The sequence below is a fragment of the Muscardinus avellanarius genome, assembly GCF_963383645.1.
Source record: "Muscardinus avellanarius genome assembly, chromosome: 12".
Lineage (NCBI taxonomy): Eukaryota > Metazoa > Chordata > Mammalia > Rodentia > Gliridae > Muscardinus > Muscardinus avellanarius.
The window spans coordinates 74,524,675-74,596,763 of record NC_137798.1 but is presented as its reverse complement, the minus strand read 5'-3'; the positions used below and the strand labels follow the sequence as shown (position 1 = coordinate 74,596,763).

The following is a 72,089-nucleotide window of genomic DNA, read 5'->3' as shown; positions in this document are numbered from 1 at the left end:
ATTGCTGGGGCTGTCCTTGAGTCTGTGATACTTCTGTCTCAGCCTCCCAAGTACTGGGTTTACAGGCATGCGCCACAGCACCCAGCTCCTTCCTTCCTTCCTTCCTTCCTTCCTTCCTTCCTTCCTCTCTCTCTCTCTCTCTCTCTCTCTCTCTCTCTCTCTCTCTCTCTCTTTCTATTTTTGTGGTACTGGGGATTGGACCTAGGGGCATCTACCTCTGAGCTACAGCCCAGCCCTATTTTATTCTTTTTGTTTTATTTATTTATTTATTTATTTTAATTTGGTGGTACTGGGGTTCCTGGAAGCCCGTCTATCTCCGGGCTACACTCCCAGACCTATTTTATTTTTGGAAACAGGGTCTCCTAAGCCAGCGCGGCTGGCTTCGAACCTGCACGATCCTCCTGTCTCTGCCTCCCAAGAGCGGGGATTACAAGCATGCGCCACCACGCCCGGCCCTCTTTTTGTTTTAAACAGAGCCTCACTAAGTTGCTGAAGCTCGCCTTGAACCTATGATCCTCCTGTCTCAGCTTCCTAAGAACTGTGCTTACAGGCACGTACCACCATGCCCAGCAGTTTTATTCTTTATGTTTGATAAATGGAACTAGAGAATATTATATTAAGTGAGATCAGCCAGTCTTAGAAAGTCAGGGGTCATATATTTTCTCTCATATGTGAAAGCTAAAGAGGAAATAGGAAACAAAAGGGTCTTCAGATGAATAAGGAGAGTGGAAGGATTGGGGAAGGAAGAAGGGAGGAGGAAAAGGAGAACTGAGGATGAAGACAGTTCAACTAATGTTAGATCCATATATGAAGGTCTCACCAACAGGTGATGGGAGGTCGGGAGGGGACTGAAGTGGGATGTGGAAGGGAATTCCCCAGGAGATGTGTGCAGGCATCTTTTTTTTTTTTTAATCACTTTGAACCTCACCACCATGTATAATTACAATGCACCAATAAAGTATAAAAAATAAGCCAGGGGTGGTGGCACCCACTTGTCATCCCAGTGCTTGAGAGGCTGAGCCGGGAGGATTGCAGGTTCAAAGCCAGCCTCGGCAACTTAGTGAGACCCTGTTTCTAAATAAGAAATAAAATCAGGCTAGAAGTATTAACTTGGAGGTAGAATGCCCCTGGATTCAATCCCCAGTACAATAAATAAATAAATAAATGTATAAAATAGAAAATAAACTTAGGAAGAAGAGCAAAGCAGAAGGGCAGGGTGTTAATCTGCCGGTATCTCCGACAAGCACACTTCTGCATTATGAGGAAATTACTCATCCACTCCAGTGAACATCATGGTCAAAGGAGTAGACTGAGCTCTCCAGCCATAATGCAGGAAGATGTGGAGGGCTCATGGTCTGGGACCTAGGAACGAGTCTACTCTTGTGAACCCTTTGCCCATGTGGCAGCTTCCTGTTGCTTTATTCAACTTTTAACCTGTTTGACTCTATTTTCTATAACCCCAAGTTTTGCGGCTGATATCTCTGTTGATCCACAGTGGAGTAAGAACTGTGGCAAAATGTTGGATACTTAATTTAACTAACACATTAAATCTTTCAAAAATTTCAACTTAAATGTTTAATAATGAAAATACACAAGGCATGGCAGGCAGATCAATATCACACACACGTGCATGCGCGTGCACACACACACACACACACACACACAAACACACACACACGCTGGACCCAGTAATAGATAAATAGAAAAAGAGATAAAATACAGATTTATAACAACAGCAAAATCATTAGGGAGATTTTCACACATTATTTGTATCATTAAGTACAAATTTTTTAAAGAATGTGGGAAATTTAAAAGCAATTTTTAGTTAGGCAAATGACATGCAGATCTTATGCAATTATTGGTCCCTGAGTATTGACCGTGGCAAACTGAACTGTCTTCCAGGCTTGTTTGCCCACACCCCCACCCCTCTGCTCACGACAGGCCCCCGAGGCTTCCTGGCCAGCCCTGGCAGCAAGCACGTAGCTCTGCTCCAGCCATGCGGAAGCCCCGATCAGCCTTGGCAGCGAAACCCAGGCTTGTGACTGGCCAGAGGAGGTCTCAGGGTTATTGCAGTATGAACTTCTTGGACTATTGATTTACAAGCAGGCCGGGGGTAGGGGCAGGGATGTGTCTAAGACTTGGACACACCTTAGATTCGGTTTGTTTCCCTGCCTGGTTCATACCAAAACATACGCCCAGTGCTTCATGAAAACCCCAGGGAATCCAGGAAGAAGCAAGGAGCCCAGGAAGCAGGCGTGCAGGCCTCAGCTTTATCTTGGTGATGGGAAGTGCTCCAAGAAGAAAGGTTGTGATCTGAGTGAGGCTCTGTAATGGACATTCCCACCGTTAGGGAGTGTCCCACAATTTAGGAGACAAGGAAACCCATAGCCTGCTTCATCCCTGCACCACCATCCTCCATCTCCACCCAGTGGCAGTGCCAAGACCCAGTGATGTCCATGGGTAGATCAGTGTTATTTCTAAAACATCAGTTCAGAAAAGTGAGATGATTCTTGTAGAGTAACAGCTTAAGGGGCATGGGGGTTTATTATTTATTTATTTTGTGCATGTGTGTGTGGTACTGGGGATGGAATCCAGGGGCATTCTACCTCCAAGCTACATCCCCAGCCCTACTTTACTTTTTATTTGGAAACAGGGTCTCACTAAGTTGCAGAGGGCCTCTTGAAGTTGCTGAGGCTAACCACAAACCTGCGACCCTCCTGTCTCAGCCTCCCAAGTACTGAGATTACAAGCGTACACCACAGGGTTTGTTTTGGGGGTGATTAAATGTTTTAAAACTAGACAGAGATGGTAGTTGTACAGTATTGTGCATGTACTCAATTCAAAATTAATTGTTCACTTTAAAATTATTGAATTTATCCTATATGAATTTCACCTCAATAAAATAAAAAGTAAGGTGGTTCAATTTAGTGGCTGAGTGGAAAATTACATCTAAGTGCCTTGACATAGACCAGCAATTTCCAGTTAGATAAGCAAACAGGGGGTGGAGGGATTCACTGTAAAGCAATAACCAAAACTATTAAATATCTACAATTAAATTTAACAAGAAATATGTAAGATATATACATTAAAATATTTTATTTATTTATTTATTTATATTTTGGTGGTACTGGGGGTGGAACCCAGAGGCTTTCTACCTCCGGGCTATACTCCCAGACTTTTTTTATATATTATTTGGAAACAGGGTCTCACTAAGTTGCTGAGAGCCTCACTAAGTAGCGGAGGCTGGCTTTGAACCTGTGAGATCCTCCTGTCTCAGCCTCCCAAGCGCAGGAGTTACAAGCATGCGCCACCATGCCCGGCTATACATTAAAATATTTTACATGGTTAACCTGGACACTCACTGTTGGGAGGGGATGAAGGGGCAGTGGGGGAGGGAGAGGGCACCAGCCACAGTCTGAATGTATGCCATTTTCAATATGATCCACATAAAAAAATAGTAATAATAAAAATATTGTAAACCATTGCACCTAATTTAAGGGCAATGCAGAAATAACTTGAATATATATATGGAAACATTTGCCATATTCCTAGATAGAAATTATGAATTTTATGCAGATGGTAATTCTACCCACAATATTCTATAAATTAAATGCAGTTGTAATCAAAATCTCAAGTTTTTTGGAACTTGACAAATATACTCTATAACCCATTTTTAAAATACAAAAAATAAGGCCAGGTGTGGTGGCGCACGCTTGTAACTCCCGCGCTTGGGAGGCTGAGACAGGAGGATCGCACAGGTTCAAAGCCAGCCTCAGCTACTTAGTGAGACTCTGTTTTCAAATAAAGTATAAAATAGGTCTGGGAGTATAACCTGGAGGTAGAAAGCCCCTGGGTTCCACCCCCAGTACCACCAAAATAATAATAAATAATAATAATAATATGAAAATACAGAGTGTAACTCTGTAACTTGCCCATAATTCTGAACAGCACAGACAACTTTCTCGGACAGTCTCACCATACTGTCTAATATGCGCATACATATTTTTCGGGAAAGCACAGCAATGGCAATCCCAGGCTCTGGAATCAGAGTTGACCCCAGCTCAGAAGCGTAAAGCCATTGGGATGACTTCGGCCATGTTTCTTAACCTCTCTAAGTCTCCATTCTCTTTTTCAAAATGGGGAGACTATTTTTGTGTGTGTATGTGTGCGGTACTGGGAATTTAACACAGTGGCATTCTACCTCCAAGTTATATCCCCAGCCCGATTTTATTTCTTATTTGGAAACAGGCTCTCACTAAGTTGCCAAGGCTGGCTCTGAACCTGTGATCTTCTTTTCTCGGCCAAGTACTGGGATTACAAGCATGTGCTACCATGCCTGGCTCAGGAGACTACTAATAACTTATAAATATGAAGATTAAATAAAATTATCACATGAGTGCTTAGCCTCATATCTGATGCACAGTGAATCCCAACATTTAGTAAATAGTTACCCTTAACATTTATATAAATATATGATAGCATATATTTGTGCTTGTAAAATACAACATGAGCTAGTGTTTTAAACCTAATGTTCTATGGCGCACACCTTTACAAGTCAAAGCGCATGCTATTATCTAGTGCTTAACTTGGCATCAACACATATTACGTGCTCAGAATATAGTTGTTACATGAATACGTGAAGAAATTCACCTCGGCTCCTCTCTTCAGGTTGGCTACTGGTTGTAGTAGTTGTCTTGGTTCCCAGCATGTAGCTGTGCTGTCAGTTTAACCAGTCCTCCATTGGCCAACACGCATTATTTATTAGGTTCAAAAATTGAAATAATTTATACATATCCATTAGTGGAGGTATAGATAGACTTTAGACAAATTAGGCCGGGCGTGGTGGCACACGCTTGTAATCCCCGCGCTTGGGAGGCGGAGACAGGAGGATCGCACGGGTTCGAAGCCAGCCTCAGCTACTGAGTGAGGCTCTCGGCAACTTAGTGAGACTCTGTTTCCAAATAAAGTATGAAATAGGTCTGGGAGTGTACCCTGGAGGCAGAAAAGCCCCTGGGTTTCACCTCCAGTACCACAAAAAATTAAAATAAAATAAAAAATTAGTTCCAAATAAGTTGAGATGTGTCTGCACCTGTATTAATTTGCGATCCAGTATACCTGGAAGGCATTTAAATTCTTCAGGTATTTCCACTTGGGGGAGATGTAATCCGTGGCTTGACCTCTACTAAAAGGCTCTTGTAGGGAGGACCCCACAGCTAGAAACAGAGCCTGACGGTACCCCATTTCTTCATGAGTCTTTATTACTGTGACTCTTTTTCTGCTTTTCTAGGTGAAAAATGATAACTGTTCTTTTGTAGGAAATGACAACCAAATATTTACTTGTGGAAAGTAAATATAATGAAAAAATGTTGGGTAGTAAGAATTGAACCCACGGTGTTCTTCCTCTGAGCTACATCCCCAGCCTTTCCTATTTTTTATTTTAAAACAGGGCCTTTTAGCCAGGCATGGTGGTACACACTTGTAATCCCAGTACTCGGGAGGCTGAGACAGGAGGACTGCAGGTTTGCAGCCAGCCTCAGCTACTTAGTGAGGCTCTCCACAACTTAGTGAGAACTTGTTTCAAAATAAAGAATATAAAATAAGAGAAGCCAGGTGTGGTGGCACACATTTGTAATCCCAGGATTCAGGAGACTGAGACAGGAGGGTCACGGTTCGAGGCCAGCCTCAGCTACTTAGTAAGGCCCTTTGCAACTCAGTGAAACCCTGTTTCAAAATAAAGAATAAAAAATAGGGCTGGGGTGTAGCTTGGAGGTAGAATGCCCCTGGGTTCCACCCCCAGTACCACAAAAGAGAGAAAGAGAGAAAGAGAGAGAATAAAATCTAGAGCTGGGGTATAGCTCTGAGATAGAATGCCCCTGGATTCCATCCACAATGCCGGGGGGGGGAAAAAAAAAAAGAAAAGAAAAAACAGGGTCTCATTAAGTTGCTAAGGAAGGGCTGACCTCAAACCTACAATCCTGTCTCAATTTCTCAACTACTAGGATAACAGGCATGTACCACCATGCTTTACAATGTAGTGAATTTTATCTGTGGATAAAAGATTAAAAGATTGGGAGGCTGAGATAGGAGGACTGCACAGGCTCATGGCCAGCCTCGGCTACTGAGTGAGGCTCTCAGCAACTTAGTGAGACCCTGTTTCCAAATAAAGTATAAAATAGGCCTGGAAGTATAGCCCAGAGGTAGAAAAGCCCCTGGGTTCCACTCCCAGTGCAACACACACACACACACACACACACACACACACACACACACACACACACAAAAGGATTAAAAGAAAAATATGGATACACAGAAATACTGATACAGGGGAAATTAATGTTAAAAGTTATGTTTATACAGTGCTTTAAGGAGTTTTGAACTATGTAAAGTTGAGTTATGCTCCAGAAGGTTTTCCCCTTTTCCACAAAGGATTCTCCATATAAAATATCATACTTAACCCTTTTGCATCTACATCTCTACCGCCGGACTTTCCAACTCCTGCTGGCCCTAGTGCAACGGAATCCATCAGAGGTGATCTACTGCCATCTGGTGGCGAAATTGGTAAAGGCAGCTAAGATTTAGCCCGTTGATTTGATTCTTGAGGTAAATAAAATACCCACCTCGTACAAACCAGTCACTTATTTACCAGCATTCTAGGAACTACGGAGAAAATAAAGATGAGCCAGCTCGCATTCCTTCCCACAATTAGATGAAGATCTTAGTGCTTCCGGGAAGCCACTGCCAACTTGAGGCCCTTTTGAATCTGTTAAATACATGTTTAGTTGGAGTAGGAACTCTTTTTTTTTTTTTTTTTTTTTTTTTTTTTTTTTTTTTGCAGGACTGGGGATGGAACCCAGGGGCATTCTACCTCCAAGCTATACCCCCAGCCCTCTTTTTATTCTTTATTTTGAAACAGGGTCTCACTGAGTTGCAAAGGACCCACTAAGCAGCTGAGACTGCCTGCAAACCTCCATCCTCCTGCCTCCGCCTCCCAAATGCTGGGATTATACGTGTGCCGAGCCACACCTGGATGGGACTCTTTTTTATTATTTTTATGTGGATTATATTAAAAATAGCATATATCCACACCATGCTCTGTGCCCTCCCCCCTCCCCGCTGCTTCCTCTTTCCCCCCTCCCAAAAATGAGAGTCCGGGTTGACCATGCTACATTCACACTTTTACACATATTCAAATGTAGCTTCTCCATCACTCCACCTCGGCCTTCTTCCTCTCCTACCCTTCCTTTCTAGCTTTGCTGAAGTTTCTCCTCCATTATCTGGAGTCCCTCTGGTATCCCCAGTACTCCCTAGCTTGGGCATATTAGAGAAAACATATGTCCCTTCTCTTTCTGTGCTTGGCTGATCTCACTTAACATAATGTCCTCCAGGCCTTTCCATCTTCTTGCGAATGTCTAGTGGTCTAGCGGCTAGGATTCGGTGCTTTCACTGGGACTCTCTTTTTAATAAAATAAAAAGTACGTAACCCCTTTTGCTAAGATAAGGAATTTCCTGCACATACTCATGCAAAGCTCTCTTCACTTAACCAAGGAAGTTAGTGATTTACAAGCACATAGCTAGAAAGCAGTGTCCAGAAGTCTCGAAAATTCCTTTTTCTGTCTTTGTCAACAAAATCGTTCCAACTTTCCCAGATTTTTCTCTCTTCTATTTTTGTTTGTTTGTTTTTGCAATTCTCCTACTCGGTCCACTTTCTGGGAGTCAATTTTAAGGATTTAAAATATAGATAGTAAACCATATTTACTTACTGCTAACGCTCAGCTCTGGTTAATTGGTTTCAAAATTTCTGCTGACTTCAAATGACTGTCAGGGCCGTGGTGTAATCTAGTGTTACATTAAACAAATTGCATTACCAAGTCACGGAACTATGCACCAGATCCAGGTGGGCACTGCCAAGGACTTTTTTTTTTTAATTCCTGATCCAAAATGATAAAACAGTTTATTTTTCCCTAGATGTGAACAGAGTTGCATGAAAATCCGAGTTAATGAGCACTAGATTCCCAATCCATTTCAGTGATTTTTAAATTTTAATTTTTTTATGGTACTGGGGATTGAACCCAGGGACATTGTACCTCCAAGCTACACCCCCCGCCTATTTTTAGTCTTTTTTAATTTTTGAAACAGGGTCTCACTGAGTTGTGAAGGGCCTCGCTAAGTAGCTGAGGCTGTCTGAATTTATGGTCTCCACCTCCCAAATGCTGGGGTTACAAGCATGTGCCACCACGCCCGGTCTTAAATTTTAAATTTTTTTAATCTTTATATTTGTTATTAAATATTCTCTAATATAAATAATGATTATATATTTATCTATGATATAAATAATAGTAAAATATATACCTAAGTACACATAACATGGGTAAAGAGAAGACAATGATTTGAAAGCTGATGTGGGCATCTTTCAACACAACCTCTTGTTTCCCATCAATAAGCCAATGTTTTGCCACCTTGTGTTGGAGTACCCCGTGGACAACCACAGACACCAGCTCAGGGTGTCCTTAACTAAAAGGGCTGATGGGTGGTTGAAAGAAGAGAGGGGTTATTACAGAATCCACAGAACGCTGGAGGCGCAGCCTTGGAGTAGGCAGAGGCCAGTGAGGCTCAGCCTCCACACCGCGGGCAAAGCGCCGCCTCACTTTGCCTGTCTGCCTTTCACTCACAAAACTCTCTCTTGCCGGGCGTGGTGGCGCACGCTTGTAATCCCCGCGCTTGGGAGGCGGAGACAGGAGGATCGCGCAGGTTCGAAGCCAGCCGCGCTGGCGTAAGAGACCCTGTTTCAAAAATATAAAATAGGTCCGGGAGTGTAGCCCAGAGGTAGAAGGGCTTCCAGGAACCCCAGTACCACAAAAAAAAAAAAAAACCTCTTTCTTCCCTTCCTTGCTTCCTTCCTTCCTTCCTTTTCTTTTCTTTTCTTTTTTCTTTTTTTTTTTTTTTTTTTGTGGTACTGTGGATTGAACCCAGGGTATTTTACCTCTGAGCTACATCCCCAGCCCTTCCTATTTTTTTTTTTTTTTGAAACAGGTCTTAACTAATTTGTCAGGGCTGGCCTCAAACCTGTGATCCTGATTCAGTCTCTCAAGTGCTGGGATTACAGACATGTGCCATCACACCCAGCTTAAAACGGTTTTCTTTTCTTTATTTTTTTTCTTTTTTATTGAACCCAGGGGCATGCTACCCATAGCCCTGTTTTGTTTTGTTTTTTTAAACAGGGTCTTGGTAGGTTAATGAGAGCCTCACTATTTACTGAAGCTACCCTCGAACCTGTGATCCTCCTGTCTCGGCCTCCCAAGTGTTGGGATTACAGGCGTGTGCCTCCATGCCCGGCTTAAAACAGTTTTCTAAATCTGAGTGCTGTGCCACACCCAGCAGGGACATGGGTGCTTGGGAATCCAAACACTGAGAGCTGTCACTGCTGTTGGGTGCCCAGAGAGCTGCCTCGCTGATGCAACCCAGACCTGTCTTTGTCCTTGAAGAGGAGACACAAAGAACTGAAGAGTGGCCGGGCGTGGTGGCGCACACTTGTAATCCCCCAGCTTGGGAGGCAGAGACAGGAGGATCATGCAGGTTCAAAGCCAGCCGTGCTGGCTTAAGAGACCCTGTTTCCAAAAATAAAATAGGTCTGGGAGTGTAGCCCAGAGGTAGAAGGGCTTCCAGGAACCCCAGTACCACCACCAAAAAAAAAAAAAAAAGAACCGAAGAGCGTATGGAAAGTCTTAAGAGGGTTCTAGCTGTTTCTCAAGCACCTACATTGTGTACACACAAATGTGACAGACATTCAAGGGAGGAGAAAATGCTGTCCTCCAGGGAGAGTTGAGCTCCTGCAGGAAAGTCAGGCTTTCAAAGTGCTGTGTGCGTGGATGTCACCATCACTACGAACTGCATTATGTGAGACTACAATCAATTAAAAAAAAAAAAAAAGCCGGGCACGGTGGCATGCCTGTGATCCCAGTACTTGGGAGGCTAAGACAGGAGGATTTAGTGAGATCTTCTAAAACTTAGTAAGACCCTTTTTAAAAATAAAAAAATAAAAACAGGACTGAGGATGTAGCTTAAAGGTAGTAGGCCCCTTAAATTCAATCTCCAGTAGCCCCTCCAAACACACACACATACAAAATCACAGACCAGACACGGTGCTGCAAGCCTGTAATCCCAGGATTTGAGAGGTTGAAGATAGGAAGATCACAAGTTCGAGGCCGGCTTCAGCAATTTAGGAGGCTGAGACAGGAGTATTGCAGATTTGAGACCAGCTTCTGCAACTTAGCAAGACTTTCAACAACCTAGTAAGACCCTGTTTCAAAACAAAATAAAATAAAATAAAATATGGCTGGGGATGTAGCTCAGAGGTAGAATGCCCCTGGGTTCAATCCCTAGTAACACACACACACACACACACACACACACACACACACACACGAAGACTAGAGTCAAAGAGGGCTGCCAGCGTGGGTTCAGCTAAAGCTGCTGAGCGTTGGGTTCTCAGAAGAGAAAGGGAGGGTAACATGCAGGGCCCCTCCAGCCCCCAGGCTGTGTGTAACTCGGTCCAGGCACCACCCCGAGGGTGTGCAGAGACTGAGGGGAAGGGTGAGCCTGGGGAGGGGACCCACCATGCAGCTCAGCCTCTTGGGGAGAGCAGCAAGCAGCCGCCTTCCAGTCTGGCCCTCCAGCCTGCAGGTTTTACAGGGAGTTCTGCACCACACTCTCCTTCCTGCCCTTTGCTTCCTCGGCCCTCATCCTTTCTCAGCCTCTTCCTTCCTTTTCCCCTGCTCCCAAACCCCAAGTGCTCAGCTTGACCTGAGACCTCTCTGGATACAAGTTCACCCCCACACTATAAATACCATCGGCCTCCAGTGCAGCATCTCCTCTTGGATGAGAGAGGCCTCTCACTCAACATTCCCACAATGTGCTCATGAATTTCCTCTCTCCCAACCCGTTCCTTTCCCGGCAGTCCTGAGCCCTTCCTCTCCCCTTCTCCAGGGCTCTCCTTTCAGAATCCCTCCACTTCTGGCCACCCACTGTTAGCACTCCAGTTCAGCTGCCAACAGAAATAGAAAGCACAGGGGTGATTTTTACATCTTCTACCAATCCCATTTATTTTATTGAATTTGTTTTTGTACTGGGGATGTTAAGCACTGCCTGTTAATTTTTTTTTTTTTTTTTTTTTTTTGTGGTACTGGGATTCCTAGAAGCCCTTCTACCTCCAGGCTACACTCCCAAGACCTATTTTTTTATATTTTGAAACAGGGTCTCTTAAGCCAGTGAGGCTGGCTTCGAACCTGTGCCATCTTCCTGTCTCCACCTCCCAAGCGCGGGGATTACAAGTGTGTGCCACCACGCCCAGCTTGCCTGTTAATTATATGTCCGTTGGAATTTTAAAGCAAATCGGTCCCTGTCCAGTGTTCTCGCAAGTGGTTGGCTATACAAGCTACCAATCAGCAAAGACAGCAGGCAAAGTGCAACAGACCAGCTCAGAGCTTTTTTTTTTTTTTTTTTTTTTAGGATTAGAAAGTAAGTTTATTTTTTAGTTGTAACGAATATAGCTCTTTATAGGTTTTTAAATACTATTTTAGTCTTGGGTTGTTTTGGGAATAGTGCAAAGAGCTTTTTATAAACGCTCGGAGAACAGATCCCATTCTAAAGCAAGTATGAAATGTGCTCAAGGGTGGCAGCAAGAGAGACTTTATTGCTTTGTTTGGGTACTGGGGGTGGAACCAAGGGGCATTCTTCCTCTAATCTACACCCCTAGTCGTTTTTAATTTTTTGTTTTGAAACAGAGTCTTCCTTAGGTTGCTAGAAGTCTCGCTGTGTTGTTGAGGCTGTCCTCGAACCTGTGCTCCTCCTGTCTCAGCCTTCCAAGTCCCGAGATTACAGGTGTGCGCCACCACACACTGCCTCCCAGTCCAATTTAAGAAGTAAAATGGCCAGGCGTGGTGGCGCACGCTTGTAATCCCCGCACTTGGGAGGCGGAGACAGGAGGATTGCGCAGGTTCGAAGCCAGTCTTGCTGGCTTAAGAGACTCTGTCTCCAAATAAAAATATAAAAATGGGTCTGGGAGTGTAGCCCGGAGGTAGAAGGGTTTCCAGGAACCCCAGTACCATCAAAAAAAAAAAAAAAGAAGAAGAAGAAGGAGGAGGAGGAGGAGGAGAGGAGAGGAGGAGGAGGAGGAGGAGGAGGAGGAAGAAGAAGAAGAAGAAGAAGAAGAAGAAGAAGAAGAAGAAGAAGAAGAAGAAGAAGAAGAAGAAGAAGGAGAAGAAGAAAAATGAAGCAAGTGAGGTTAGTTATTTTACATAACCCAACATAGTCAAAATAATATTATTTCAACATGCAACTGATTTTTTTCAGATTGTCAATGTGACATTTTCTCTTCTTTTTACAATTATTTTTCATTTTCGCTTTTTATTTCTGCACTAAGACTTTGAAATTCAGTGTGTTCAACACTTACGGCACATCTCAAGTTCGGACCAGCCATATTTCCAGCGCTCATAGCCAGCGTACGGCTAGCAGTCTCCATATAGGAGAGGCATCACTACAAACTAGCACACTGCATCTCTAGGTTAGAGTTTTAATCATATTTCTACTTCTGCTCTCTCGGAGTTCTTTCCACAACATAGCCAGAAAGAAGCCGTCGGACAGTGTCACATCCCTTTTCAAAGCCTTCAGTGGCTTCCCACCGCACAGTAAAGCCCAGGGGCCTCTCCATGGACTTGAAGACCAGGAGAATCTGGTCACTGAACCCCTGTCCTTCCTTGTCGACCCAGCCCTCTGTCTGTCTCTGGCTGCTTCTCTGTCCCCCACGCTCCCTTGTTACCTCCAAGCCTGCCGAAAGGGCCCCCAGCCCAGACCCTCCACCAGAACACCCTCTCCGCCATCTCAGCCTGTATCGCGCATGCTACTTCTCATCCAACCAGGAAGGCCCTTCAGAGCCAGCCAGGTGTATGCTGTGTGGGCTGCGGGAGTCTCTGACAGGAGGACTGGCCAACCTGAAGCCTCTCTACTTGGACGTGCCATCCTGCCATCTCTGTGCCACTGGGGTTGGCCACCCAGGGACACCAGGATCTCAGCTGATTCCCCCAGGCCATCCCTGGGAAAAGCACAGGTCCTCTCTGCCCTCAGTGTCCCCACATTTACTCAGATGACTGTCTCCACTGAATGGAATGTTGGGGACAGGGGACAGGGACTTTTCTCTGTGGTGTCCCCTCTCATCTTCTTCCCTTCCCCATCCCAGATATCCTTAGACCTTTGTTTGGCTCTTGGTCTTGAAAGCCACCAGGTCTCCTCTCCACCGTGAGTTTTCATTTAAAAAATGAGTGTCAGCCAGGTGTGGTGATGCACTCCTGTAATCCCAATTCTTCTGAGGCTGAGAGAGGAGGATCACAGGCTTGACAGCCTCAGCAAGTAGTGAGACCCTCATCAACCTAGCGAAACCCTGTTTCAAAATAAAAAATAAAATAGGGCTGGGGTGTAGCTTGGCATTAGAATGCCTCCCCAGTACCACACAAAAATAAAAATAATAAGGAGTCAGGTGTGGCAGTACTTGGGAGGCTGAGACTGGATGATCACAGGTTTGAGACTAGGCTCAAGTACTTAGTGAGGCCTTCTGCAACTTAGTGAGAGACCCTATTTCAAAATAAATATTAAAAAATAGGGCTGGGGGTGTATCTTGGAGGTAGAATGCACCCAGGTTCAATATCTAGGTATAAATAAATAAAGAAAGAAAGAAATAGTGTCATCATGCATCTTTCTCCTGGCACTTCTCAATCCTATTCTAAAGGCATAAGAGAATTCACCAGCTAGCACAGCAGGTAATGCCCTACAATAGGATGCCAGGCATTGTGGCCTTAGGGGCAGGGGAGGTAGTATTCAGTAATATTATCTTGACACTTAATGGCATATCTTTTTTTAGGGGGCACTGGGCATAGAACTCAGAAACATTCTACCTCAGAACTACACCCTCAGCTCTATTTTATTTTATTTATTTTTGGTGGTACTGGGGGTGGAACCCAGAGGCTTTCTACATCCAGGCTATACTCCCAGACCTATGTTATATTTTATTTGGAATCAGGGTCTCACTGAGTTGCTGAGAGCCTCACTAAGTAGCTGAGGCTGGCTTCGAACCTGGGCGATCCTCCTGTCTCAGCCTCCCAAGTGCAGGGATTACAAGCGTGCGCCACCACGCCTGGCTATTTTTTTTTTAATTTTGAAACAGAGTCTCATTAAGTTGCTGAGGGTCTCACTATGTTTTTGAGATTAGCCTCAAGTCTGTGATCCTCCTGTCTCAGTCTCCCAAGTACTGGGATTACAGGCATGTGCCACCATGCCTGGTGATAGATGATTCTAAGAAGTATTTATTATGCCTCAATAATAAACATGAAAGATGAGTGCTAAAGACTTCCAGGAAGATGACAACCAAGGGAAGCAGCACAACTCAGTCCTGCTGACACTCGAACTCTATTGCTGTGAAAACACTATCTTTTCAAGAGATTTAAAAAAAAAGCATAAACCTGAACAGAGCACCAAGAATTAAAAGGCAGTGGAAACAAAGCTAGAAGGCAAAACAAAGGGAAGAAAAGTACCCCATCTGCCTCCAAAGGCTATGAGCAGTATTGCCTCACCATGCTAGGACTGTTGGCACTGCAGCTTCCAGAGACCCCCCAGCAAAAAAAAACAGTGCCTTGAAATGAAGTAAGCAGCTACAGCTCAGTGGAATTGTAAGCAGCTGGCTCCTTGTCCCACACTTCACAGAGACTCTACTACCTGGACCCCAGCTAGACTTGCAGCAGTGGCAGCCGAGCTCAGCATATCCTCTGGAGATCCAGAGCAGTACTCAACAACACTGTAAGTGTTGCTCGCACTTACCTGTAGAAGACCACTCTGCACAGCCACAGGGACTTGAGCAGCAAGTGATAGACTCAATAGACTCAAAGGGTCTGAGACTGGTTCACCCTGGTGAAGGTGGTATGGAGTCTGCTGTTGAAAACAGCAGAGGCACTGATTAGCAGACAGCCCCCAGAGTCAATATGGCAAAGAGGCCTACAATCCACATGGTACAGTGCCCTAGTAGGGCCCCTGGAGATTATCAAAGACCACCTGCTAGAGCATCTCATGCTGACCTTGAGCCAAAGTTCGGTCAGGGGACCTGCAAGAGCCTAAGCCCCCATGAAGTATGAATAGCATCTCCTTCTTCAAAAAATTATTTTAAGATTATTTGGATCAATATGCGTAATTAAAATTTTATGTATAAGCATTATTAACTAAAACAGGTGTGCGATGGCTTGTGACAGACTCAGTCAGCAAAGAATTTTTTCCCAAGGACAAAGTCTGGGCCAAAAGATTAAGTTCAAACTGACCTTAGTTTGAGCCAACATATAAGATTAGGTTCAAGCTGACCTTGTGATATAAGGCAAAGCTTACTTTATATGATTCATTAAATGTCTGGCAACCTGCCCTGAGGTCTGTTAACAAAGAATCTTTTTCTCTTTAAACTTTCCTGCTTATGTGAATATGGTTTTTTCTGTCCTGCATGAAAGAAAGTATAAAAATTGTTGTAAGTTCTGAATAAACAGAGTAGACTGCAGCTGGCCGTGTGTCAGCGTCTCTCACGACCTCGATTCTTCTCTCACCAACACACGAACCCCAACTTATGCTAGGGCTGGACCCCGGCAACCACCTAATCCTGGTGTCCGGGGAGAAGTCAGACCAACCCAGCCCTAGGTATGGAGAACACAGACTCCTACGTATACACTGGTCTAGTTCCAGCGGCACCCACCACCTATGTAGGCAGGGAGAGATGCAGGTTCAGGGTCTGTGGAAAGCATGAAAACTTGTGCTTACCCTGGATCCTGCATTGACTTAGGCCCTTTTTGAGAGCTCAAAAACCCAGGCTTGCAGCAGGAGAGACACCAGTGGCATTTAATACCTGCACAAACAGAGACACCAGGCCAGGGTCCCAATCTTTGAAAGAGAGAAAAAAGTGGTGCTACAAACTCACATCATTACTATAGGTTTTAGAGAAAATGAGAGTGCTTGGAACATGCTCAAGAACCTAATATAGAAAATGAACCTTAAATGGCTGAAATAATTCATGTAGATTCAAGAGGACTGCAGAGGCCAAGTCTGCCCCATATTCATTTTTTGTAGAGTTGTTTCAATTTGTTGTTGTTTTGTTTTGGTGTGTATGTTTGCTCTCTTCCCTACCCCTTTTACAAACTTTTCCCCTCTTTCCTATCTACTCTCTCTGTCCTTCTTTTTCTTCTCTTTGTCTTTTTTAAATTCACTTCATATCTCTATACCTAAATACTCTACACTGGTTATCAGAATCCTCCTATATATACACTATCTCTAATCTCTATTTACCTTATCACACTCAAACTCTCATTCTACTTGACCCTATCTGCTTCTTTAGCCTATTCTTGTATCCACTACTCCAGCTACTTTTTTCTTACTCAGCCTTCACCACTGAATACAATACAACTTCTCCTAGTATATATCAGCTGACACCTACAGAGTGAGGATACAAACTTAAGAAACCTGAAATCATAAGAAGAAAGAATAATAAGGAAGCAAAGAGCTCTCACAACCCCATAATAACAGAACCCACCAACACAGAATTGCAGAGATCACTAAAAGGACAAATCAGAACTTCAGTACTAGAAATGATACAGGGTCTGAAAAGAATTTAGAAAGAGCTTGAAAGGAATAAAGTAACAAAGAATCTGATACCTTGTATAGGAATCAGAAAGAAATTGTAAAGGATCCAATCACTGAAATGAAGGCATCAGTACAAACTATAAATAATACATTAGATCACATGAAAAATAGAATCTTACTCTGAAATGATCACTCCAAAAATGAACAAATAGTATATAATTTAGAAAAAAGATAACAGCATGAATTCATTATTGAAGAGATATGAGCCCATTTTTAAAAAGCTAACCTAAGAATAAGAGAAGGACTAGAAGGTGAAACCAAAGGAATCAACAAGCTTTTCAAAGAAATAATATGAGAAAAATTTCCAAACATAGAAAAAGAGGTCAATACACAGGTACAGGAAACATACAGAACCCCGTTTAGATAAGATTAGAGAAAAGGTTCACCACACCACATAATAGTCAAACTGACTAACATAGAGGCCAAGGAGAGAATCTTAAAGGCAACAAAAGCAAAAGATCAAGTGACATTCAGAGACAAACCAATTAGAATCACTCTAGACTTCCCAAACTAAGTTATGAAATACAGGAGGGCCTGGAGCAACAAATTCCAAACTGAAAGAAAAACTTGCAGCCAAAATTTTATACCCACCAAAATTATCCCTCAAATTCGACAGGGAAATAAAAATCTTCCACAACAAATAGAAGCTGAAAGAATTTATGTCTTCCAAAGCAGCACTAGAGAAAATACTCAGAGATTAACTGCAAAGAAAAATAAGCAATAAATGCCGGAACCAAAGAAACAATAATTTCCACCAAACAACTAAGCAAAGAAGAACAAACACTACCTCAAACAGAAGTTAAAACTAAAACTGCTAGGAGTTAAAAATCATCTCTTAATAATCATGCTGAATATAAATGGCCTCAACTTCCCAATAAAAAGACATAAAGTGCCGGGCGTGGTGTGGTGCACACTTGTAATCCCAGCATTTGGGAGGCAGAGAACGGATGATCGCAGTTTACAAATAGCCTCAGCTACATAGCAATGCCCTTCACAATTCAGTGAGTCCCTGTTTCAAAAATTAAAGGACTAAAAAATAGGGCTGGAGGTGTAGCTCAGAGGTAGAATGCCCCTGGATTCCATCCCCACTACCAGGAAAAAAAAAGACATAAGGTGGCAAAATAGATTAAAAAACAGAATCCATCTATATGCAGCCTGCAAGAAACATACCTTACAAATAAAGATAGTAACAAACTAAAGGTGAAGGGCTGGAGCAAAGGAATTGATGCCAACGGAATTCAAAGACAAGAAGGAGTAGCAACTATGATAGCAGACAAATTAGACTTCAAGCCCAAGCTTATAAGAAGGGACAAAGAGGATCAACATGTGGGGTTGCATTAAACTGAAGAGATTCTATACAGCCAAGGAAACTATCAAGAATCTCAACAGAGACCTGACGGAATGGGGGAAATTTTTACCAACTACTCCTCTGATAGAGGACTAATATCTAGAATCTACAGAGAACTCAAGAAAACTCACTGATAAGAAAACAAAACACCCATTCGAAAAAAGGGGCAAATAAACTAAACAGACACTTCACAAAAGAAGAAATAAAATGGCCAATAAATGTATGAAAAAATATTCAACATCATTAGCAATCAGAGAGATGCAAATCAAAACTACTCTGAGATTTCACCTAATCCTAATAGAATGGCAATTATTAAAAACACAAACAACAACAAATGCTGGCAAGGGCGTGAAGTGGGAACTCTAATCCATTGTTGGTGAGACTGCAAATTAGCACAACCACTTCGAAAAACAGGGGGATCCTCAGAAGAATGGGAATGAACCTGCCATATAATCCAGCAATATCACTTCTTGGTATCTACCCAAAAGAACGGAAACCAAACTACTAAACTAATGCATGCGTATCTATGTTCATAGCCACACAATTCACAATTGCCAAACTATAGAGTCAGCCAAGATGTTCATCAACATATGAATGGATTATAAAACTAGGGGATAGCCGGGCGTGGTGGCACACGCTTGTAATCCCCGCGTTTGGGAGGCGGAGACAGGAGGATCGTGCAGGTTCGAAGCCAGCCACGCTGGCGTAAGAGACCCTGTTTCAAAAATATAAAATAGGTCTGGGAGCGTAGCCCGGAGGTAGAAGGGCTTCCAGGAACCCCAGTACCACCAAAAATAAATAAATAAATAAATAATAAAAAATAAAATAAAATAAAACTAGGGGATATGTACACAGTGGAATTCTACTCATCCATAAAGAAGAACAAAATTATGTCATTTGCAAATAAATGGATGGAATTGGAAAACATTATGCTAAGTAAGATTAGTCAGTCACATCCAAAGTAAAATATTGGATATTCTTCCTAATATGCGGAAACCAGGGAGAAAAAGGGTCATAGGAGGAACTGTAGATGAAGAAAGAAAAGCCATAGATGAGCAAATAGAGTGACCTAAATAAAGAGTATGGGAGGGGGGAAGAGGAAAATTCCATAATGTGTATGATGTACATTCATAAACATACCAAAATCACTCACTAAGCCAAACATGAGGAGGGAGGGAGGAGGAAAAATAGGGTGGGAATTGGGGAAGGGCTAAATAAGTGATGTGTTCATATATGCCTCTACCATCTTTTTTTTTTTTTTTTTTTTTGGTACTGAAGATGGAACCTAGGGGCATTCTACCTCCAAGCTATACTCCCTGCCCTCCCCTTCTTTTTTATTCTTTATTTTGATTTTGTTTTTTGTTTTTGGTGGTACTGGGGGTGAAACCCAGAGGCTTTCTACCTCCGGGCTACACTCCCAGACCTATTTTATATTTTATTTGGAAACAGGGTCTCACTAAGTTGCTGAGAGCCTCACTAAGTAGCTGAGGCTGGCTTCGAACCTGTGCGATCCTCCTGTCTCAGCCTCCCAAGCGCGGGGATTACAAGCGTGCGCCACCACGCCCGGCTTATTCTTTATTTTGAAACAGGGTCTCACTGAGTTGCAAAGGGCGTCACTAAGTAGCTGAGGCTGTCTGCGAACCAAGATCCTCCTGTCTCAGCCTCCCAAATGCTGGGATTACAAGCCTGCACCACCACGCCCAGCTCATGCCTCTACCATCTTGTACCTCATTAAGATGTATGACAACAATGCACCAATAAAAAATTTTTAAAATAAATTTTAAAAATGAGAGCACACTGTGAGGGGAAGGGACACACCTGTGGAAGCACAGGCCCTGCACCTTCTGGTCAGGCTGTGGGTAGGCTGGCTCCAGCCCCCTGACATTGGCAGCTGCAAATAAGCACCAGCCACAGGGGAAGGGCTGCACTTGAGTCTGAGCAGAGGCATGTGTGTTCATGTGCTGATGCGTCTCCAAAAGCTTGCAGTTTGTTTGTTTGTTTGTTTGTGGTACTGGGGATTGAACCCCGAGCCATCTGCCTCTGAGTTACACTCGCAGCCCAATTTTATTAATTATTTGGAAACAAGGTCTCACTAGGTTGCTGAGAGCCTCACTAAGTTGCTGAGGTTGGCTTTGAACCTGTCATCCTGTCTCGGCCTCCCAAGTACTCCCTGCTTAAGCTTGCAGTTATTATATGGTCAAAACCTCTTTTACTAGCCACACCTGGTGGCACATACCTGTAATCCCAGAGCTTGGGAAGCTGAGACAGGAGGATTGCAGGTTTAAGGGCAGCCTCAGTAACTAGCAAGAACAAGTTTCAAAAGAAGAAGGGCCGGGCGTGTGGCTTAGAGGTAGAATGCCTCTGGGCTCATTCTCGAGTAAATCCCCCTCAATCGCTCCTACTTTTTGGATTAAATCCTAAATGGCAATTATGGAGTCCTGGAGGCACCTCCACAGAATCCCGGTGCTCCCAGGATCCCAGTTGGGAAACATCAGACTGGAAAATTAACAGCGCTTATCTTTGGGTGGTGAGATTTTTGTTTTCTTTGTCAGGCTTATCTTTATTTTCTGCCTCCTCTAAAATAAGCCTGTGTGACTTGCCTTGTTTTTTTAAGCTGAAAAGAAATCAATGTTGGAAGGACTTTTGATGGCACGGGCCAGCTGCTCTTTAGCCCCACCCCCCACCCCCGTGCACTTTGCTCTGTCCTGGCCACTGTTTGCTCGGGTGCGTCAGAGGGTCAGAGACGCTCCAGGGCGGGCAGCTCACCTCCACTCCGGCGGCCATACCATCTCCCAGACTGTGAGAGCCTGGCAAAGATCACATCTTGAGCGATTCCAGGAGGATAATTGAAAGAACTTAGTAGAAGTAATAAAGCACTGGTCGTGGTTTCTGAGGAGGCACATTGCTTAGTACATTTTAAAAAGGGATATGGAGCTGGGCGTGGTGGTGCACGCTTGTAATCCCCGTGCTTGGGAGGCTGACACAGTAGGATGGCACAGGTTCGAAGCCAGCCTCTGCTACTTAATGAGGTTCTGAGCAACTTAGTGAGACCCTGTTTCCAAATAAAATATAAAATAGGTCTGGGAGTATAGCCCAGAGGTAGAAAGCCCCTGGGTTCCACCCCCAGTGCCGAAAGAAAGAAAGAAAGGGGATATGGAAAGCCTTGTGTGGTGGTGCATGCTTGTAATCCCTGCATTTGGGAGACAGACCAGAGGATCACAGTTCGCAGACAGCCTCATCTACTTAGTGAGGCCCTCTGCAACTCAGTGAGACCCTGTTTCAAAATAAAGAATAAAAAATAAGGTAGGGGGTGTAGCTCAGAGGTCAAAAGCCCCTGGGTTCCACCCCTAGTACCGTAAAAAAAAGGAGGGGGGTAGGGAAAGTCAGGTACTGGGTACTGGAATTACAGGTGGTCCACCTGTAATCCCAATACTCGGGAGGCTGAGACAAGAGGATCACAGGTTTGAGGACAGCCTCAGCAATAGTGAGACTCTTATCACCTTATCGAGACACTGTTTCAAAAATAAAATAGGGCTGGGCGTGTAGCTTAGAGGTAGAATGCCCTTGGTTTCCATTCCTCAGTAACACACACACACACACACACACACACACACACACACACACAGGCTGGGAATACAGTTCAGTGGTAGAGTGTGAGCAGAGCATGCATGAGGCCCTGGGTTTGATCCCCAGCACAAATATATTTATTTATTTATTTATTTATTTATTTATTTATTTATTGCAGTACTGGGGATTGAACCTGGAGGCACTCTACCTCTGAGCTACACCTTTAGCCCTATTTTTTTTTATTCTTTAGTTTGAAACAGGGTCTCACTAAGTTGCAAAGTGCCTTACTAAGTATCTGAGGCTCTCCGCGAACCTGTGATCCTCCTGTCTCAGCCTCCCAAGTACTGGAATTACAAGCGTGCACCACCACACCCGGCTACAAATACATTTTTTAAAAGGGGTAGTAAATAGAGCAACCCAACAACAGTCAGCTGTAGCTCATAATCAAGTCAGGCAACGCCTGGTGCCTCCACCCACCATGCCTCCTGCCAGCATGCACCTGCCCTAGCAGCTCTCAGAGATGAGCCAAGGTCTCTGCTGTCAGTATCACTGTGGCTGCACCTGAACATCTATGCAGCCCCAACTCATACATTTGCACATGTGTTTTGTGGAACAGAGTTTGGAAACTCCCTAGGAGTAGAATTGTGTCCAATCAGGAGACGTGTGAGGACAAGCTAGCTAGCCGTTCTTTCAAAGTCCCTGTTGCACTAGGCGTGGTGGCATATGACGTAATCCCAGTACTTGGGAGGCTGAGACAGGAGGATTGCAGGCTCAAGACCAGCCTCAGAAACTTAGCAAAACCCTCAGCAACTTGAGAGCCTACTTTAAAACAAAATATAAAAAAGCTCAGAGGAAGAATGCCCCTGGGTTCCATCCCCAGTACCAAAACAAAATAGAGCCCCTCTTACCTCCACCTTTCAACACACTTTATACTTACTTTAGAAGGGGGTTAGTCTGCTGGGCGTGGTGGCGCACCCTTGTAACCCCAGCATTCGGGAGGCTGAGACCGGAGGATCGCAGGTCGCGGACAGCCTCGGCTACTTGGTGAGGCCCTCCACAACTTAGTGAGACCCGGTTTCAAAATAAAGAATAAGAATAATAATAAAATAGGGCAGGAAGTGTAGCTCAGAGGTTGAATGCCCTGGGTTTCATCCTCAGACCCACAAAAAAAAAAAAAAAAAAAGAATGGGATAGTCCTCTGAGAGTTTATATAAAGCTCTTTGTCTGCTGTCTTTGCTGATTGGTAGCTTGTATACGTTTCCCAACCACTAGTGAGAACGCTGGACAGGGACCATTCTGTTTAAAACTTCAAAAGATGCATAACCAACAGGCAGTACTTAGGACTGTGGGACCCCTTCTGTGCATCCCCGTCTCTAACCCACTGCTCCCCCAAGTAGTCTGACGCTAGTATCCCAGGTTAAAGGATGTCTTAGTAGCCAGGTGTGGTGGCGCACACCTGTAATGATCACAAGTTCAAGGCAAGATAGGCATTCCCAGGTACTTCTTCATTTATTAATTTATTTATTATTTGTACCAGGTCTCCAGGTCTGTTTTATTTTAGATTTTATATTTTGTGGTACTGGGAATTGAACCCAGGGGCATTATATCATTGTCCTACATCCCCAGTCTGATTTTATTTCTTATTTGGAAACAGGGTCTCACTAAATTGTGGAGGGCCTCGCTAAATTGCTGAGGCTGGCTTCAAACCTGTGATCCTCCTGTCTTAGCCTCCCAAGTACTGGGTTTGCAGGCCTGTGCCACCACGCCCAGCTATTCTCTTTTAGACAGTTATAAGTTTCCCTTATGTGGAACCAAATACAGAGTTAGCTTCCCAGAGCTACAATTCCTAAATCCAAAATGGTCTGGAATCTGAAAGTGTTTTATAACTTCTTTGTCAGCAAATCCCATTCTGAACTGAAAGGCTTTTGATAGTTATCATTTACCCCATTCTATGACCTTTGCATAAATAGCAATGTTTGACTGGAGACCTCAATTGAGATGTTACATGATATATATATATAGTATGTATGCTATATCACCTTTCCAAACTTTAAAAAATTAGGGTTTTTTGGTTTTTGGTTTTGGTTTTTTTGTTGTTTTTGTTTTCTGAGTTTTGTTTGTTTGTTTGTTTGTTTGTTGCGGTACTGGGGATGGAACCCAGGGGCATTCTACCGAGTTACACCCCCAGCCCTATTTTTTATTCTTTATTTTTTGAAACAGAGTCTCATTGAGTTGCAAAGGGCCTCACTATGTAGCTGAGGCTGTCCACCAAACGTGATCCTCCTGTCTCAGCCTCCCAAATGCTTGGATTATAAGCGTGCGCCACCAAGCCCGGCTCCTATTTTTTATTCTTTATTTTGAAACAAGGTCTCACTGAGTTGCAAATGGCCTAAGTAGCTGAGGATATTCATGAACCACAGTCCTCCTGTCTCAGCCTCCCAAATGCTGGGATTATAAGCGTGTGCCACCACACCCAGCTTAGAGTTATTTTTTTTGAAAAGAGATTTTGAACCTGTACTTGCTTCTCAAAATATGCTCTTTAGGTTTTCTATATTCCAATTATTTTTCCAGTTGATCTATCTTTATTAGAGAGGTGAACTAAAGTCTTCTACTACTTGTCTGGTTTTTCCCAGGCATTACAGGCATGTACCACCATGCCTGGCTAAAGTTTTTATGATGTGAGCGTTTCATTTGAAAATTATTTGGAGAAATCTGAATGTGTATGCACATTGTTCGTGCATATTGAGGCAGCAAAGGTAGCTATGGCAAAATCGTTGGTGAACCCGTGTGAAGGGTGCATGGTTACTCAATGGATTCTTTCAACACATATATAGATTTGGACTTTTTTTTTATGGTACTGGGAGTGGAAAACCCCTGGGGGCTTTCTGTCTCTGGACTACACTCCCAGACCTATTTTATATTTTATTTGGAAACAGGGTCTCACTAAGTTGCTGAGAGCCTCACTAAGTAGCTGAGGCTGGCTTCGAACCTGCGCGATCCTCCTGTCTCAGCCTCCCAAGTGCGGGGATTACAAGCGTGCGCCACCACGCCTGGTTTAGATTTGTACTTTTTCAAAATAAAAAGTACAAGATAAAAAGCACATATGGAAGAGCTGGTGAGATGAAGAGATGAGGTGAAGCAAGGGCCAAGGACCTGGAAAGAACAGTGTCAGGGGAGTAAAGGGCAGGCAGGAAAAACAGACAACAGACAGAACAAGCTAGCGGCTGGGTGTGGTGGTGCAGGCCTGTAATCCCAGGACTTGGGAGCATGAGACAGGAGGGTGGCAGGTTCGAGATCAGCCTTGGTAACTTAGTGAGACCCACAGCAATTTAGCAAGACCCTGTTTCAAAATAAAATAAATAAAAAAGACTGGGGTGTAGCTGGGAGGTAGAATGCCTTGGGTTCGATCCCTAATATCAAAACAAACAAACCACTTAGTAAGTGACATGGGGGAGAGAAATGGAAAGGCAAAGTAGAATGGAAAGAGAGAATTAAGAAAAGAGCCAGGAGTGGTGGCGCACACTTGTAATCCCAGCATTTGGGAGGCTGAGACAAGAGGATCGTGGTTTGTGGCCAGCCTCAGCTTCTTAGGGAGGCCCTTTGCAACTCAGTGAAACCCTATTTCAAAATAAAGAATAGCCGGGCGTGGTGGCGCACGCTTGTAATCCCTGCGCTTGGGAGGCAGAGACAGGAGAATCGCGCAGGTTCGAAGCCAGACGCGCGCGCTGGCTTAGGAGACCCTGTTTCTAAATAAAAATATAAAATAGGTCTGGGCGTGTAGCCCGGAGGTAGAAGGGTTCCATCCCCAGTACCCCCCCCACACACACACACATCTTAACTGAGCAGAGTGACAGGATATGGGAAATTTTCCTTGCCTTCGTTTTACTTTTGCTTTCTCAATGGCTAAAATAGCCATATAATACTTCTGTGAGTGAAATAAACAACTACAAAAACATTTTTTCAAAAAAACCCACTAATGCAGACAGGCGTGGTGGTGCTCGCTTGTAATCCCAGCTTTCGGGAGGCTGAGACCTGTGGATCCCAATCCGCAGACAGCCTCAGCTACTTAGTGAGGCCCTCCGCAACTTAGTGAGACCCTGTCTCAAAATAAAGAATAAAAAATAGGGCAGGGGGGCCGGGCGTGGTGGAGCACGCTTGTAAACCCCGTGCTTGGGAGGCAGAGACAGGAGGATCGCGCAGGTTCGAAGCCAGCCGCGCGTGCTGGCTTAGGAGACCCTGTTTCCAAATAAAAATGTAAAAATAGGTCTGGGAGTGTAGCCCAGAGGTAGAAGGGCTTCCAGGAACCCCAGTACCACCAAAAAAAAATAAAAATAAAAATAAAAAATAAAGAATAAAAAAATAAGGCTGGGGGTATAGCTCAAAGGGAGAATGCCCCTGGGTTCAATCCTCAGTCAGTACCGCAAAAAAAAAAAAAAAAAAAAAAGAACAGAGAATAAGTGATAGATCTAGAATATTGGCAAAGACGTTCAATATATATCTTCTTTGCCTGTGTTCTATATCTGGAACATTATACACACACACACACACACACACACACACACACACACACACACATAATTGAACAGATGTCTCTGTAATTGGAGCTTCCAAAGGAGAAAACTAACATAAGACAGATAGAATAAAAATATAACTTTCTGGAAAAAAGAAGACACTAGTTTATACTTTATGCCAGAGAAAATTAACTCAGGAGGGTCACCCTAGATATATATTCTAGTAAAGTCATTAAACTTCAAAGAAAACCTAGCAAAATGATCAAGTTAGTTAAAGGGGAGAAAAATCAGGCTGGTCAGAGTTCTCCACATTGAATCCACATTGATATTCAATACCAGAAGATGGTGCCGTACTTAAAAGATCTTCAAGGGGGGAAAAAGTGTTGCCCAAGGAATTTATATGTAGCCAAATTATCCTTTAAGTGTTAAGAATTAAATTAGTTTTGAACACGAAAGAATGCAGAATATACTGATTCTTTGAGGCTTTCTTGAGGGAACTGCCGGAAGATTCATGCCAGCCAAGTGAGAGATAATAGAGAGAATTACAGAAAAGACTGGCAGCGAGTTTTTAACCTGTTCAATGCAGATGCAAGCTAAAATAATTCTCTGATAGCTTTTTAAAAAATTGCAAAAACGGAGCGATTGAAAAGGATGTAAAATTCTATCATGATATATAAACACTGCAATTGAAATTTTGGTGGAGGAAGAGGGAAGATAGATAGGTACAAGGTAAAATAAGTTTACTGATTGCTGTATCTGTGACTGGAGGCAAAAAGATATTACTCAAACTCACAAGGAATGGAAGAAGAATTTTTTTTTTTTTTGGCAGTGCTTTTATTGTCCCAGAACCTGAAATTCTCCTGTCTCAGCCTCCCAAGTACTGGGATTACAGGTGTGCATCACCACACCCTGCTAGAAATTTCTTACAGTTCCAGAGAATTAGGAGGCCAAGTCCAATGTACTGGCAGATTCACAAGTCTGGCAAGGGCTCAGTCTCTGCTTCATGGATGGGGCCTCCTCCCTGTGATCTCATATGGCAGGAAGGATGAGGCAGCTCTATGGGGCCTTTTTTATAAGGCCACAAATCCCACAAGGCAGAGGCCTCGTAACCCAAGATCCCACTTCCCGTTACATTTGTCATTAGGTTTTAAAATATGATTTTGAGGGTGGGGAACAAAAACATTTAGATCATAGCAACCACAATTCTAACGTAACAATAATTCCTTAATAACACCTAATATATAATCTATACTCAAATTTCCCCAATTACCCCCTAAAATGAAGAGCTGAGTTTCGGGTCATCCCTCACACCAAACCAATATTTCACCATCCCCACCCCATAGTGGTTTACACTCTGCTCCCTTTCCTGCCCTGCAAAGTCCTATACTCAAAACACAATCACTGTTTCAACAAAGAGGAAAATACAAGGCTCTAGCCAGGCCTGGGGGGTCCCAACCCAGACAATGGACAACTGTGATTCTGAAGGACCCCTCCCTCTCCTGCCCTTGTAGCAAGGATGGAAGGACAGGGCCATGATCGCCTGTTTCTCTCTCTGCTGCCACACCACGTGCCTGGATCACAGGCCCATAGCATCAGTGAATTAGCGTCTCATTGCAGTGCCAGAATACCTGGCAAAAAAAACTTTGAGATAGGTTTAGTTTAGCTCAGAATTTCGTCATTTGAGTCTGCGATCGGCTGGTTTCAAGGCAGAAACACCATGGCAGCAGGGCCTGGAGGAAGAAAGTTGCTCAGCTCGTGGCAGAGGGAGCAGGCCACAGGAAGGGGAAAGCAACAGCAGTCCTCAAGGCCATGCTGCCCGTGACATGCTTTCTTCAGTGACCTGCCTACAGTTACCACTCAGCCAGCCCATTCAAGTGATTAATCAATGGATTAGCCCATTGAGGAGGCCAGAGCCTTCATGGTTAAGCTTTTCCAATTACTGTCTCATTGCCCAACACATGAGGCTTGGGGATTCCAGATCTAAACACTGATGATCAGGAAATCAGAAAGAAAAAAGGGTGTGATCCTGCTTCCTTCCCAGCCAGCCTCCCAAGCCAATGGGGCTCCTCACACACAGTCTCCAGAGCCAGGGTGCCATCTGAGCTGCCCTTGGGGAAAGAGCCTCCACACCTCCAAGAGTCTGTCTGCCTGTCTGTCCCAGCAGGTCCTTCCCTCTAGAAGTAAGCATTGCAGGGAACTGTCAGTGTCCCCCTCTAACACCCACACCGTCCAGGTTTTGGGATAAGACACAGGCGAGGAGAACATGGCATCTTCATCTCCTAGGATGGGAGTCACAGACACATGCTCTCCCAGAATCCATTAACACCACCTGCCCCCTACCCTGGTCCACAATCCCTTGGACTTTGGGGGTAAAAGATGACCTGCCGGTCATGGGGAGGGCACCTTCCCCAGCCAAGAACCTAAGGCCTTGGGGACTGAGCTGGAAACAGGAGGTTCAGGGAAGGAGAAGGGCTGGACCTGGGTTGGCAGGGACCCCAGGAGCAGCATGCTCAGCAGAGGACAAAAGGTAGAAAACCCCCATCCCAGAAGTAGCCAAGTGGTAAGGGGGACATGTGAGTGGCACCCAGCAGAGGTCAGGGAACTCGGGGAGGTAGGAGAGGCCAGGGAGATAAGACTCTGGGCTCTCTTCCCTCTGGAGCCACAACCAGGGAAATGCTCAGCGAGTTGCATAATCCTTCTATTTGCCCAGAGCTATATTTTGTCCAGAAGCTCTCTGTCCTGAGAGGTGATTCAAGAAAGCATTCAGCAGGGACTAGACAAGGAAGGAGGCTACAGAGGAACGAGGGTGGTCTTCCACTGCCTCCCAGGATGGAGGTGCACAATGAGTCTGCCCCCTTCAACTTCTCCCTGCCGTCCGGCTTTGGCAAGCGCCCCACCGACCTGGCGCTGAGCGTCATTCTGGTATTCATGCTGCTCCTCATCATGCTTTCGTTGGGCTGCACCATGGAGTTCAGCAAGATCAAAGCTCACTTCTTGAGGCCTAAGGGGCTGGCCATCGCCCTGGTGGCCCAGTATGGCATCATGCCCCTCACTGCCTTCTTGCTGGGCAGGATCTTCCAGCTGAGAAACATTGAAGCGCTGGCCATCCTGATCTGTGGCTGCTCACCTGGGGGGAACCTGTCTAACATCTTCAGTCTGGCCGTAAGGGGGGACATGAATCTCAGGTAAGACTAGGACTGAGGAAGGAGCGACCTGGGATGGGGTCACCGCAGAGATGTCACAATCCAGGGGAAGAGATGGGCTAAAGCCAGGGGAGGACAGGAGTAGGGGCTATGGATGCTAAAGCCAGGGGAGGACAGGAGTAGGGGCTATGGATGCTAAAGCCAGGGGAGGACAGGAGTAGGGGCTATGGATGCTGGGTTGGGGGTGGCATCTATGCTGGACTGCTGGACTGCTTATGCTGGACTGCTGGCAGGGGCTGGGTTTTCCTTATTGTAAGCACACACTGAACGAACCAAACTGGTCCAGGGGTATCCTGGAGACCTCTACACTACCAGGGTGTCTCAAGTGGGACATGAGAGTTGTCTCAAAACATTGATTTCCACCTAAAAGTAGGGAACTGCACTCACCTAACTGGAGAGCAAGATGTCAGCTCTGAAGCTGGAGATCTGAAAGGGGGTACAAACATTGCCAGAGAGATCAAGGAGACTTGGAACCAATGGGCACCTCAAATCCCTGTAGAGTGGGCAAGACTTCCAAAAGGTGCTCCAGAAAATCTGGTCCCTGGGACACGTTTTTTTTTTTTTTTTTAAATCCCACATCCCCCATCCAATGCAGCAATGTTTCCTGCAAAGGCACAGCCAGGTGGAGTCTCCCCACATCTGCCCAGGTTACTAAGGCCCACCTCAGCCTAGCTATTAGGAGAAGACCATCAGTACTCCTGGCCCAAAGTCTGAGCAGAAGTCAGCAGGGGTGCTCTCTCCAGGAAGGCCCATGTGGGGTGAGGGTGGGGTACTGGTTTCGCTACTGTCCTTCCAAACTAGTGGGACTGTAGCCTTGAGCAGCTGCCAGAGGAGGGCTCTCAGACCTGTTCTGCAGCCTGGGCTGAGGCTAAAAGGAGTTTTCTAGCAGAAACTTTTGTCTCCCAGTTTCCTCTGGTTCAGTCCTGTGGGGAGATATTATTCAATGCCAAGGCCAGGTAAAGCGACCGAATTCAAAGTCCATCAGGGGAAAACTTTACTAAGAAAGCTAACCAAGTAAAGAAGCCCCTCCTGGTAAGTTAGACGAGGCATGTGTGTGTGTGTGTGTGTGTGTGTACCTTATATATGCTAGGCAATGACTGCCACTGAGCTATACCCCCAGCCCATGGGATACTTTTAAATGAAGAAGCCAAGAGCAAAAGTTGGGGTTTACCAGGGCCTGTCCCCTGAGAAGCCTTAGGTGCTCTGCCACATGATTCAGCTTTCCCGCAGGTAGTCAATGGGAGAGAGACACAGGGGATCGGCTTGTATGGCTTCCTTTGAGGATATAGTTCCATGTTTTACAATCTCGTTGTGAGGAAATTCTCTGTCTAATCCAAGTCCTACCTGCTGCAAAGCAAAGCCACATGGTCTTTGATCTGGCCTTTGGACAAGGCCACCTCTGTGTCCCAAGAACTCTGACTCTACCTTAAACACCTTAGAAGGGATGGAGAAGCCAGGTGTCAGGGAAGGGCTGCTCTCAGAGATGCATGGCTGTGGAAGCAGCAGAGTAGAGGAGGGTGGATGAGCTTTAAAGTGTGAGTGACCAGATGACCCATGTCCTCAGCTAGTAGGTGCTGACGAGGCCTCCCCAACAGTGCCTGCACTTCTGTGGTTCGATACACCCCACCCCCGCCCCAAGGTAAAGCCTCAGGAACATGCCCCTTCCCTTTCCTCTGCTCAGCCTCCCTGCCCAGGCACCTGGGGTTTGTCTCCCTAGACCACACCATGACAGACAACACTGTTGGCACAGCCACCTCTGTTATAAGCCTCTTTTCCACCAACTTTACATGCACATTACACCATGCCTCGGACCCCGCTCAGAACATGAATCTTGTCATCTGCATCATGTGCTGCCAGGCTGAATTCCAAGTTGAATTCATCTGGGACAAATCATTACAATACCTGTAATATAATTACAGTATTATAATAATACCTGTAATGGTAGGTATTATTATAATAGTACCTATCATAGATAGTACTGATAGTTATATCCTCAGCCCTATCACTCAGTGGTAGAGCACTTTGCCTAGCATGCAAAAGGCCCTGGGTTCAATCCTTAGTACCATACACACACACACACACACACACATACACACACGCGCGCGCGCGCGCGCGCGCACACACGCGATATTAATAATAAATCTGAGCTGGGTGTGGTGGTACATGCTTGTAATCCCTGTGCTTGGGAGGCTGAGACAGGAGAATCACACAGGTTCCAAGCCAGCCTCAGCTACTTAGTGAGGCTCTCAGTAACTTAGACCCTGTTTCTGAATAAAATATAAAATAGTTCTGGGAGTATAGCCCAGAGGTAGAATTTAAAAATTTTTTAAATTTAAAAATAAATAAAAAATAAAAATAAAATAAAATCTGAACTAGCCGGGTGTGGTGGCACATGCTTGTAATCCCAGCACTTGGGAGGCTGAGACAGGAAGCTTGCACAAGTTCAAAGCCAGCCTCAGCTACTTAGTGAGGCTCTCAGCAACTTAGTGAGAACCTGTTTCTAAATAAAGTATAAAATAGGTCTGGGAGTATAGCCCAGAGGTAGAAAAGCCCCTGGGTTCCACCCCTAGTACCACCAAAAAAAAAAAAAAAAAAAAAAGAATGAAATCTGAACTAAACACTTTACCTACCTAGATAGGACATGTGATCCTCAGACCACATACAGACTGCTGTCACTAGCCACATTTAGAGATGAGATGAGAAAACTGAGTCTTACAGAGATTAACCTAAAGGTCTGAGTAGCTCAGATGTCTTCAGGGCAGTGTCCATAAACAAGGTGGCTGGAGGCTGCCTCCAGCCTCAAAGGCATGAAGTAGTCATGCCTTTGATGAAGTGTTCTGTGGGAGTGGTGCCCAAACTGCCGTCACAGCTTCCTACTTTTCAAGAGAAGGTAAGATCTCCATTTTTATGAGAAATTTTCAAATTTTTAAGTATCAGCAACTCATCCAAATTTGAAAGAATGCACAGAGCAAGCAACATGCTTCTAAGGGCCAGATGCAGCCCCAAGTACTACTTTGGACCTCTACTTGGGCACAACATTGCAATGTACCACTTAAGAGGAGGAAGCAGAGGAAGCAGAAGTCCAGAAACATGCCACATGTCCCAGGATGTGTCAGAGCCAGCCCAGGGCTCTCTTCCTGGTACCCTGCCTCCTGCTGGAGTGAGTCTGAGGCAGCCTGCCATCACAAGAGGCCAGGCCACCAGGTGGATCTCTGCAGGCAGCCAGGCACTCAGTTCCTTCCTCGAGGACACACAGCCAAGAATTGCCTCTGAGTTGAAGTGAGTTCCAGCTTGTCCAAAAGGGAGAACACCAGCAGGAACTGACCTCTTTTGACCGCCCTCGTGATCCCTCACATCCATGGGGTCTCACTCCACTGCATCTGTAGCAGAAGCCAGAACCAATGGCTGTGGGCAGCAGGCTTGGACACGACCCAAAGACTCCCACAGGTCTCCCCACCGTGATGCAGGAGCCCAACCAGGACAAGACGGAGGCCAACTCCCAGAAGTTTCCCACTTCACCACAGAGATTCTGTTAGGTCTCCCCAATAACTCCTGAACTTCTGTCTCCAACCTCTCCATTAATGAGGCCTCACAACTAGACACTCAAACTAAGTATACAGATGCCCAAAGCAGGATCTATGCAGTGCTCTTTGAACTTAGCATGAAGGAAAATGAAATAAACAAATGTGCCTGTCCCCCTAAGACAGCCATGCCACAGTGTTCTCATGCTGGAAAAGTCTGGAAGCTACCTCCCATCCCTGTTCCTCAAGGCAATCTGAGGACACAGTAGTCACAGAAACCAGGGTAGGGGGGTCAATATCTCTGACCAGCCCTTGGTACTTTTGCATGCATAAGAAGTACTCAGGGGTTTTGGAACATGGTTCCCACAATATTCTAAAGAACAAGGCACACTAAGTCCCAGAGCAAACTCCAAAACTCCAGATACATCAAGCCAAAGTAAGCATGAATTCTCTGCTCTAGGACACCAAAACAAACATAAGTTGTAAGCTGTTGTTCTACAAAGAGATCAATAACCAACAACAAAGCCCCCACATGCCTCTCCCCAATCTCATTCCCCTCTACTGTGCTTCAAAGGGCACACCTCCCCAGATTTCTTTCTTTCTTTTTTTTTTTTTTGGTGGTACTGGGGTTCCTGGAAGCCCTTCTACCTCCGGGCTACACTCCCAGGCCTATTTTTGCATTTTTATTTGGAAACAGGGTCTCCTAAGCCAGCGCGCGGGGCTAGCTTCAAACCTGCGCGATCCTCCTGTCTCTGCCTCCCAAGCGCGGGGATTACAAGCGTGCGCCACCACGCCCGGCAGACCTCCCCAGATTTGATGCTCAGTGTTTCCTGGGACCACATGTGTATCTGCCTTAAACATGCCATGCTACTGTGTTTTAATTTTATATCAACAGTTTGTACTGTCCACATCATTTGATGACTCGTTTTGAGGCAAGCGTGTAAGTAAACACACGACTAGTTTGCTTGTACTCACCCTACTGTGGTCAGATCTTTCTGCAGACTTCATGCCTTGCTTCTATGGACGGTACTGTGTTCTTGCTCCCAAATGAGAGCATATGTAATAAAAGCAGCATGGCTGGGTCGTGGGATTCAGGCATCTTCAGTAATTTTCACTAGTCAGTCATTCTACTTCCCAGGTCCCCTAGCAGTGTGCAAAGATCTCTTGTTTCTCCATGTCTGTATATTTGGAATTGCCACACTTAAATTTATGCCAACTGATAACCTGTGAAATGGATTGCCGTGGTTTCATGTTTGATTTCATGGGAGGCTTATCACTTTTCCATGCATTTATTGGCCATGTAGGTGTCCTCTTCTAGAAAGTTGTGTGACCTTTGCTTGTTTTTCTATGGGATTACATGATGGATTTTTACATTATTAATTTGTAAAGTTGTTTATGTATGTTCCAACAGCCTATACAAAGTTTGGGGCTTATATTTACACTTAGATATAGTGTGTTTATTCTAGTCAAATTTACCATTTTTTTCCTCAATCATTTATTTTTGGGGGGATTTAAGAGATCCTTTACTATCTGCAAGGTTACAAAGGTATTTCCTATATTTTCTTTAAAATTTTTGCTTTCCAGGTGGAGCTCTCTAATCAACCTAAAACTTATTTTTGTGTGTGGTGTGACCAAATTATATCTTTTTCATATGAATAAATTCCTAGCACCATTAAGGGAAATTTTCTCCAGTAATCTGTTTTTTTTTTTTGTTTTGTTTTGTTTTTTGTAATACTGGGAATGGAACCCAGGGACATTCTACCTCCAAACTACACTCCCAGACCTACTTTTTATTCTTTATTTTGAAACAGGGTCTTACTGAGTTGCAAAGGACCTCACTAAGTAGCTGAGGCTGTCTGTGAACCTCAATCCTCTTGTCTCAGCCTCACAAATGCTGGGATTACAAGCATGCTCAGTGCAATAATCTGTATTTCTCATTAATCAAATGTAAGAGTGTATCTGGAATCTCTTATTGGTCTATGTAGTTTTTCTTTCACTAGTACATTTTATTACAATAAGTTTGTAAGTCTTGATATATGAAAGATAAATTCTTATGTTATTCTTTTTGAAAACTACTCTTAGTCTTTTACTCTTTCACTTGAATTTTAAGATCAGTTTTCAAGTCTACCAATAAAAAATAAAAATCTGAGCTGAGCACAGTAGAACATGTCTGTAAACCCAGCAGCTGAGGAGGCTGAGGCATGGTGATCCCAAGTTCAAGACCATCCTTGGCAACTTAGTGAGACCCTGTCTTAAAATAAAAAATAAAAAAATAAAAAAAAGGGGGCCAGGATCAGTGGTAGAGGGCCCCTGGGTCCAATCCCCAGTACTGCAAAAAGTAAAATCTAGAATTTTGATCAATTTGAAGATCATCAATAGTCTTCCCATTCATGAATATGGTATAGCCAGCTTTTCTTAAACTTAGGTCTTCTTTCATATCTATTAAGTTTTATAATTTCTTCAATAAAGATATTAACATCTCTTTCACATCTTAAATTCTTCTAAATATTTTATAGATTTTGTGAATATTAGTATATTTTTAATCACTTATTAAAATCTCAGGTCCCTGTCTAAATAATATATATTACTATATTAATAATTTATTTATTATTTATTTTTGGTGGTACTGGGGATGGAACCCAGGGGCCTTCTACCTCCAGGCTACACTCCCAGACCTATTTTATATTTTTTATTTGGAAACAGGGTCTCTTAAGCCAGTGGAGGCTGGCTTCAAACCTGCGTAATCCTTCTGTCTCAGCCTCCCAAGCATGGGGATTACAAGACTGTGCCACCACACCTGGCTCACTAACATATTTAGAACCTTATGGATTCTCTTACTAATTATAATGGATATTTTCTTCTATAAATAATTCTATCACTGGCAAAAATTTAAAGTTTAGTTTCTTCTTTTCATGTGTGTGTGTGTGTGTGTGTGTATGTGTGTGTTTTACTGGTGATTGAACCCAGGAGCACACTGAGCTAAACCCCCCAGCCTTTTTTTTTATTTTGAAACAGGGTCACTAAGTTGCTGAGGCTGGCCAAGAACCTGAGATCCTCCTGTCTAAAATCCCAAGTACTGGGATTACAAGTGTGCACCACAATGCCTGACTCCTATACTTTTCCTATTTCTTGATTTGCTATGGCTGTGAAGGCCTGCATATAATTTATAAGGGAGGTGATAACATGACTGTTGCTTTATTTCTTTTGTTATAGGAGATCCTTGTAATTTTGCACCACTAAGTTTAACGCTTGCTGTAGGGAATTTCCATTCTGTTGCTGGTGTGCCAAATTTTTACCATGAAAGAATGTTGCATTTTATTATATTTGTTCCGTATCTTTGAAACTAATCACTCTAATTTTTTTCTTTACTCTGGGTAATTGCTGCCTCCTCTTTTCCTCTACCATCACAGACCTTCAGTTATTGTGTTTCAACTGCTTTGATGCTACTTCTAAGGTTCTTCCAATCATGATTTGTTTACTTTTTCTTTGTGCTTTCTGGTTTCTGCCTAACCATCACTCCCATGCTACTCATCCCAAAAGACCACATGCTCTATCTCTGTGTCTTACACTTACTCCCCAGAAGGAAAAATACACTTGATATTCCTATTATCTCAGTTGGACAAAGCCACTATATCCAGCTATTCCCTATGCTCTAAACCAGGCATTAAGCAACTGCGTCTGGTGGTATTCCATTATCCTACGAGCTACGGTCAGGGTGATAAGATCATATGGGTTGTGCATATGGCAGAGGCTTGAAGTAAGGAGAGTTCTATTACAGTTGAGATCAGTATGGCTCCTTAGGGAACCACATAAGGACACAGTTGAACAGGCCTGGTCTCTAATTCTGCCTCAGCTACCTAAGACCTGTGTGATTTGGGCCAAGTCACAACTCTCTGGCCCTTAGCTTCCTTATTAAAGGAGCTAGACTGCATGTTGCCTAAGGAAATGAAGCAATGTCTGTAAAGCACTTAGCACAGGGCCTGGCACAGAGCAGCAGTCCACAAAACAGTCTGTTAATGGGCTCTCTCCACTCTTCCCATCTCCCTCTCAGCATTGTGATGACCACCTGCTCCACCTTCGCTGCCCTGGGCATGATGCCTCTCCTCTTGTACATCTACACCAAAGGGATCTATGAAGGAGACCTGAAGAACAAGGTGCCCTACAAAGGCATCATGCTATCACTGGTCATGGTTCTCATTCCTTGCACCATAGGGATTGTTCTCAAATCCAAACGACCACAATATGTACCCTATGTCATGAAGGTAAGAATGTGGGGGCCCTATATTAGAAGGCAACATGGGCAGGGAGCAAAACACTGCAAAGCTAACTTACGAAGTAGGCTTATTTTGGCTCACAGTTTGGAGTTCAAGTCCAAGATCAGGTAGCCCCATTGGCTGGAGCCCCTGGTAATGGCTTATCATGGCAGGAGTACATGTTGGAGTAAGTAGCCACAATCCAAAATGAGAGAGAGCACACAGGTCAGGGCCCTACAAACCCCCTTGAGGGCATACCCTCAAAACCGAAGACCTCCCATAATACCCCACCTCTGAGATGTCAACAGCACTTCCCAACACTGTCACCCACCTTGTGCACATGGACCTTTGGGACCCACTCATGCAAATCAAATTGGTTTCTTCCCTTATTTAAAAAGAAAAAAGTCTGCTTCATGGAATTGTAATGTGTATGAGAATAGTTTTTTTAAGTTAGAAGAAAATATAAGTAATGCTATATGTATAACTTCCTCTGGCCCATGATCTCTCCACCATGAGATCTGGTCCATCTCAGGTCTGCAACTACCATCTGTAAGCTAATGACATCCAAAACAGCATCTTCAGCCCTTACCTCTCTCTTGATGCCAGAATCTACTTATTAACTGCCAGATCTTTTCACCTGAGTATACCTCAAATATTAGAAACTCAGTATGTGTTAAGTAAAAATAATCTCCTCCCCAACCTGCTCCTTCCTCCCCATGGGATTATCTGAGTGGCAGTTATATGTGCCCCAATGCCTGAGCCAGAAACTGTAAAGTCCCTCAACATCCCCTCTCCCCACCTGCACCACCTACTCAGTGATCTTGGTCTGCCACTTGAATCCATTTCTCTCCATGTGTTTATCCAACATCCTCTCACTAAACATCTCAAACAGCCAACTAATTTAGTTACCCCACCCAGTTTTAAAGTACTTCACTGCTTACAGCCCCTCATAGACTCCTCACTCCCCTCCACAGTGAAGTTCAAGCTCCTTAATTGTGTGTGTGTGTGTGTATGTGTGTGCATGTGTGTCTTTGTGAGCATATGCACATGCACTCATGCTACTGGGACATAAACCTAGGGGGATCCTCACTCTAAGCTATACTCCCTAGCCCATCATTTTTTATTTTGAAACAGGCTTTCACTAAGTTACCACATGCTGGCCTGGAACCTGAGATCCTGTGTCTCAGACTATCAAGTACTGGAATTACAGGTGTAGGCCACTGTACCTGGCTGGTCCCTCCTCAATTTGGTCACAACTCGCTTCCCATCTTAGCTTTTCTGTCTTTGCACGTCAAAACACTCTCCAATTCACACCCCACTCACCAACTTTCACTAGGTTCACTTCTATTTACCCCTCAAGCCCCAACACAAACTGCAGCTCCTCCAGGTGGCATCCCTAACCTCCCAAGCATAGCACCCAGCACCTGCCACACTTGTGGCAGTTATCACACCATCTTATACTTGTTTTTATTCCTCACTTGCCTCTATCCACTTTGCCCCAGGCGAATCCAGGGTTGAACAGCCATACAGTTACGTAAAATTATCATATACTCCCAAACTGAAATCATTTCTATGAGGATATCAACAGATGTATGGGTCAAGAGTCAAAGGCCACCAAGGATGGTGCAGCACACCTATAATCCCAGATACTCCAGAGGCTGAGGCAGAAGGATCACAAGTTGGAAGCTAGCCTAAGCAAATTGGCAAGACTCTATCTCAAAGTTAGAAAAGGACTGGTGATGTGGCTCAGGGGTGGAGTGTTTAGTATGTGTGAGGCCCTGGGATCAATCCCCAGTATTAAAAGAAAAAGATGCAAAGGATGAAGTTTTTTTTATTTTTATGGATTTTTGAGAGTTATACTCATCCTTTGTTACCTGGTCCTGTAAATAATATAGTGAGCACAGCTAAAAAAGAAAAAAAAGGAGTAAATAGCTAGCCTCTTTGCCCACTTAACCCTCTAAGGATCTTTCAAATTGAGAGAACCCAACTTCCATTAAGTGGCTCTGGCAGAAGGTATCTGCCCAAACTCTGTACAACCACTAACTGCATCCCCTGGTGGATGATCACATTTAGATATACCAAAATACAGCCAGGTGTGGTGGCGCACGCTTGTAATCCCAGCATTTGGGAGGCTGAAACCGGAGAATTGCAGTTCGCGGACAGCCTCAGCTACTTAGTGAGGCCCTCTGCAACTCAGTGAGACCCAGTTTCAAAATAAAGAATAAAAAATAGGGCAGGGGGTATAGCTCGAAGGTCAAATGCCCCTGGGTTCCATCCCCAGACCTGCTTAAAAAAAAAAAAAAAAAAAAAAAAAACCCAAAATACAATTTCAGGGATGCCCATTTTAAAAAACAATTGAAGTAACTTTTTTTATTTTTTTGGTACTAGGGATTGAACCCAGGGACTACACTCTCAGCCCTTTTTTTTTTTTAACAGTCTAAATTGTGGATGGCCTCACTAATTGCTGAGATTGGCCAGGAACATGTAATCCTCCAGTCTCAGTCTCCAAGTACTGAGATTACAAACATGCACCACCACACCTGGCTCAAGTAACTTTTAAACTTAGCTATGCAAGAGTTTATTCAAAGGCTATGCAGTTAGGTTAATGGTCCAAGAGCCATTTGCACCATAAACTATCCATCACCCTTTAATAAGATCCCACTATTGCACTGACTCACCGTTCTAGCTTTTCCCTTATCTGCTGTTACTGATGAATGGACTCTGACCTTCCTTTGTCTGTTTCTACCAACTTATGCCTTCTGATATCCCCAGACTTCTGTCTTTTAACACTTTCCCACCTACTACTTTTTTTTTTTTTTTCTGGAATTGGCTCTCCAATCTGATTAGATTTTTTTTCTGTTTTTTTATTTATTTTTTATTGGTGCAATGTATTCATACATCATAATGGTATAAAGAAAATACTTTTGTAGACATACATGTACACATTGCCCAGTTAGCCCCTACCCGATCCCCACCCCGTTCCCTCCCCATCCCTCCTTCTCATGCTTGGCTTAGTGGTTGACATCTAGTTTTATAGCAATTTATCCAATATTAACAATGATAATCTCACATAACAGTTTCATTTGTCTGATACCAAGCTTTTGATGACTTAAAAATAACATTTCAATATTTCTTTTTGCTTTCTTTCTTACAAGAGAGTATTTTTTTTCTTTTTTTCTTTTTTTAGGTGAAACTATCATACATTTATTTTTTAGAAAAAAAATCTATCCTGATATGGAATATGGACTCTAGATACCCAAAACAATCTTGAAGAACAACAAAGCTAGAAGATGTATATTTTCTGATTTCAAACCATATAAAGCTACAATAATTGAAACAGTGTAGTACTGTTCTAAGGGCAGATATATAAGCCATTGGAGTTATATATAAACCATTGGAGTTAAATAAAAACCTAGAGATAAATTCTTCCATATATTATCAAGTTATTTTTGACACGAACATTTGGTGGAGGAAATACGAATCTTTTTAACTAAATATTGTTGAAAAATAATAATTACATGAAAAAGAATAAAATTGGACCCTTACCTAACATATATACAAATATTAACTCAAAATAGATAAAAGACCTAAATATAAATCTTAATACTATAAACTTTTAGAAGAAAATCTGGGTCATAAAACCTCACAACATTGAAATTGGCAGTGATTTCTTGGATATGATTTCAACAGCACAGGCAACAAAAGGGTAAATAAACTCCCTAAAAAATAAAAAAATATATTGTATATCCAAAGACAATGTAAACAGAGTTAAAAGTTACTGATAGAATGGGATAAAATATTTCCAAATGCTATATCTGAAGGTATATTAATATTCCAACTAGAAATCCTAAAAATTAACAACAATAAAAGCAAACAATACAATTTAGAGATAGGTAAAAGACTAACATAAATAATGAATCTCCATAGATAACCAGTCTTAGTTGTCTGTTGGATGGAAAATCTTGTTTCTCTGGTTCTGGTGTGTGTTACCTATTTCTTCTGTGTAGTTAATCTCTTTGAGTCTTTTCTCTAGCACTGGTTTTGAAGACATAAATTCCTTCCGTTTCTGTTTGTCATGGAAGCTTTTTATTTCCCCATCTAATTTGATAGAAAGTTTTGCTGGGTAGGAAATTTTTGGCTGGAAGTTGTTTTCTTTCAGAGTTTGGAATATGTTACTCCAAGCCCTTCTGGCTCTCATGGTTTGGGAAGTCTGGAGTGATTCTAATTGGTTTGCCTCTGAATGTCACTTGGCCCTTTGTTTTTGTTGCCTTTAAGATTCTCTGCTTGGCTTCCACATTGGTCATTTTGACAATTATGTGGCATGGGGATCCTCTTCTCTGATCCTCTCTAAAGGGAGTTGTATAAGTTTCCTGGACCTGTGTATCGACCTCTTGCTGTACGTTTGGAAAATTTTCTGCTATTACTTCCTTGAAGAGATTGTTGATCCCTTTGGTTTCACCTTCTTTTCCCTATTCCAATTATTCTTAGTTTAGCTCTCTTAAAATGGGCCCATATTTCTTCAGTGTCAGATTCCTGCTGTAGGATATTTTTTTCTAAATTAGGAACTATGCGTTCATTTTTTGAATGATCATTTTCTAGGAGTGAGATTCTGTTCTCCATGTGGTCTAATCGGTTGTTTGTGCTTTGAATTGAGGCCTTTATTTCATTAATTGCATCCTTTATCTCTCTTTGGCTCTCTCTGAATTCTTTTCAAAACACGTCTATTATTTCTACAGTTATTTTCCTGATTTGATCTTCTAGAAATATCTGAATTTCTGTTTTATCAGGTTCCGATGTTGTGGGGTTGTGGGCATTCATTGCTCCATTGTTATTCCTCTTTCCCATGATTTCAGAAGTTTGTGCCTTCTCTGGGTTCTTCCCTGGGTCACTACGACTTCACTTAAGGTGCTCTGGATCTCGAGTCTATGGTATCTCAGTCACCACTACTCCTTTTCTGGGTTGTATCGCAGAGTCTCAGACCCTGGGAGTCAATCGAGGCTGCTTTAGACCGTGGGGGATGCCAGGTTGGGCGGTCTCCTATGGTGTGATATCTCTGCCACCGCCACTCCCCCACTGGGTCAAGTCCCTGGGAGTACAGTACTGGGATTTCTCCTCTAAGGGCCACAATTTGACTCACTGTTGTTGAGTACGCAGATAGAGCTGTAGTGGACTCGGTGAATTCACTGCTGCTGCCGCCGGTGGCAATATGGCGCCGCTGCCACACCCTCGGCCGTGAGGCTGGCATATTTCTTTTCTGTTTTTGAGCTACGCTCTGAGTCCCTGCAGAATGTGCTGAGCCCAGCCTCTGGGAGCTTTAGATGCTCCCTGCGCCGAGAAAGCTGCCGAATTCCTCCCGGCTGGTCCGCAGCGGCTCACCTTGGCTTGCTGTCCACCGCTTCTCTCTGGAGCCTGGTGGGCTGTTGAGTGCATTGGTCTGGTGCCGTCTGATGAGCTTGCCGCTGCCGCCGGCAGTAAGGCGCTACTGCTACGTCCTTGGGCGTGAGGCCGGCGTATCTCCTCTCTGGTTCTGAGCTCCGTTCTGAGTTCCCCTCCTCTCTGTAGCCTGGTGCTGCAAGGGAAAATGGCGCCCGCCGCTTCGCACCACAGCTCCGGCTGCAGCACTGCGGTCTGGTTTCTGGTGTCTCGTTTTTCCAGCCCTCTTTTTCTCTATCCCTTGAAATTACATTTTTTGTTTCTCTGCTGCTGATGGTGTTTTCTGGCTATGAAAGGCGCTGATTTTGTGGTAATAGAGACTGGTTGTTAGCGGGGCTCGTAAGCCCTGCTTTTCTCTGTCGCCATCTTCCCGGAAGTCCTACTACTTTCTTCTCTATATTCCTGCAAACTCCGTAAATGAGATCTGGTTAGTTCTTCCCCTCAACAACCTCTATGGACACCTTTCTGGGTAGTATAGGTCATGTCATCTAAAGGGTCACATTGACAGGCAAATGGACTGGCTGCCTATGAACAGGTGCTCATCCCAACTATGAGGATAGTGAAGCCAGATATCTAGTACAAGATATGGTGGTCAATGAAGCAGCAGCTACCCCAGGTCACTTGTCTCAGCAGACTGTAGAGTGACCGTGAGGTGTTAAGTTCCTCTCCTTTACCTATAATCATAGGAGCTACAGTTCAGTGAACGGTTTAGATGCCAGGTCTATGCCATCAAGTTCACTCAGAAAGGCTTGGGACCAAGGTTATACTCCTAGACTGGCAGAGACAGCTTTCATACCTGGATCACACCAAAATCCATTTATAACCACCTCTTTGCAGGCCCTAAGGATAGAACAAGGAGAATCAGAGTCGATGCCCACATAGGGGAAGAGAGCTTATAGATTCACGGACAATTCCTGAAGTACAATGTTCCTAGATTACCTTTTATTCTTGATGAGAATAAAGCTATTTTGCTCTTTTAATGGGAATAAAAAATTATTTTGTTACTGGACAGAAGACAAATCCAAGAAAAGAATCCAACAAGGGAAGTCAATTCAAAATGCAAAGGTAATGGGGATAGAACCCACGGATGCTCTATCACTGATTTTTTAAAATTCTTTTTCACTACTGAGGATTGAACCCAGGGGCATTCTACCTCCAAGCTATACCCCCAGCCCTACTTTTATTCTTTATTTTGAAACAGGATTTAAGTTGTGGAGGGCCTAAGTAGGTGAGGCTAGCTGTGAATTAGGATCCTCCTGTCTCAGGCTCCCAAGTACTGGGGTTTACAAGCGTGTGCCACCACACCCAGCTCTACCACTGATTTTTGAGAAAGGGTCCTGCTAAGTTGCCCAGGCAGGCCTTGAATTTAAATCCCCAAGTCTCAGCCTTATGAGGCATTGGAATTACAGGGGTGCATCACTGCACTGAGAAGTTAATAGTCTAAAACTTAAAGCATATGGTTATAGGTGAAACTTGTGAGAACCTTCTTATCCTGGAGTAAAACTAGTTGGTATGGGTGATTTTTCTTTTTCCCCTGCAGTATTGGGGATTGAATCGGGGGTTTTACCTCCAAGCTATACTTCCAGACTTTTTTTTTTTTTTTTTTGGTGGCACTGGGGGTGGAACCCAGAGGCTTTATTTGGAAATAGGGTCTAAGTTGCTGAGAGCCTCACTAAGTAGCTGAGGCTGGCTTCAAACCTGTGCAATCCTCCTGTCTCAGCCCCCCAAGGGTGGGGATTACAAGCGTGTGCCACCACGCCCAGCCTCCCAGACCTATTTTTCATTCTTTATTTTGAACAGGGTCTCATTAAGTTATGGATGGCCTAAGTAGCCGAGGCTGGTCAGAAACTTGAGATCTTCCTGTCTCAGCCTCCCAAGTACTGGGATTCTGGGCATTAGCCACCACTCCCAGCTGGAAGCTTCTTTCATATATACTTTGCAGATCACTCAATAATCAATCACTACTAAGGCTTATCCCTTAGTAGTTACACACTATTTAGGGTCTAAAACCATATTACCTCTGGCTTAACCAACTGCCCTGTTTATCTATCTTGCTTCAAACGACTCAACAATTTCTAGAAGTCATATTCATACTAGTAAAAACAAGGTCCCTAACTTTCTCATCAACAATAGCAGTATTCTAGAAATGTGTATACAGACTCCAAAAGTAATGACTCTGAAACTTAATTTACAATATCCATTTTACAAAAGACCCAAATATCTCATTCTGAACCAGGTATGGTGGTGGTACATACCTGTTAATCCTAGTATTTGGGAGGCTGGGATAGGAGGATCACAGGTTCAAGGCCAGTCTCAGCAACTGACAAGACCCTGTTTCCAAATAAAAGGTAAAATAGGGTTGGGAGTATAGCTCAGAGGTAGAACACTCCTGGGTTCAATTCCCAGAACCCCCTCCCACACACACACACACACACACACACACACACACACAGAGTCTCATTCCCTCAGAACTACAACACTCACCAAAAATCTGCTATCCAGAGTTGTATGAAAGCTGCAGTTGGAGCAAGACCTGGTGGTGCACACACATAAATCCAGTACTTGGGAGGCTGAGACAGGATGATCACAGGTTCAAGGACAGTCTCAGCAACTTAGTAAAACTTTCAGCAACCTAGCAAGATGCTCAACAAAAAAATAAAAAGGGCTGTGGGTGTAACTCAGAGGTAGAATGTCCCTGGCTTCCAAAAGATAGGAAGAAGTGGGGAGGGGGAAGGACAGGAAAAGGGAGAATGCTATAGCCAGTAGTACATGCCTGTAATCTCAGAATTTGGGAGGCTGAGACAGAGGATTTAAGGTTAAAAGCCAGCCTCAGCAACTTAATGAGACCCTCAGCAACTTGGCAAGACCCTGTCTCAAAATTAAAAGAGCTAGGCTGGGGGTATAGCTTGGAGGTAGAATGGCCATGTTCAATCCCCAGTAACACACACACACACACACACACACACACACAGAGCTTGGAGGTAGAATGCCCATGTTCAATCCCCAGTAACACACACACACACACACACACACACACACACACACACACACACACACACACACGGCAAAGAGAGCTTGTGCTTGACTGAATTCTCAGTACTCAAAGTATAGCCAAGTCCATCCAAGTTTCCTAGCTACTTTTGAATTCAAAAAAAAAGAGAAATTAGCCAGGCGTGGTGGCGCACGCTTGTAATCCCGGCATTCGGGAGGCTGAGACCTGGAAGATCGCGGTTCGCGGACAGCCTCAGCTACTTAGTGAGACCCTCTGCAACTCGGTGAGACCCGGTTTCAAAATAAAGAATAAAAAGTAGGGCAGGGGTGTAACTTGGAGGTCAAATGCCCCTGAGTTCCATCCCAAAACCCGCAAAAAAAAAAAAAAAAAAAAAAAAGAGGGAGATTAAAGGTTGTTCATATTTCCTCTCCGTCAAATACCAATGTTCTATTAAATGTTTTCCACCTCAAATCTCCACCCCTCTAGTTTGACTCCCTCCCACCCTTCTAATTGTTTTTTTCTTCTCGTCCTCACGTCCAGGGAGGGATGATTATCACTCTGTTACTCACTGTGGCCGTCACTGTCCTTTCTGTCATGAATGTGGGAAATAGCATCGTGTATGCCATGACACCAAACTTGCTGGCCATCTCCTCCATCATGCCTTTTACTGGCTTCCTACTAGGATACATTCTCTCTGCTGTATTCCGCCTCAATGCACAGTACGTATTATTTTGGATCCCACTGTCCCATGGGCCTCGTTCTTGTCCTAATCTTTCAAGAGAGAGCATTAGGAACCAGAAATCTGGGTAAAAGATTTCCCCAGGAATATGGTTCAAAAGCACCAACTGAACAAAGAACTTTAGACAGTGCATAGTAATCCAAAGAACTTCCCTGAAAGCAGAGGTTTTGAATGGGTCAGAGGCCTAAGTTAAACCCAGACCTCAAAAGCATCTAATCATCCACACAGCAATAGCTAATGGCAAAAGACAGCTTTACTGCTTTAGCTAGAGCCTTCAGAGTCTAGAATCTACCTCTTGCCCAATTTCCTGATAGCTATTGGCATTGGGGTAGCTTTGTTGCTAATCCTCTTCTCTTCCATTCTTAGGACAACACTGGGTGACAGCTCTGCTAAGTGGCACTCAGAGCTAAAGTAGCTGTGACTGGCTACAGTCCAATCCAATTCACAAAGCCACTACTTGAGAACAGTCAATGAATGTGAGAGTATGATGTGGAAGCACTAGGTAGTCCATCTATATGCAGCAGTGCAGGCACTTTCCCTTTTCAGCCAAAAGGGAAGCATTGACAAATGCTTATGCAGAAGTCTAAGCATTAGTAGCTCCACCTGCCCACCCCTCAAAAAACTGAACTATTTCCAAACTTTAAAAAATATCCATTTAGCCAGGCATTCGGGAGGTTGAGACCGGAGGAACACAGTTCACAGACAGTCTCAGCTACTTAATGAGGCCCTCTGCAACTTAGTAAGATCCTGTTTCAAAATAAAAATACAAAATAGGACAGGGGATATAGCTCAGAGGGTAAAATGCCTCTGGGTTCAATCCCCAGACCCACACAGATAAAACAAAACAAAACAAAAACTATCCATTTTTAAAACCAGACTAGGGCTGGGCCTGGTGGCACAAGCTTATAATCTCAGTACTTAGGAGGCTGAGACAGGAGGATCAAAGGTTTGTGACTAGCCTCAGCTACTTATTGAGGCTCTCTGCAACTTAGTGAGACCCTGTTTCAAAATAAATAAAAAATCAGGCTGGGAGCCAGGCGTGGTGGCGCACGCTTATAATCCCAGCATTCAGGAGGCGGAGACTGGAGGATCACAGTTGGCAGATAGCTTCAGCTATTTAATGAGGACCTCTAATTTAGTGAGACCATTTCAAAATAAAGAATAACAAAATAAAATAAAATAGGGCAGGGGGTGTAGCTCAGAAGTCAAATGCCCCTTGGTTCTATCCCCAGACCCGCAAAAAAAAAAAAAAAATCAGGCTCGGGGTGTAGCTTGGAGATAGAATGCCCCTAGGTTCAATCCCCAGTACTGAAAAAAAGAAAAAAAGAAAAAAAATTAAAGTCAGACTAATTTTATAAAGAACAAATTACTGTGATTTTAACAAGTCAAAAGGCTGCCAATGATCACTTGATGACAAATTATCACTGACAAGGTGATGCAGATCTTAGTAAACAGTCACAGCACCAAGTATCATCAGAGTGGTTTCCCCCATTATAATTATGTATTATGTCTCATTTCTTCCTAGAAAGCAAATATTTTAATATATTTGGGATTCAATGTGTATTTATCAAATGTAAACATCCCATTATCTAATCCAAAAATGGAAAGCAAAACTAGAAAAATATCTTCCAAAGAGAAAAAATGAGGTTGAATCAAACTTGGGTTTTTTTTGTTTTTGTTTTTCTGGTGCCGAGAATGGAACCAAGGCTTTCTACCTTTGGGCTACACTCCCACACCTATTTTGTATTTTATTTGGAAAGTCTTAGTAGCTAAGGCTGGCTTTAAATATGCAGGATTTTCCTGTCTCAGCCTCCCAAGTACTGGGATTACAGGCATGCACCACCATACCTGGCTTGGGTTTTTAACCATTTACAAATTTTAAAGATGTCTTAAGCCAGAATCGAGGGAACAGGACAAAGTCCAGGGCATTTCAGATGAACTGTCTTCCACCGTCTACTGAAAATTTAATTGTCCTTAACTTGGTAGAGAAATGGGTCAGTTGTCTTAAGCTCATGTATATCTCACATGCCTGGCTACGTCTACACTGGACTGCAGTGGGTCCTTAGTATTTTTGGAAGTGGAAGGGCAAAGGCACTCCTTTAAGTTACTTCACTGTCATACAGGTTTGTTTTTCTCACTACACAGGTGCAGACGAACCATCAGCATGGAGACTGGGTTCCAAAATATTCAACTCTGTTCTACCATCCTCAATGTGACCTTTCCCCCTGAAGTCATTGGACCACTTTTCTTCTTTCCTCTTCTCTATATGATATTCCAGCTTGGAGAGGGAATTCTCTTCATTGGCATCTTTCGGTGCTATGAAAAAATCAAGACTCCCAAGGGTGAGCTCTGATTCATTCTCCCCGCTTAAAATCTGTTCCCATTCTGGACCTGAGCCTGCCAGCAAGCAAATTTCTAGTGAGGACTTTTGAGATGAGGCTTTTAACTCCTATCAAGTCACTAGAAACCATGTAGAAGCAAGAATACAAAAGACCAGATGGGCATTGTGGCACATGCTTGTAATCCCAGCATTCGGGAGGCTGACATAGGATTCACAGACAGCCTCAGCTACTTAATAAGGCCCTTTGCAACTCAGTGAGACCCAGTTTCAAAATGAAGAATATAAAATAGGGCTGGGGTTGTAGCTCAGAGGCAGAATGCCCCCGGGTTGTATCCCCAGTACCTCAAAAAAAAAAAAAAAATGCAAAGACCTTAACCAGCCAACGCTACTTTTATTAACTATACTTCCATTTCTACCTCCTAGTTGGGAAAATAAAACCAGATAGACCAGCTAATCTTGAGCTTGTCTGAAGAGAGTGAAGAAGCCTGGGCTGCTCTATCAACATGGGAGACCATTTCTTAGTATAAGGAAGTAAGACAGAAACCCAGACCTTTCTAACCCCTGGAGATGGTTTAAACCCAGACCACTCCAACTCCAAAATGGATACAGCCTGTTAACCAGTAAATAGTACAATATGCTAGATTAACACGATCTGTGGCTATGATCACTAACTGGATTAACACAGTACCTCTTTACTAAAAAGTTCAGAACATTTCACTATCTCTAAAACATAATCAAACCTCAAGCCCAGATTCCCTCCCTTAACATATTTTAATCCCAAATGCCCACCCCATCCTCCACCCCCATGCTACAGGTCATTAGGGCCTGATGCATGCTACTCAAGCTCTGTCCCAGAGCTAAACCCCACAGGCCTTAAACCAGAAAACTCAACCTTGCTTTATAGCAACATCTCAGAATTTCATAAATTTAATCAATATACCCCCACACACACAAACACCCAATTCCCTTGACTACCTCTTATTTCCCATGACAAGAATTGAGGCCTCTTCAAGACCTTCCTAACCTCTGGAGATTATGATTTACACCCTAGGATAATTACACAACTTGCCATGTGAAATTCATACTATATTCCAGCAAATGCAGATTCTCCCTCTTTGCAATTAAAATGTAATCTAGCCAGGCATGGTGGTCCACTGTAATCCCAGTACTTGGGACACAGAGAGGAGGATCACAGGTTCAAAGTCAGCCTCTGCAACTTACTGAGACCCTGTTTCAAACTATAAAAAAGAAAAAAAGAAATCGGGCTGGAGGTATAGCTTAAGAGGTAGAATGCCAAACCCTAGTACCACATACAAACACACAAAAATTAATCAACCAGCCAAAATTAAAGACTGACCATACTCCAGGATATTATAAGCTTACATAAAATTATTAAGAGTTGTGGAAAAAAACCTAGGTCTGAGGCTTACCTAAAAGTAACTCAAGTGATTTGTTAGCAGGGCACTTGAAAGCAGATTGATCACAGGTTCATAACCAACATTAGCAACCTAGCGAGACCTTGTTTCAAAACCATTGAAGAGTTGGGGATGTAGCTTGGATATGTTACTCAGGTTCAATCCCCAGTAACACAAAATAAAAACACCACAGCGATGAGATTTCCTTTTGTGTATGTGGTCCTGGGATTGAACACAGCAGTATCCTACCTACAAGGTATATCCCCCAGCCCTTATCCCGCCCCCCCCCCAAAATACTTGAGAGGGAACCCAGGGGCATTCTACCTCCAAGCTACATGCCAGTCCTATTTTTATATTCTTTATTTTCAAAGTCTCTCTGAGCTGCAAAGGACCTAAGTAGCTGAGGCTTTGTTGTGAACTATGATTGTCTCAGCCTCCCAAATGCTGAGATTACAAGCGTGTACCACCACACCTGGCTTTATTATTTTTTAAATAGGGTCTCACTACTTGCTGAGGCTCTCCTTGAATCTGCCATCAGCCTCCCAAGTAGTGGGATTACAAGCATGCCTGCCACACTCAGATTTATCACTCATTTATCAGGTTCCACGTTTAAAGTTTTAGTCCCAGAAATGCCTAAAAAGCCTTTTAAGGGGCAATACTCTGGATCTTTAGTTCATGAGACCGAAAAAAAGGAGGGGGGAAAAAAATCCCAAGTACGCCTTGGAAGACTCCTATAACCAAACTAAGTCAAAGCAATTTACCTCTTTGGAACTCATGGCCCCAAACAGCTGTTCTGAGAAAGGAATCTCACAAGTTTTTGTGCTCTTGACTCTTCTACAAAGTAAAGGGAAGATGGGTCCTGACTACTACCTTCAAAGTTCCTCCACACCTCCTCATAGGCAAGAAAAGGGCAGGTCGATGTGGGGGTGGAATCTGGTCAGATTTCCTTATACTTTTCTTCCCTGACTAATCCTTGCCTCCAGATTGCGAGTAACCCTTGCTTACAATAACCTACCTCCCCTACTGTTATTGTATGGACACGTTATTCCAAGTAGAGTGATGGAATCTCAAAACTCTACAGGCATTTCATTACCAGTACTACCATTAAGGAGGTTAAGGGGAAGCAAAGCTTCCTCCAGTTGGATCATGGCAAGAGGGGTGAAAGAGATTATATAAGCATTATTACTCTGTTGTACTCCCTCTTTCCACATCTTTATCCCTTTTTTAATGTTACAGATAAAACAAAAGTGATCTACACAGCTGCCACAACTGAAGAACCAGTTTCAGGAGCTCTGGGGAACGGCACCCACAAAGGAGACGAGTGATTCACACAACTTAGCCTGCCCTTTCCCCAGTGGCCTGGATTCCGGTCAGACAGCAATTCAGAAAGCCAGTATGGTCAACCTCAGAGGAGCAAAAACAAAAACACCAGTGATGTCTCTTATCCAGTGCTGCCAAAAAATCTCTTCTAAAAAGCTATCAGCGGAATCATCAAGTGTTGTGTTGGCCTGGAGGACAGAGAGGAAACTACTCAGGAAGCCTTACCTATTACCAAACTTCAGATTTGGTACTTTTAAGAAATAAAAGGCCAGCATGGTGCTGCACAGCTGTAATCCCAGCTCTTGGGAGGCTAAAACAGGAAGATCACAGACTCAAGAACAGCCTCAGCAAGTAGTGAGACTCTTCACTAACCTAGCAAGGCCCTGTTTCAAAATAAAAATAAAATAGGCTGGGGGTGTAGCTCAAAATGGTACGCCTCTGGGTTCAATCCCCAGTACCACAAAACATAAAATAAAAAAAGGAAAGACATGTTTAGTGACTATATACTCTTTTAAGGCAGCAAGAAAGTCAAATCTGCCTTTTGCCTCTAGAGCTTTAGAAGTCTGATAAGCACATAAAAACTTCTGAATAAATGGATGTTTTATCCACTAACAAAATACCTCAATACCACTGCAAGTTGAGACCAAAACAAAATAAATGCTCGAGTAGTGTAGCATTAATAGACCATAAATGTTCTAAAATAAGTTCCTTTCCTTTGACATCAGATGTGACACCAAGTCCACATAAGTAGACATGATCAAGTGCCAAAGCAAATTACACAGAAGCAAACTCAAAATAGTGACTCACAAGACTGGGTATGGTAGTGCACACTTGTAATCCTAGCATTTGAGAGGCTGAGACAGGAGGATCGTGGCTCAAGGCCAGCCTCAGCTACTACTTAACGAAGCCCTTTGCAACTCAGTGAGACCCTGCTTCAAAATAAAGAAGATAAAATAGGGCTGGGGGTGTAGCTTGGAGGTAGAATGCCCCTGGGTTCCATCCCCAGTACTTGGGGGAGATGGGGGAAGAGCTACTCACTTGGCCCCAGTAGCACATACCTATAATCCCAATACTTGGGAGGCTGAGATACGAGGACCAGAAATTCGAGGATAGTCTAAGCAACCTAGAAAGACTCAGCAATCTAGCAAAACAAAAAGGCCTTGGAGTATGGCTCACAGGCAGAATGACCCTGGCTCAATCCCCAGTACCACAAAGAAAAAAGCTACTCACAACCATAGTAAAAGATTTTTCATGAATACTAGTAACTAGGAGAAATTGTACACAAAAGCCAAGAAACAGAGTATTTCATTTCCCATTTCCCTATCTCAAAACACTCAGAAGGTACTGTGAACTACTGCCAAGAGTGGTTACCCGATTCAAAAAAAAAAAAAAAATAGAATTTAAGTTTCAAGCCAGGCATGGTGGCACTCCCCTGTCATCTCAGTACTTAGAAGGCTAAAAGACAGAAGGATCACAAGTTTGATGATACCTCAACAAGTAGTGAGACTTCCATCAACCTAGTAAGACTGTTTCAAAAATCAAAATAGGGCTTAAGGTGTAGCTCAAAGGTTAAAATGCCCCGGGGTTCCATCCCCAGTACCACAAAAAGTTTCAAATTTTCTCTAACATTTTACCTGTAACCCACAGGTAAACAAGCGTCAAAGACTTACATATGGCTGTCTACTTGTGTCACACATTATTATCAACTGAAACCAAAAATTTTAAGGCAGTTTGGCAAATGTGCAGGACTAACAAATACTCCCAAACATCAAAACAAAAGCCAACTTAGATGTCTTTACATTATATCTTTGTTGTATGTGTGTGGGGATAACCTGGAATTGAACCCAGGGGCATTCTAACTGAGCTCTACCAAAATCAGGTTTTATTTTTAAAAAAGGTTTCACAAAGCTGCTGAGGCCGGCATCAAACCTGTGATCTTCCCGTCTCAGCCTCCAAGTACTGGGATTACAAGCATGTGACACCAGGCTCAGCTTTTACCTATCTTTATTTGCTTATCTGTTCAAGTCGTGAAAATTCAAGCTTTTAAACTCGACCAATTCCCTTTCGAACCATTAACTCATTTACCTCTGCCTCTTCAAAGGATGTATTCAGTCACACTTAGGCAGATTGAAAGTAGTTAAGCCTGTTACTAATTTTAAGGGTGAGGGGACAGGAATAAAGTTCACTGGTAAAATGTCAAATCACTTACTACCATACTGCTCTGAGTAAATCTCAAGAGCTCAAGGAGAAAAATTTGGTAACTTCAGATTGATTCATACAACCTTCACAGATTACAAAATCCTAGGTTCCACCACAGATTTATATGACTCAGTTACTTAAAGTAAATAAACACATATACGACAAAGATTACTCTAAATTCAATCCACTTAAAGGACTAGCATTATATCATGGTCCAAGTGCTAGTCTTGGAGGTACGCATGGAGCCATTTACAAAAGTATTAAACTTTGCTAATACATAGTTCTGGGGTTCCTAGAACCGACTTTTTGGACTCTAACAATCACCACTTACTTATCCTTTGAAATGTCCCTGAACTTCTTCAAGTAATATGAAGTGGTATTTACAGTTCTGATAACTCAGTAAATAAATATAAGTACTTACACTAGTGGTGGCCACCTCTAACACCAGTAGACTGAGACAGGAAGATCTCACATTCAAGGCCAAACCCAGCAATTTAGCCAAATTCAATGGTCCCACGTTTGATTCCAAGACCACCAAAAAACCCACTTTAAGTAGATGTTATTCTGTGTTCCCAAACATTTATCTAGAAAAAACTTAAAGGTAGTATTTGAAATCCATAAAGCTAGGCTGGGCATGGCTGGCGCACACTTGTAATCCCAGTACTTGGGAGGCTGAGACAGGAAGATCACAGGTTCGAGACCAGCTTCAACTACTAAGTGAGATCCTCTGCAACTTACTGTTTCAAAGTAAATGTTTTAAAAAAATAGGCTTTCATGATGTTCACTGACCATCCAAACTGTATTTACAACCATCAATGAAGGCAGCCATTAGACTTTATAGTTTGCTTTCTAAATACTGTTCATCCTCAGGACTCTGTCAGTAACCTGAGGTCAATACAATAAAGTCAGATGACAAAGTAAAAGTACAGAAAAACAAGAGACACAGGTTACGGTCAAATCCCTAGCTGTCATTACTCTAAGAGCTCATTTACTTCTCAGCCCTTCTAAAATCTGAAAACGTCAAAAATACTATTTAAAAAGATGACAAACTATTTCAGGATTCTAAATGTGTTAGGCGTTTTAAGCATATTGTACACAGAAAATAAACTAAATAGAACTCCTTTAAACAAACAGACAAAAAAAGCAGTTTTGTAATATTTTATTATCAATAACAAACAGCTGCTTTAGTGGGTCTGTTCTGCAGCTGATAATGGGTGGATGGGAGGAAACCCTTGACCCTAACAAGAAAAACTCAAATTTAAGCCTTTATGTACAAGCAAATTTAGAGCTCTTTTAAGTGTCCAAAGCTATTATTAGTTTAATTGAGACATTAAACTAATTCTGAATTAACAATTGAATAACCAGGAACTAAAACGTTCAATTTTTCTAGTACAAAAAATTAAATTTGCTTTAGTTATAAAAGAGCTCTGTCAATATACACAAACTATATACTTCAGACATTCACAAAAATGTGAGCAGAAGGCTTATCAAAAGACATTTAATACAATTAGTTTTCAACAATCCCTTGGTGGTCCACATCTACAAAGATATCCAGCCCAACCCACCCCCCTCCAAACCCCACCCCCTCAGAAAAGCACATACTTACCAGAATTTTTAGCAAGTATGGTTTGGGAATTTTTGTTTTTAAAAAAGGCCCCCAGGGCAAGTTATTTACAGTTTAATTGCCACTGTCAACTGATCTGGACCGGGACCGAGACCGGGACCGGGACCTCTGGCGATCCACAGATGCTGGAGACTTAGATCTACTTGAAGAACCACGTTTCTGGCTCTTCTCAGGCACGGGAGACCTACTAACAGAACGAGATTTGCTCCTGCTCCGGCTCCTGCTTCTTGACCGGCTGTAAGACTTGCGACTACGGGATCGAGATCGGCTACGTGACCTAGAGGAACTCCTGCTCCTAGATCGAGATCTGCTTCTTGACCTGATTAAAAAGGTAGGACGGAAACAGATCAGCCTATGTGATATACCCCACAAATCCATTAAATAAAACCTCTGATGCCAAAAAAACAAAAATATACCTGTGCCTTTTGCTTCCTTCAATTAATTTGATTTTTCTCCCATTTATTTCCTTTCCAGAAAGTTTTTCAATAGCATTCTTTAAGTCACCATAAGAGGCAAACTCAACCACCCTAAAAATGGGGGAAAAAAGCCATTTTTAAGCATATACATATCCCAGTCTTGTACACTATGTAGAGCAACCTGTAAGTGGTGGTTGCTCTGCTCATTTTACTATTACTACATTAAATCAAGTTTTTTCCCCTTGGCAGTACTGATGGAACCCAGGACGTTCTACCTTTGAGTACACCCCAGCCCTACTTTTTATTCTTTATTTTAAAACAGGGTCTGAGTTGCAAAAAGTCTAAGTAGCTGAGGCTGTGCTGTCTGCACAAGCGTGTTCCATATCACATCCATCTTGAAATCATACTTCTGACTGATAGACAAAGGGCATAGCAAAATTTTAGCACTGCTGACTTTTCCTGCCAATATTTTTTGGGGTGGGGGAACTACAGATTTAACCCAGGGGCATTCTACCTCTGAGATACAGCCCCAGCCCTATTTTTTATTCTTTAAATAAGCCTAAGTTGCAGAGGGCCTAAGAAGCTGAGGCTGGGCTCAAATCTGTGATCCTCCTGTCTCAGCATCCTACCACACTCGGCTTTATTGCCAGTATTTCAAAATAAGTAATTAATTTTGGGGGGAAGTTCTGTGTATTGTAGCATGTTTAGCAGCACACCAAGCCTCTTTACCAACTAGATGCAGTAGCACCCTCAACAAGTTTTGACAACCAAAATTGTCTCCAGAACTAGGTCAAATTTTAACCTGAAGAGAAAACTGTCCCTGATGGAGAGCCACCCTAATCATGCATGTATGAATTACTCAAGCCTTCAAACAGGTACAAAGTAAAACTCTCAGGATATTTCAAAAGGCTCTCGAAAACTCCAACAGACTCACCCTTCATTTAATTTAGGTCGATGCGCATCCGCAAAGGTTACTTCCCCAGCTTGTCTCATGAAATCTTTGAGATCCTTAACACAAGATAATTTTGTTAAGCAAAGAAGAGGAAAGGTGACACACAAACAACCACATGGTATAAAAAACAAGACTACTGAAAGAGAAGTTGTTAGATAAAGTACAAACATGGTATATACCACACTTGTATTCTATCAGAATTCAAAAATTAAGTAAGTCAGGGCACGAAATAAGAAAACAGCATATTGCTTTTAAGCAAAATGCTAGAGGAAATTCAGATTTAACATTAAAGTAGTATTAGTCTATACTGAGCTCAGTACGAAAGGAAAAAAACAAACAAAAACAAAACAAAACAAAACAAAAAAAAGAAACAGTACATATTTTTAAAGTAAAGACTAAAGTAGTAGTTTTATATTTAAATAACAGAACATTTACAAGACACCAGTTATTTTGTGCCCCATATGTCATTAAAAAAGTTTACTTTACCTTTATTAATATTTCCCTAGGCTAGTCAAGCAGCAAACCATTAATCGGTCGGAGAAACCTTCATGACATATGCCCGACTGGCTCTTCGCCACCCACTTGAAGGATACTACCCAGTCGATGGAAGCCTTTAATCGCACAGCCCTCCCTATTAGCAGACTACTGGCGGATGCAGACACGTTCTAATCTTGTGCAGTTACCAAGGACCACTTTACTGCGATCAGGATTCCAACGACCACCTAATTTCGTATCTTTCAACTCTTTTCGACCAGGACCTCTTATTCGGAAGCGTTACAGGAGACAGCTCTCAACTTAGGGATCAGATCACGTAACCAACGCTCTGGGATCGCTGCAATATGGCACTTCAGTAAGTGCACCGATTACGTCTAGACCGGCAAACACAGATCTAGAGGTGGCCAACTGATCACTGTAGGAGCTGACTGGCAAAGTCAACCAGGCCCAACCAAGAGTGACCAAGACAACGATTAGGATAACCCACAGGCACTCCTCGTCATAAGGCCAACGACACAGATAGGCTGGCAAATAAAGGGTTTAATATTTGGTTAAAATTGATTTTAAAAAACAAGAAAATATCCTCAAAACATTTACATTTGATCACTAATATTAAAATTTGAAATATTCCCCCAGTTACAGTTAATTAAAATTTAAAATTACAATTCAATTAATTCCATTAATTTAATTAAAATTAAAACTACTTTTAATTAAATATAATCAAAAATTAACTACCCATTAAGTTAAAAAAAAGCCACACATTAAAGTAACTCAAAACTGTATGTCAACAAACCTGCCAGCTGACTCTTGATGATAAATTCTCAACTATTAGCCGATTTTCTGTTCTTACAGGTGGAGCATTTCTAAAGAAGAAAATGAGTATTTACAATAGAAGAAATGCAGTGTTATGTACTGACGTGCATTTCCTATGCTCAACTATGGACAAGTTTAAGCAATCAAACACCAAGTCATTCAAATGACTTTAATCAAGAGTATCCTTTTTTTTTTCTTTTGCAGTACTGAGGATGGAACTGAGGAGCATTCTATCTTTTACTCTGTTTTGAAACAAAGTCTCACTAAGTTGCAGAAGACCTCACCAAGTAGCTGAGGCTGTTGAGAACTCACAATACTCCAGTCTCATCCTCCCAAATGCTGGGATTTTAAGTGTCTGCCACCACGCCCAGCCAAGTTTTTGTTATTCTTTTCTTTTGTAGTACTGGAGAATGGAACCCAGGGGCTTTCTACCTCAGGGCTACACCCGCAGGCCTATATTTTATATTTTATTTGGAAAGATCAGATCTCATTATGTTGCTGATAGCCTAAGTAGCAGAGGCTGGCTTTGTACCTATGCTATCCTCCTGTCTCAGCCTCCAAAGTACTGGGATTACAAGCGTGCTCGAGTTTGTTATTCTATATGCTTCATTTCGCATCAAGAAAGCACTTTAACATGAACTAGAAATAATTTACACTGTCCCAAAATAATTCTCTTAATGGTTCCTGAACCTCAACATTGCCCTACAGTAATGAGAATTCAACCATTTACCAACCACATACCGTCTATCATTTCGAGGTCTGCGACTACTAAAACGGTCAGAATAGCGTCCTCTACCTCTTCCACCTCGAGATCGAGCCCTAGCATGTTCAATAGTAACCCTATAGAAAAGGGGAGGGAAAAAAAATCTCCATTATATATTTAAGTTACACACAGATACACTGATCTTAGGAAAAAAGTCTTACCTTTCACTACAAAGTTCTTTTCCATCAAGCTCATATACAGCATCATCTGCATCCCTGGGATCCTCAAATTCCTAAAATATAAGAGTAAGACTCTTAATGGGGCTTTAAATGTTCACTTTACAACATAATCAAGACCACTAAAAATGTAGGGCAGAAGCCAGTGGCCCATGCTTACAATCCTAGTACTTGGGAGGCTGAGACAGGAGGATCGCAGGTTTGCAGCCAGCTTCAGCAACTTCTGAAGCCCTCTGCAACTTAATGAGACCCTGCTTCAAAATAAAAAATTGGACTGGGAATGGCACAGAGGTAGAATGCCCCTGGGTTCTATCTTTGGTACCAAAAAAATAAAAAAAGGTGGGAAAGGAGGGGAAAAGAAATATCCTCACACTACTATAGATAAGCCTAATCAAGAAATAAATGGAAAGCTGGGAGTAGTGGCAAACACTTGCAATCCCAGTACTTGGGAGACAAGAGAATCTCAAGTTCACTGCCAGTCTCAGGTACTTTGTGAGGCCCTCTGCAACTTGCTCAGCGTTTTAGAAATAAAAAATTGGGCTGAGAGTGTAGCTTGGAGATAGAACAAACCTGTGTTCAATCGCCAGTTCCGCCAAAAAAAAAAAGGAAATAACTGGGGGATGGGTACTGCTAAGCAAGTATTATATTATTTTCATTCTTAATAGACTCACTGCCTAATCTGTGTGCAACATTTCCTGAAAACATTCTACCTGAACTCAGGTTAAAAACAAAGCTTTATTCATTGCTTCACGGATGAAGATGCTGCACCCAGTTCTAAACACTTACCACAAACCCAAAACCTCTTTTCAGATCAATATCTCGGATCCGTCCATAACCCTTGAAGAATCTCTCCACGTCCTTCTCCCTCGCAGCTGGATTTAGCCTCCCGATGAACACCCGACAGCCACTCATGATGTCCGGCTACTTCCTGTCATGAAATAATTCAATCAAGACAATACCAATGAATGGCACCGAGAACACCTGATCAAGAGATCCAACACGTGAAATAGCATAAAAACGTTTACCCGATATTCTACACGACAACGCCAGTATGGCCTCTAACTACACTCGGTCCCGTCAGGGCTGTCGTCGGAAATGGAAACTCGGCTCCCGACACCACGAGCCCCTCCCTTCCCCGGGTCGCCGACCGCAGCCACCGCAACGCCCACTGCCACCTTCCCCACTGCGCAGCCGCAGCCGTCCGCGGCTCCCGGCCCCCTCCCATCTGCCGCAGTTAGGAAAGGCCGAGAAGGCCGGGCGGAGCCGGCCCCGCCCCTCGCCGGGCCCGTCCAATGGCCGCCCGCCCCGCGCGCGTCGCCGCCCCGCCAGGCGTCACAGCGGCTGGAAGCCGGGATCTCGCGGCGCCGCGGCCGCGCCTGCGCACTCGGCGGCGTGGGGGGGGGGCTCGGCGGCCACAAAATGGCAGCCGCGGAGTCAGCGGCGGGGGAACGACGCGCGTGCCAAGCTCGCCGCCCGCTCCCCTCCCCCGGCCCCGCCGGGCCCGAGTCCCGGTGCCCGCCCACGGGACGCCCTCCCGGCCCCGCCGGAGCCCTCGGGAAGCCCCACAACCCCCCCGGGCCACCGCTGGAGGGGGCCGGTAATGAGACCCGGCAGCAGCAGGGAGGGGCGCGCGTTCCCTCGGTGCCAACGACCACCACCATGACCGCCCTTCCACCTGCAGTGCCCCTCAAACAACACCCAAAGGGAGACGTGCCCCAGCGCCCACCTCAATCAACTGCGCTCATTAGACGCCGTCCTCCGCAAAGAGCGCAGCCCCGGCCACTCGCGACCTGACCGGCCATGGAGAAGCCTCGATCCGAGAAGCCTTGCCCTCAAAGCGAGCCACTCACCTACCGGACAGGAGCTTTGGCGACTGAGACCCAGAGAGGTCCGTAGCCTGCGACGGAGCCGGCTACCTCCCCGCAGACCAGGACTCAACTCGGCTACGTCTCTCGACAACTGACGCACTTAGCAGCTCTGGCGTTTCACAAAATGGAAGGCGCGTCTGGCGTCACTTCCGGGGCCGCCCCCGGAACTCGGGAGTCCGCCCATTGGGTCCCGGGACGGAAGTTCCCGCGGGACGGAAGCCGCCTGGCCGTGACCCCGAGAGCCACCCTCGGTGGGCGGGGCCGCGGGGCACGGGCGAGGGCGCGGCCCCTCTGCGTCTCCTGACCGCGGAGTTGGCTTCCTCATCCTCCTCTAAAAGAAAAGAAAATAAATAAAATTTAAAGGGACCCTACGCCGGGCGTGGTGGCGCACGCTTGTAATCCCCACACTTGGGAGGCTGAGACAGGAGGATCGCATGGGTTCGAAGCCAGCCTCAGCTACTTGGTGAGGCTTTCAGCAACTTAGTGAGACCCTGTTTCCAAATAAAATATATATTTTTAAAAAAAGGTCTGGGAGTATAGCCCGGAGGTAGAAAGCCTCTGGGTTCCACGGACCCCAGAACCACTAAAAAAATAAAAATAAATAAAGAGACCCTACGCCGGGCGTGGTGGCGCACGCTGGTAATCCCAGTTCTTGGAAGGCTGAGACAGAAGGATCGCGGTTCGCAGCCAGCCTCAGCTACTTAGACCCTGTTTCAAAAGAAAAACTAGGGCTGGGTGTGTAGTTTGAAGGTAGAATGCTCTTGGGTTCCATCCCCAGGCCCGCAAAATAAAATAAAATAAAGAAAAAGATAGGGCTAGGAGTGTATCTTGGAGTTGAAATGCCACTGGGTTCAATCACCAGTACCAGAAAAAAAAAAAAAAAAAGCCCTGACAAATGAGAGACCCCCTCTTTTGGAGGGTGTTGGGGATGAAACCTAGGGGCATTCTACCTCCGAGCTATATCCTCAGCGCTATTTTCATTCCTTATTTTGAAACAGGGTCTTAACTAAGTTGCAGAAGGTCTCACTAAGTAGTTGAGGCTGGCCGTGAACCAGAGATCCTCCTGTCTCAGCCTCTTACAAGCATCTGCCACCAAGCACGACTGACAGCCCCTTTTGAACCTAAAGTGGTTTTTTTTGTTGTTTTTGGTTTTTTTTTGTTTTGTTTTGTTTTTTTTGCGGGCCTGGGGATGGAACCCAGGGGCATTCAACCTCTGAGCTAAAGCCCCTGCCCTATTTTTTATTCTTTATTTTGAAACCAGGTCTCACTGAGTTGCAGAGGGCCTCACTAAGTAGCTGAGGCTGTCCGCGAACCGCGATCCTCCAGGTCTCAGCCTCCTGAATGCTGGGATTACAAGCATGCGCCACCACGCCCGGCTGAACCTAAAGTTTTTCTTAGCTAGCCAGAAGATTATTGGAAGGAAGGAAAAAAAAAAAAAAAAAAAAACTCAGGTTTTGCAAAATCACCTGGCTTTCTCTCAGCCCCCATGCTACCTGCAATTTAAGGTTGTATTCAAGTCAAAGGATGCTCCTATGAGTTCCTTTCTACTGTGCCACAGACAGATGACTTAGTTGCACTGAGTCTAAGGAACTGAATTTTTTTTCGTCTCTTTTTGCATTGCTGAGAATTGAACCTAGAGCCTTATGCATTGCAGGTGAATGATCTACCACTGAGCCACATCCTCAGTCTCAGTTCCTGTTGCTGCTTTTTTTTTAATATTTATTTTATTTTTTGGCACTGGAGATTGAACCCAGGGCCATTCTACCTCTGAGTTACACCCTCAGCCCAGTTTTGTTTTAATTTTGAAACAGAGCCTGGCTAAGTTGATGAGATTCCAACTCCTTGCTGAGACTGTCCTCTACCTGTGATCCTTCTGTCTTAGCCTCCCAAATACTGGGAATGCAGGCATGCACCACCATGCCTGCCTTTTTTGTTGTTGTTGTTTTGTTTTGTTTTGTTTTAATGGAAAGTTTTTGCTTGTTGAAGCATTGGAATTAGGGTTGCAGTTAGAAAACCATCTTGAAGGCTGAAGGAAGATTTCTGTCTTTCTACCACTCTGGGAATGAGCTAGATAGAAGAGGTTTCAAGCTACTTTTAAACCCAGTGGTATTTGGTTAATCCTCCCAGTTCTGGTTTCTGTAATGTAACACGTGAAAGTCTGCAGTTCTTCAGAAACAGAATGTTGTAGGATTTGTTGTTGTTGTTGTTTGTTTTGGGTATGAAACAGCCACCCATATCTTTAACTCCAGCATGTCCCCAGTAAGGTTGGTAAGCCTAAAAACTTTGTCATAACAAGGATGACGGTGATAAGGTTACATTTCTGTAATGCTTTTAGGTGGAACCCAAGGCATCCTTTTTTTTTTTTTTTTTTAGAACTACCTGGAATCTAGAGTTGCATGCTTGCAACTCAAATTACATAGAGATAAAGGAGAGCCACTAACCTATTCTCTAACACAAGTGGCCTTTAGAAGCTAAAACAGTTTGTATGGGGTGTCCTAGTCGGTTCACACGGTTATATATGCAAATCAAAAAAGCTGTAGTGGGTACACAGCAAAATTTTAGTTAGTTCTATGGTGTGAGGAGTTAAGGGTCGATTTAAAAAAGATTGTCTTTGCAGGGCATGGTGGCGCATGCTTGTAATCCCCGCGTTTGGGAGGCTGAGACAGGAGGATCCCACGGGTTCGAGGCCAATCTCAGCTACGTAGTGAGGCTTTCAGCAACTTAGTGAGACCCTGTTTCCAAATAAAATATAAAAAAGGTCTGGTAGTATAGCCCGGAGGTAGAAAGCCTCTGGGTTCCACCCCCAGTACCACCAAAAAAAAAAAAAAAAAAAAAAAAGATTGTCTTTATTATATTAAGTGTATTATATTAAGAGAAAAAAAACATATATTTAGATGTTGTCCTCTTAAACATTAGCTGTTTTTGTTTGTTTTTTTGTTTTTGCAGTACTGGGGATAGAACCCAGGGGCATTCTAAGCTACACCCCAAGCCCAGTTTTTTATCCTTTGTTTTCAAACAGGGTCTCACTAAGTTACAGAAGACTTCACTAAGTAGCTGAGGCTGTCCATAAACTGGGATCCTCCTGTCTCAGCCTCCCAAATGCTGGGATTGCAAGCATCCACCACCACGCCCGACTAACATTAGCATTTTATAATACATAAGCTGTCCCAAACTCATTTTTATTTAATTACATTTGTATGGTTTCTGCATAAAGATATGAAGAAATTAATCTTTCAATTATTTCCTATATTTTGTGTTGACTGTAGAATCAACTGCTTGTGATTTTACTCACTCTGTTATTTTCAATGCAATCAGAGAAAGTAATCTGGAAGGTATTTTCTGAGGACAGGAAACAAGAAAGGTGGTGCTATACAACCTGGAAAAAGTTGCTATCTTCAGCCCATGGTGGTGGAATTTTCTTTGAGACTAATTTATTTACAACCTCTTTTTCTTGATTTATTAACTCTTAAAGTTTGTGAGATCCACAGAATGATTTTTCCATAGTAGTAGTAATATTATCCATGTTAACAATATTTTAAAATAAGTATCTTCTAAAATATTTGTCTTTAAGCCGGGCGTGGTGGCTCACACTTGTAATCCCCGCGCTTGGGAGTCTGAGACAGGAGGATCGCACGGGTTCGAAGCCAGCCTCAGCTACTTAGTGAGGCTCTCAGCAACTTAGTGAGACCCTGTTTCCAAATAAAATATAAAATAGGTCTGGGAGTATACCCCGGAGGTAGAAAGCCTCTGGGTTCCACCCCCAGTACCACCAAAAAAAATAATAATAATAAAATAAAATAAAATATTTGTCTTTAGCCGGGCGTGGTGGCTCACACTTGTAATCCCCGCGCTTGGGAGGCTGAGACAGGAGGATCGCACGGGTTCGAAGCCAGCCTCAGCTACTTAGTGAGGCTCTCAGCAACTTAGTGAGACCCTGTTTCCAAGTAAAGTATAAAATAGGTCTGGGAGTATAGCCTGGAGGTAGAAATCCCCTGGGTTCCACCCCCAGTGCCACCAAAATAAAATAAAATAAAATATTTATCTTTTTCATGATGACCATATAATGTCATTTCTCTTTGCCAGGCTGTTTCTTACCAATTTCTTCAATAAACATACAGTCATCTTCCAGGAGTAGAATTACTTCCCTCCTTCTGTGATCTCACAATGTTCTGCTTTATACCCCCTTAATTCTGTCACCGCTGACTTGAAAATATGTTATTCATCATTCCAGAAATGCCTAGCACAGAAAAAATTCAATATTTATAGATTTGGGTTTACATGAGCACTTTTTCCAGATCATCCTGTTCCTATATTAATGTTTCGACAAAATGGTTTGCCATCCTTTTCCAAAGACATCCAAGGAAATAGAAATCTTTAGCAAAGGAAAAGAAGATTGCAGAGAGATCACAAATTAAAATAAACCTGACGTTTATTGTCCCTATCTGTTGGAGACTTTCATGACCATTGTGTTTCATTTGTCACAATCCTGATTTTATTTAATTCAAAAGTCAGCAAAGTACAGCCTGTGGGCCTAATTCAGCCTCTCACCTATTTTTAAAGTACAGCCTGTGGGCCTAATTCAGCCTCTCACCTATTTTTACATGGTCTGAGAATGGTTTTACATTTTTAAATGTTTTCGGGGAGAGATCAAAAGTAGAAAATTTGGTGATACATGTAATTTTAAGGTCAGCATCCATAAATAAAATTTTTGGAATCTTAGCCCTTCCTGCCCTATTACTTTTTGTCTATATCTGTTGTCACATTGCAATGCCAGGACTGAATAGTCATGATAGAGACCTTAGAGCCCACAAAGCCTAAAATGTTTACTAACTGGCCCTTTATAAAAAAAATTTGCCAACATCCTGAACTGTTTAAAGTACTCTGTAGTAGGGTGTGGTGGCGCACGCTTGTTATCCCCGCGCTTGGGAAGCTGAGACAGGAGGATCGTACAGGTTCAAAGCCAGCCTCAGCTACTTAGTGAGACTCTGTTTCCAAATAAAATATAAAATAGGTCTGGGAGTATAGCCCGGAGGTAGAAAGCCCCTGGGTTCCACCCCCAGTACCACAAAAAATAAAGTACTCTGTAGTGTTCCACCCAACTCTATTTGTCAGATAATAAAATTATAAATAAGGAAATAGTATTCAATCCTTATTTCTAAAATAACATATTTTGATGGTGGTGCAGGCCTGTGTAATACCAGTACTTAGGCTGAGACAATAGATCACAGGTTTGAGGACAGCCTCAGCAAGTAATGAGATTCTCATCAACTTGGCAAGACCTTGCTTCAAAATAAAATAGGGCTGGGGGTATTACTTCAGAGGTAGAATGCCTCTGGGCTCAATCCTCAGTCACACACATACACACACACACACACACACACACACACACACACACACACACACACGTGCTCATTCTAGGAAAAAGAGTTGAAAGCAGAGGTAAACGCTCCAAATTCTCTCATTAAGTCAATCTCTAAGTATGTTTGCTCTATTTTATTCTCAAATTTTTTCTGAGCAATTCATTTATGTTTTCCAATACAAAAGTAATACATCATTTTTACAAAATAAAGACATTTTTAAAAGTTAGCCCTATTCCTAACCTCTTTTTATTTTTCTTTTTTTTTTTTTTCTTTGTGGTACTGGGGATGGAACCCAGGGACATTCTACCTCTGAGCTACACTCCCAGCCCTATTTTTTATTCTTGATTTTGAAACAGGGTGTCACTGAGTTGCAAAGGGCCTCACTAAGTACCTGAGGCTGTCCAGGAACCACAATCCTCCTGTCTCAGCCTCCCGAATTCTGGGATTATGCTCAGCCTAACCTCTTCTTAACCTATGTCAGTTTTCAAGCTGCCCAACTCTCCTTCCCTAAGCTTCTTCTTCTTTTTTTTTTTTTTTTTTGCAGGTCTGGGTATGAAACCCAGAGGCATTTGACCTCAGAGCTACAGCCCCTGCCCAATTTTTTATTCTTTATTTTGAAACAGGGTCTCATTGAGTTGCGGAGGGCCTCGCTAAGTAGCTGAGGTTGTCCGCGAACCACGATCCTCCTGTCTCAGCCTCCCGAAAGTTGGAATTTCAAGCGTGCGCCACCACACCCAGCCCCTAAGCATTTCTTAACAGCGTAGTTAGTCTCTACTCTTTTAGGTATCTACTTTCTCATGCTCTTATTCACCTACAGCTAAACTTCCTGCCTCACTCACCACTAAAATTGCTTTCAAAGTTCACCTTCAACCTAATTGCAAAATACAGTGGCGTCTTTCCAATCCTCATTCTATTTCATAAAAACTACCATTCATCTTGCTATTACACCTGGCATAGTGCTCAGGGCTTTAGATTTATTAGCCTATTTAGCCTTTATACAACTCTCTAACATCAGTTAATGGTCTTTAAAAAAAAAAAAAAGGCTGAAACTACAGCTGAGTGTCACACAGCTGGTAAGTGGCGGAACCTTGACTTGAACCCAGGGTACCTTTTCAAACTCTCTGGCTCTAAAAGGTTTTCCTCCCAGAGTTAAAGGAGTTATTCAAAGCAGATATCAAAAAACCTTCTAGCCTTTTTATTTAAGTCAGGAAAGAAAATTTCACATTGCTGGTGAAAAGTTTAGCTACATTTTTGTCTTTTATTACAGAAGTGTAGCCCAGAATGTACGAATGAATTCAGCACACACCATTACAAGTAAGAACCAGAGCATTGAGGCTATGTTTCAAATGACATCCACCGGCCTCATCACTATGGGAAGCAGCTGAGCTTCTCAGCTAAAACCACAGGAGCTGAAGTCAGATGTGTGTGGGAATTTCAAATCCAACACTCTGACAACATTTGTTAAGGAATAAAGGAATAAATCTATCCTTTAGTCAAGTCACTGGACCTTTCTAGGCCCCAATTTTCCCCTGTAAAAAATAGATCAAGCTGGGCATGGTGGCACATGCTAGTAATCTCAGCACTTGGGAGGCTGAGACAGGAAGATTGCACAGGTTCAAAGTCAGCCTCAGCTATTTAGTGAGGCTCTCAGCAATTAGTAAAGCCCTGTTTCCAAATAAAGTATAAAATAAGTCTGGAAGTATAGCCTGGAGGTAGAAAAGCCCCTGGGTTCCACCCCCAGTACCACACACACACACACACAAAAAGGTCAAGCCAGACATAGCAGTACAAACATGTAATCCCAGGCTTTAGGAGGCTGAGACAGGAAGATCACATGGTCTAGCCCAGCCTCAGCAGCTTAGTAAGGCCCTCTGCAACTTAGGGAGACCCTGTTTCAAAAATAAAAAAATCAGCTGGGCGTGGTGGTGCACGCTTGTAATTCCTGCTCTTGGGAGGCGGAGACAGGAGGATCGCGCTGGTTCAGAGCCAGCCTCGCTGGCTTAAGAGACCCTGTTTCCAAATTTTAAAAAATATAAAATAGGTTTGGGAGTGTAGCCCAGAGGTAGAAGGGCTTCCAGGAACCCCAGTGCCACCAAATAAATAAATAAATAAATAAATAAATAAATAAATAAATAAATAATCAGGCTGGAGGTTTAGCTCAGAGGTGGAATGCCCCTCGATTCAATCCCCAGTACCACAAAAACCAAACAAATAGGTCAATAGCCAGGAGTGATGGCATACACCTGTAATCCCAGTACTTGGGAGACTGGGACAAGAGGATCACAGCAACACAGTAAGACTCTGAGCAACCTAGCAAGACCCTGTTTTAAAACAAAACTTTATTTATTTATTTATTTATTTATTTATTTATTTATTATTTATGCGGTACTGGGGATGGAACCCTGGGACATTCTACCTCCTAGCTATACTCCCAGCCCTATTTTTTATTCTTTATTTTGAAATAGGGTCTTACAAAGTTTCAGAGGGCCTTACTAAGTAGCTGAGGCTGTCCATGAACCACAGTCCTCCTGTCTCAGCTTCCAAGTATGCGCCACCAGGCCCGGTTAAAACAAAAACTTTAAAAGGGGCTGGAAGCTGGGCCTAGTGGTGCATGCTTGTAATCCCAGTACTTGGGAGGCTGAGACAGGAGGATTTAAGGTTCAAAATAAAAAATAAAGATGGCTGAGTGTGTAGCTCAGAGGTAGAATGCCCCTGGGTTCAATCTCCTGTACCACCCCCCCAAAAAAATTATAATAATACACAAGAAAGTCAATAATAGTGTTTCATTCATACAATGGTTATGAGGATGAAGTGAAGTCATTCATGCCAAGTGTTTGATCCAGAACCTGGCACACGCAACACATTTTAGCTATGATAGTTAATACAAGTAGTCCTGTTTCTCTAGTCAGAAAAGACAAAAACCAGAGTGGAGGATAAGCATCTATAACAAAGAGACACAACAAGGCAATGGCTTAAAGAATCTGGAAATTTCAGGCTAGGCGTGGTGGTGCACACTTGTAATCCCAGTACGTGGGAGGCTGAGACAGGAGGATTACAGGTTCATGGCCAGCCTCAGCTTAGTGAGGCCCCCCGCACTTAGCAGAGACAACTTAGGCAAGACCCTGTTTCAACATAAAGAATAAAAAATAGGTCTGGGGGTGTAGCTCAGAGGTAAAATGTTCCTGGGTTCAATCCCTAGTACAAAAAAAAAAAAAAAAATGCAGAGGGATGAGAGACAGAGAGAGAAACCTACCCAAGAGGCAACCCCGGGTTAAACTGTCAGAAACGAGGGACTAATTGCTGGGCTGGTTCCATATTTTATATAAAGAGTAAAGCCTCAAACAGTGAATTCACTAAACTATTTCATAGAAAAATCATTGTAGAGATTTGCCACATCAGCCCCAATCCTAGAAATAATCCCACCCATGACAGAATTATTAAGGTTGAGGCGCATCCAGTTTAAAACACTTGCATTCCTTTCTTTTTGATGAGTCAGAGTGCCCACAAACTGGCTAAATTTAGTCCAGAAGAAGTGGCTTAGGGTGTGGTGATGCATGCCTGTAATCCCAGTTCTTGGCAGGCTGAGACAGGAGGATTGCAGATTCAAGGACAGTCTCGGCACCATAAGGAGACTCTCAACAACCTAGTGAGACCCTGTTTTAAAACAAAATTTAAAAAGGGCTGGGGGTGTAGCTCAGAAGTAAAATGCCCCTGGATTCAATCCCCAGTGCCACCAAAAACAAACAAACAAACAAACAATGAAGGAAGAAAGGAAGGGATTACTTTTGGATTGAGTGGAAAGAAATGAGAAGCCCCAGCCTATATTTCTCCTTTGCTACTGTGCCTCAAATAAGCAGCCTCCTGTTTCGAGTGCTTGGATATTTAATGTTAAAGCAAATGGCCCATGGATTGTGTTAAGGTGAATTAGGTAAGACAACCCACTGGTGAAGCAATTAGGCCATGCTAATGAGAAGCAATTAGGCCAGCCAGTTGTCCATGCTATAGGGAACTGGCTGAATTCGCAGTGAGATGACATCAGGGATACAGAGCTACAGAAACTTGGAGTCTGACAGAAAGCCAGTGTCTCTGGCCATTTGTGCTGCCGTAAGAGAATACAATGGACTGGGTAATTTATAAACCATAGAAATTTATATCTCCGTTCTGGAAGCTAGAAGCCCAAGATCAAGGAGCTGGCATGTGGTGAGGGCTGCTTTCTGTTTCCAAGATGGCGCCTCAAAACTGACTCCTCTAGAGGGGACGAACGCTGTCCTCGCATGACCGAAGGGCAAGAAGGCCATCCTTCTGTTGAGCACTTTTATAGTTAGTATTAATCCATTCATGAGGACAGAGAACCCTTATGACCTAAACATCTCCCCAGTGGCCCCACCTCCAACACTGTTGTGTTTGGGATTAAGTTTCCAAAATATGATTTTTGAGGGACACATTGAAACCACAGCAGCCATTGACCAGGACATTATTAGCACATAAAACTGGTCCTACTTCTGAGTCTAGATCTGGGTTATATAGGATATCTTAATCAGACTGGCTACGGCCCTCCCAGAGTTCCTACTGCCCTGACTCCTGATTAAGCCTCATGAGCTCCCAGCCAAGATGCTGCTTCAGAATGGCAATTTATATTGTATAAATAGCTGAGCATTAACCAGGCCTGGTGGCACATAACTATTATCCCAATATTTGGGAGCTGAGACAGGATGATTGCAGGCTCGAGGTCAGCCTCGGCAACTTAGTGAGACCCTGTTTCAAAATAAAAATTTAAAAAAAGAGCTGGGAGTATAGCTGACAGGTAGGATGCCTCTGGGTTCCCAATCCCTAGCACAAAAAAAAAAAAAAAAATAGTTACTCAAAACAAGAAGCAAGGAAAGAGAAGCTGGAGGCAGAGCTGGAAGGGTAGCAGTGACCTCGACTGTCTTTTCTTTTTTTTTTTTTGTACTGGGGATGTAACCTGGAACATTCTACCTCTGAGCTACACTCTCAGCTCTATTTTTTATTCTTTATCTTGAAACAGGGTCTCATTGAGTTGCAAAGGGCCTCACTAAGTAGCTGAGGCTGTCCGCGAATAGCAATCCTTCTGTCTTAGCCTCCCAAATGCTGGAATTACAAGTGTGCGCCACCACAGCAGGCATTTTTTTTTTTCCCGGCTGCCATTCTCCTCTGAGTTACAATCCCATCCCTATTTTTATTTATTTATTTATTTATTTATTTATTTATTTGTTTGTTTATTTATTTATTTATTTTAGTACCAGGGATGGAACCCAGGGGCATTGTACCTCCGAGCTATACCCCCAGCCTTATTTATTTATTTATTTATTTATTTATTTATTGGTCTTTTTATTTTTGAAACAGGGTCTCACTGAGTTGCAAAGGGCCTCACTAAGTTGCAGAGGCCGTCCGGGAACCACAATCCTCTGGTCTCTGCCTCTCGAATGCTGGGATTACAAGCGTGTGTCACCACGCCTGGTTTATTCTTTATTTTGAAACAGGGTCTCACTATGTTGTGGAGGGCCTCACTAAGTAGCTGAGGTTGGCCAGGAACCTATGATCCTCATGTCTCAGCCTCCCAAGTCCTGGGATGACAAGCTTGAGCCACCATGCCCAGTTTGGAGTATCATGTTAACGAGCTCAGATTCTATGAGTCAATGCTGCAAGGTCTTATGTAAGAAGATACCATGATCGGATTTATGTTTCAGGAAGTACAGGCTGTGAGGGGGACAGTGATCAAAACCAGCTAGGACTCTTCATATGAGAAGGAACAGAACCCTGACACCATTTAAGAAAAATATTATTAGCTGGGCTTGGTGGCGCACGCCTTGTAATCCCAGCATTCGGGAGGCTGAGACAGGAGGATTGCGGTTTGTGGACAGCCTCAGCTACTTAGTGCGGCCCTTTGCAACTCAGTGAGACCCTATTTCAAAATAAAGAATAAAAATAGGGCTGAGGGTGTAGTTCGGAGGTAGAATGCCCCTGGGTTCAGTCCCCAGTACTGAAAAATATATATATTATAAATATATAAACATATAGATGATAGATAGATAGGCTAACATAACTC

At 43.4% G+C, this 72,089-nt stretch overlaps 2 protein-coding genes across 5 annotated transcripts; one reads left to right on the top strand and one right to left on the bottom strand.

Annotated features, from left to right (window-relative positions):
* Positions 1-28,968: 28,968 nt before the first annotated feature.
* On the top strand, positions 28,969-51,620 carry SLC10A1 (solute carrier family 10 member 1; the record flags this gene model as incomplete). Its single annotated transcript, XM_080707169.1, is given in 6 exon segments — positions 28,969-29,324; positions 36,915-37,125; positions 46,082-46,260; positions 48,426-48,622; positions 51,273-51,358; positions 51,360-51,620. Coding segments are annotated over 6 exon segments (1,290 nt in total).
* A 3,613-nt stretch (positions 51,621-55,233) lies between these two features.
* On the bottom strand, positions 55,234-59,706 carry SRSF5 (serine and arginine rich splicing factor 5; the record flags this gene model as incomplete). 4 transcript variants are annotated; one of them, XM_080706875.1, is made up of 7 exons in its annotated part: positions 55,234-55,498; positions 55,596-55,706; positions 56,530-56,603; positions 57,836-57,905; positions 58,597-58,695; positions 58,780-58,850; positions 59,581-59,706. In XM_080706875.1, 7 exons carry the CDS (start codon positions 59,704-59,706, stop codon positions 55,234-55,236), a joined length of 816 nt encoding a protein of 271 aa, XP_080563001.1. The 4 variants fall into 4 exon arrangements, with proteins under 4 accessions (XP_080563001.1, XP_080563002.1, XP_080563003.1 ...); XM_080706876.1 differs by having other exon boundaries at positions 59,584-59,706; XM_080706877.1 differs by having other exon boundaries at positions 55,234-55,486; positions 59,584-59,706.
* Between the last annotated feature and the right edge of the window lie 12,383 nt (positions 59,707-72,089).